This window comes from Sciurus carolinensis, chromosome 3 (assembly GCF_902686445.1).
Source record: "Sciurus carolinensis chromosome 3, mSciCar1.2, whole genome shotgun sequence".
Taxonomy (NCBI): Eukaryota; Metazoa; Chordata; class Mammalia; order Rodentia; family Sciuridae; genus Sciurus; species Sciurus carolinensis.
In genome coordinates, this window is record NC_062215.1 from 104220767 (window position 1) to 104292855 (window position 72089).

Sequence of the window (72089 nt, forward strand, 5' to 3'; positions counted from 1 at the left end):
ACTATTTTTTTTTTTAGGCTATTGTGAATGGAGTGGTTTTCCTAATTTCTCTTTCAGAGGATTCATCACTTATGAATAGAAATGCATTAGATTTATGTGTATTGATTTTATATTCTGCTGCTTTTTTGAATTCATTTATTAGTTTCAGAAGTTTTCTAGTGGAATTTTTTTGGATCCTCTAAATATAGAATCATGTCATTGGCAAATAATGATAACTTGAGTTCTTCTTTTCTTATTCATTTTCCTTTAATTTCTTTGGTCTGTCTGACTGCTCTGCCCCTTGTTTAAAGGATGATGCTGAATAGAAGTGGTGAAAGAGGGCATTCCTATCTTGTTCCAGTTTTTAGAGGGAATGATTTCAGTTTTTCTCCATTTAAAATGATATTGGCCATAGGCTTAGCATAGATAACCTTTAAAATATGGAGGTATGTTCCTACTATTCCTATATTTTCTATTGTTTTGAGCATGAAGGGGCACTGTATTTCATCAAACAGCTTTTCAGCATCTATTGAAATAATCATATGAATCTTAATTTTATGTCTATTGATGTGATGAATTATGTTTTTTGATTTCTTGATGTTGAACCAGCCTTGCATCCCTGGGATAAACCCCACTTGATCATCGTGCACTATCTTTTTAATATTTTTTTGTACGTGTTTTGCCAGGATTTTCCTAAGGAGTTTTGCATCTATGTTCATCTGGGATATTGGTCTAAAGTTTTCTTTCCTTGATGTGTCTTTGTCTGGTTTTAGTATCAGAGTGATACTAATTTCATAGAATGAGTTTGGAAGAGTTCCTCCTTTTCTATTTCATGAAATACTTTGAGGAATATTGGTTTATTAGTTCTTATTTAAAAGTCTTGTAGAACTCAGCTGAGAATCCATCTGGTCCTGGAATTTTCTTGAATTGTAGGCTTTTTATGGCTTCTTCTATTTCATTGCTTGAAATTGTTCTGATAAATTGTGTATGTCTTCCTGATTCAGTTTGGGAGGATCATGTATTTCTAGAAACCTGTCAATGTATTTGATATTTTCTATTTTGTTGGAGTATAGATTTTCATAGTAACTTCTAATTATGTTTTGTATTCCAATGGTGTCTGTCACGATTTTTCTTTTTTCATCACGAATTCTAGTAATTTGAGTTTCTCTCTCCTTCTCTTCGTTGGTATCACTAAGGGTTTATCAATTTTGTTTACTTTTTCAAGGAACCAACTTTTTGTTTTGTGCATTTTTTGAATTGTTTCTCTTGTTTCAATTTCATTGATTTCATTTCTGATTTTAATTATTTCCTCTCTTCTACAACTTTTGGTGTTGATCTATTCTTCTTTTTCTAGGAATTTGAGACATAATGTTACTTCATTTAGTTGTTGATTTTTTATTCTTTTAATGTATGAACTCAATGCAATAAACTTTCCTCTTAGTACTGCTTTCAGAGTGTCCCAGAGATTTTGTTATGTTGTATCTTTGTCCTCATTTATCTCTGAGAATTTTTTAATTTCATCCTGATGTTTTCTGTTATTATTTCATCATTCAATAGCATATTATTTAGTCTCCAGGTCTTGGCGTAGTTTTTGTTTTTTATTTAATCATTGATTTCTAATTGCATTCTATTATGATCCGATAGAATGCAAAGTAGTATCTCTATTCTTTTGTATTTACTAATGGCTGCTTTGTGGCATAGCATATGGTCTATTTTGGAGAAGGATCCATGAACTGCTGAGAAGAAAGTGTATTCACTTGATGATGGAGGAAATACTCTATATATGTCCATTAAGTCTAAATCATTGATTGTATTATTTAATTCTATAGTTTCTTTGTTCTGTTTTTGTTTGGGAAGATCTATCCAGTGGTGAGAGTGGTATGTTAAAATCACCCAATATTATTGTGTTGTGACCTATTTTTTCCCTGGAATTGAGAAGGATTTGTTTGATGTACATGAATGTACTATTGTTTGGGGCACAAATATTTACAGTCATTATGTCTTGCTGGTTCATGGTTCCCGTAAGCAGTATGAAATGTCCTTCTTTATCCCTTCTAACTTAGGTTTGAAGTCCACTTTATCTGATAGAATGGAGACTCCTGCTTTTTACTGGGTCCATGTGCATGGTATGATTTTCTCCATCCTTTCACCTTTGATCTATGGATATCTTTTTCCATTAGATGAGTCTCTTAAAGGCAGCATATTGTTGGACCTTTCTTTTTAATTCAATCTGCCAGTCTATGTATTTTATTAATGAGTTTAGGCCATTAACATTCAGGATTATTATTGAGATATGATTTGTATTCCTGGTTATTTTGGCTTATTTTTGGTTTTTAACTTGACTTGGTTTCTCCTTTGATTGGTTTTTCCTTTAGGGTGTTCCTTCCTTTGCTGACTTGCATTGTTGTTTTCCACTTACTCCTCGTGAAATATTTTGCTGAGAATGTTCTGTAGTGCACACTTTCTATTTGTAAATTCTTTTAACTTTTCTTTATCATGGAAAGATTTTATTTCATCATCAAAGCTGAAGATTAGTTTTGCTGGGTATAAGATTCTTGGTTGGTATGCAGGTTCTTTCAGAGCTTGAAATATATTGTTTCAGATCCTTCTAGCTTTTAGTTTCTTTCTTTCTTCCTTAGTCTTGTTTTCTTTCTCTCCTTCCTTTTAAAACTTTTTTTTTACAAAAAACCATTGGTCCAGTGTCACTGCCCACGGCAACAATTGCACGGGTATTTATCAGAGGTGGACTGGAAATAAACTACTTCTATTCCTGTGCTGCTTCCTTGCTTGTTTGCTTATTCCCTAACTTATTGAGGAAAAAGAGCTTGCTTGATTTTAGAGAAAGAGAAGCTTTGAGAGAAAGATAGGCTTTGCTTATAGAGAAAGTTTTAGAGAAAGAGAGGCTTCTACGCTTATCAGAGATCTATTTCTTCTTAGAGTTCTGCTGCTTCTTCTTAGAGGTGCATCCTGCATCCTTTGAACTAAAGGGTGCAACCTAGAGGTGTGTTCTCAGTTCTCCGCTCTACAATCTGCCTTCTGCCGCTGCCTACTGCTCCTTACTGCTAGCTGCTTCTTCTCTCTGCTAGCTGCTTCTGCTTCTCTCCTAGCTGCTTCCTCTAGCTGCTTCTTCTTACTGCTAGCTGCTTTTTATCTTCTACCTACTGCCTGCTTATATTCCCTCCAGGAGGTGGAGGGCAGGGCCATGCCAGTTGAGATCAGGCGAGGAGCCAGCTGCCCTATCACGGCAAAGGTCAAAATGAGAAGGCATGAGCAGGAGCACTCGGGAACACCTGTGCACGTGTTGTGTGCGTGGACTTAATTGAATACGGCCAATGATAAATCACCTGGGTGTGCTTATATTAATTAACCTCCTCACTGCCGATGTGATCAAAACAACCTCTGGCTGGCTGCCAGGCGCCATCCCGGTGCAGCCCACATGGCACAGCTCCAACAGTCCAGATTATATGGAATCTATTCATCAAGATTTAAAACTCCTTCATTGTATATATCTTAATTCCTTCATCCATTTCTTTTGTTTGGGTAAGTGTTCCCCAAATGCCCTTGTGTTAAAAGCTTAGCCCCAGTCCATGACACTAATTGAAGCTGGTGGAGCCTTTGAGAGGTAAGGAGTTAGTAAAAGGAAGTTAGGTCATTGGTGACATGCTCTTCACAGGGATTTGGGGGAACCCAGTTCCTTTTACTTTTCTCTGATTCCTAGATGGCATTTGATGAACAGGCTTCCTCTGCCACTTGCTCCCACCTTGATTAACTGTGCTTCCCCAGGTCCAAAGTAACAGGTCTGTGATCAAGAACTGAAACCTCCCAAACTGCAAATCAAATATACCCTTTCTCATTTTACATTGATTACCTCAGGTATATTGTTACAGTAATGGAAAACTGTCTAACACATCCATTCATCCATTGATGGACACCTTTGTTAATTCCATGTCTTAATTATTGTGACTAGTGCTGCAATCAACACAGATGTACAGGTATCTCTTTGATATATTGGTTTCATTTCCTTTGCATATATAGCCAGAAGTGGAATAGTGGATCAGATGATAGATCTATTTTTAGTTTTTTTTTCTCTTGAGAAACCTCTATATTCTTCTCCATAATGGTTATACTAATTTACATTCCCACCAGAAGTTTCTAAGAATTCCCTTTTCTTTGCATTTCCATTGACATTTGTAATTTTTTGCTTTTTTTGGATAGTAGCCACTTTGACTGGGGTGAAATGATATCTCATTGTGGTTTTCATTTGCATTTCTCTGATGATTCCTGATTCAACTTGGCCCCTTGAAGTGATCAAGAGACATGATAAAGATGCTATGTGTGATGTTCCTACTAATGTAACATAAATACAGTGTACTATTTTATAGTAGTTTTTTCAATAAGTAGGAATGCACTTTAAAATAACAATTAAAAGCATAGTATAATAAACTCATAAATCAGTCATAGAGTCACTTATTTACATTATCAAATGTTGCATATTGTGCATAATTTTATGTGCTGTACTTTATTCCCTGACAACACAGTAGGTTTGTTTGTACAGCATCACTGCAAAAGTGTGTTGCATTTCAATGCTATGATGCCCATGAGATTATTATGGCTAGCATATCACTGGGTGATGGGAATTTTTCAGTTCCATTATAATCTTATGAGACCATCATCATGTAGATAGTCTATATTTGATCAAACAGTATTAACTGCACATGATTGTTTTTATTTTCTCAGTTTTGAAGCCCATATACCCAACATCAGTGTGCTAGCATGGTAGGTTTCTGGTGAGCCCTTTCTCCCTGGCTTCTAGTCCTCATCCATCTTACCTTTTACTTGCAAGACCTCTTATGACCATGCCACTGGATGGAAGGAGGGAAAGACAGAGAAATACACACATGTACACATAACAAGTTCTCTAGTTTATAAGAACATTAATATCTCTTTTTCTAAGAACATTAATCTTACTGCATTACAGTCCCACTCTATGACTTCTTCAAACCCTAATTACCTTCTTGTAGACCTTATATTCAATCATATTGGGGGTTAGGGACTCAACATAGGAATTTGGGGGTCATTGCACAATTCAGTTCATAGCAGTTGTCTAACATGATCATCATGAATCAAATGGAGCTAATGTGAAGATGTAGTAATAAACATTAATTTCTTTTAGGATTAAATTATTCATAATTTATCCTGAGAGCAAATTAGTCCACTCATGCTCTTATAATAAAATATGTGTTCATAAAGAGCAGAACATTTATTTCTTACAGTTCTGAAGGCTGGGAAGTTCATGATTAAGGTACGAGAATTCAGAGTCTGGAGAGAGCCTTCCTGTGTGTCTATATGATGGAAGGGATGAAAAGAGCAAAAGGGATAAATTCTGTGTTCTCAAATGGCAGAAAAGATGGAAGGGCAAAAAGGGCCTAGCTAGTTTCCTTGAGCTTGTTTGTATGAGTACTATTCCATTTGTGATTACTTAATCACTTCCTCTAAGGTCCCATCTTATAATATTGTTGCACCTTAATGTTTCAAAATAATCTCTGACTGAGTGTTCTGCCTTTTGGACATGGTGGGGTTGGGGTTAGGTTCTCAGGCCTCCAGGGGATCCTGCCCAGGGTATTTGCTAGGCACAGCTCATACTGGACCTCCCAGAGGTTGGAACTGGGTGCCTGGGGCTCTCCCAGGCTGAGCTGCACAGCGGTGACTCTACAGGTCTAGGGGCTCAGAAATGGGTATGTCTCCATGGTTCCACATGGTTCCATTGCTCTATATGGTGTCCTTGACTCCCAAGCTCTGCTTGGCATTGTCATAGGGGACTCTGTAGCATCTCCACGCTCACAGCCCTTCTCTGCCTGGGCGCCCAGGCTCTCAGAAGAGTCCTTTGAAATCTAAGTGGAGGTAACAATGCCTCACACTTGTGCACTCACGGCATCTGCAGATGCCTAACCTGCTTGCTCTGTCTGGAGGGTAGCCCATGCTGTAACTAGGCCTGTTGACCCATTGCTGTGGAGCCTAAGGAATGCTGTACCAGGATGCAGGGATCCAAGTTTGAGTCATTCTTAGGCAGCAAATTCTGAGGTTTCATGTGCTCTAGGCTATTCCTTTAAAGTTGCTTTGGCCTCAAGGCCCTGACATTCTTGGGCAGACATGAAAATCTCAGAAATGCTTTGGAGTTAGACTTCCATTGCCTTGACACATAGCATTGGCTTTCTTGTATCCATACTAGTCTTCTTTCCAAATATTCACTTGGCTACACCTTTGTTCTTCCCTCTCAAGTACCCTTACAACTTGGCCAGGTTGGGAATTTTCCAATCTTAAGTTCTGCTTCCCTTTTAATTTTAAATTCCATCTTTAGAATGCATTTCTTTTCTTGCATTTTACTATAAGCTGTCATGAGAAGCCATGTAGCACTCAGACTTTGTTTAGATATTTTTCTCCTAAATATCCTAGTTCATTACTCCAATGTTCCTTCTTTCACCCAGCATTGGATACAGTTCAGCCAAGGTCTTTGCCATTTTATAACAAGAATGGCATTTCTTCCAGTTGCCAATAAAATACTCCTCATTTTCATCTAGGACCTTAACAGAATTGCTTTTGACATCCATATTTCTACCAATGAACATTCTGTTTAAAATCACTTAGATAATATCAAAGAAGATGAAGACTTTCTCTACATCTCTCCTTTTCTGAGCCCTCACTAAAATCACATTTAATGCTGTTTTTTTTTTTTTTTTCCAATGTAGGCTTTTCCTAGTATGCATTTCTATACTCAGGCTCTACTCATTACCCTGTTCCAAAGCCCACCTAAATATTTTTAGATATTTGTCATAACAATACCTCACTTCTTGGAACCAATTTTCCTTAGCCTGTTCATGCTGCTGTGATAAAACACCTTAAACTGGGTAAATTATTAGAACAAACATTTATTTTTTACAGTTCTAAGGCTGAGAAGTCCAAGATTTAGGCACTGATGTTTGATGTTTGGTGACCCTGAATTCTTCCTTTGTCTTCACATGGCAAAAAGAGTGAAAAGGGCAAAAGGGACAAACACAGTGCCCTCCATGGAAAAAGAGAGGAAAGAACAAAAAGGGCTTAATTAGTTCCCTTCAGCTTTTTTTTTCTTCAATAAGGGAGTATTAATCCATTCATGAGGGGAGTTGCATTGAAGATTAAGTTTCAACATGAATTTTGGAAGCAACACAGTATTCAAATCATAGCACTGCCATCAATTTCTTTTTGGCATTTTGTCAGACAGTGACCTTTTAAGTAAAGTTTTTCTTATGCTTGATTTATAATTAATAAAGTAAAAACTGAATGTCAAGAATATAAAGTGTACATAAGTTTGGTTAGCAGGAAAGCAAATATTTTTAATTAGAGTATTGTTTTAGTTTAATTTACTATGGTTTTATAACATCAAATGCTTTATCACGTATATTTAGTGCTTAAAGTAGAATGATTTTTTTTATTGTAAACAAATGGGATACATGTTGTTTCTCTGTTTGTACATGGCATAAAGGCATACCATTTGTGAAATCATAAATTTACATAGGGTAATGTTGTTTGATTCATTCTGTTATTTTTTCCCTTCGCCCCACCCCTCCCACCCCTCATTTCCCTCTATACAGTCCTTCCTTCCTCCATTCTTGCCCCACTCCCTAACCCTAACTCTAACCCAAACACTAACCCCTCCCACCCCCCATTATGTGTCATCATCCACTTATTAGCGATATCATTCGTCCTTTGGTTTTTTGAGATTGGCTTATCTCACTTAGCATGATATTTTCCAATTTCGTCCATTTGCCAGCAAATGCGAAAATTTTATCATTCTTTATGACTGAGTAATATTCCATTGTATATATATATACCACATTTTCTTTATCCATTCATCAATTGAAGGACATCTAGGTTGGTTCCACAATCTGGCTATTGTCAACTGAGCAGCTATGAACATTGATGTGGCTGTATCTCTGTAGTATGCTGATTTTAAGTCCTTTGGGTATAGGCCAAGGAGTGGGATAGCTGGGTCAAATGGTGGGTCCATTCCAAGTTTTCTAAGGAGTCTCCACACTGCTTTCCAGAGCGGCTGCACTAGTTTGCAGCCCCACCAGCAATGTATGAGTGTACCTTTCTCCCCACATCCTCACCAACACCTGTTGTTGCTTGTATTCTTGATAATCGCCATTCTAATTGGGGTGAGATGGAATCTTAGGGTGGTTTTGATTTGCATTTCTCTTATTACTAGAGATGTTGAACATTTTTCCATATGTTTGTTGATTGCTTGTAGATCTTCTTCTGTGAAGTGTCTGTTCATTTCCTTAGCCCATTTGTCGATTGGATTATTTGCATTCTTGGTGTAGAGTTTTTTGAGTTCTTTATAGATTCTGGAAATCAGTGCTCTATCTGAAGTATGATTGGCAAAGATTTTCTCCCACTCTGTAGGCTCTTTCTTTGCATTGCTGATAGCTTCCTTTGCTGAGAGAAAGCTTTTTAGTTTGAATCTATCCCAGTTATTGATTCTTGCTTTTATTTCTTGTGCTATGGGAGTCCTGTTGAGGAAGTCTGGTCCTAAGCCGACATGTTGAAGCTCTGGACCTACTTTTTCTTTTATAATCTGCAGGGCCTCGGTCTGATTCCGAGGTCCTTAATTCATTTTGAGTTTAGTTTTGTGCATGGTGAGAGAAATGGGTTTAATTTCATTCTGTTGCATATGGATTTCCAATTCTCCCAGCACCATTTGTTGAAGAGGCTATCTTTTCTCCATTGCATATTTTTGGCCCCTTTGTCTAGTATGAGAAAATTGTATTAATTTGGGTTTGTGTCCGTGTCCTTTATTCTGTACCATTGATCCACCTTTCTATTTTGGTACCAATACCATGCTGTTTTTGTTACTATTGCTTTGTAGTAGAGTTGAAGATCAGGTATTGCGATACCCCTGCTTCACTCTTTCTATCGAGGATTGCTTTAGATATTCTGGGTTTTTTATTCTTCCAGATGAATTTCATAATTTCTTGCTCTATTTCTGTAAGGTACCTCATTGGGATTTTAATTGGAATTGCATTGAATCTGTATAGCACTTTGGTAGTATGGCCATTTTGACAATATTAATTCTTCCTATCCAAGAACATGGGAGATCTTTCTATCTTCTGAGATTTTCTTTAATTTCTTTCTTTAGTGTTCTGTACTTCTCACTGTAGAAGTCTTTCACCTCTTTTGTGAGATTGATTCCCAAGTATTTTATTTTTTTCGATGCTATTGTGAATGGGGTAGTTTTCCTAATTTCTCTTTCTGAAGATTCATCACTTATGTATAAAAATGCCTTAGATTTATGTGCATTGATCTTATATCCCACTACTTTACTGAATTCACTTATGAGATCTAAAAGTTTTCTCGTGGAATTTCCTGGTTCCTCTAAGTATATAATCATATCATCAGCAAACAGGGATAGTTTGAGTTTTTCTTTTCCTATTCGTATTCCTTTAATTTCTTTGGTCTGTCTAATTGCTCTGGCTAGAGTTTCAAGGACGATATTGAATAGAAGTGGTGAAAGAGGGCATCCCTGCCTTGTTCCAGTTTTTAGGGGGAATGCTTTCAGTTTTTCACCATTTAGAACAATATTAGCCATGGGCTTAGCATAGATGGCCTTTACAATGTTAAGGAATGTTCCCACTATCCCTATTTTTTCTAGTGTTTTGAGCATGAAGGGTGCTGTATTTTATCAAATGCTTTTTCTGCATCTATCGAAATAATCATGCGATTCTTGACTTTAAGTCTATTGATATGGTGAATGACATTTATTGATTTCCTGATGTTGAACCAACCTTGCATCCCTGGGATGAAACCTACTTTATCATGGTGCACTATCTTTTTAATATGTTTTTGTATGTGATTTGCTAAAATTTTGTTGAGAATTTTTGCGTTGATGTTCATTAAGGATATTGGTCTGAAATTTTCTTTCCTCAATGTGTCTCTGTCTGGTTTAGGTATCAGGGTGATATTGGCTTCATAGAATGAGTTTGGGAGGGTTCCCTCCTCTTCTATTTATGGAATACTTTGAGAAGTATTGGAATGAGCTCTTCTTTAAAAGTTTTGTAGAACTCGGCTGAGAACCCATCTGGTCCCGGACTTTTCTTTGTTGGTAGGCTTTTGATGACTTCTTCTATTTCATTACTTGGAATTGGTCCTTTTAAATTGTGTATGTCCTCCTCGTTCAGTTTAGGCAATTCATATGTCTCTAGAAACCTGTTGATGTCTTCGAAATTTTCTATATTGTTGGAGTAAAGATTTTCAAAATAGCTTCTAATTATGTTTTGTATTTCAGTCGTGTCTGTTGTGATATTTCCTTGTTCATTCCGAATTTTAGTGATTTGGGTTTTCTCTCGTCTTCTCTTTGTTAGTGTGGCTAAAGGTTTATCAATTTTGTTTATTTTTTTCGAAGAACCAACTATTTATTTTGTCAATTTTTTGTATTTTTTCTTTTGTTTCAATTTCGTTGATTTCAGCTCTGAGTTGAACTATTTCCCGTCTTCTACTACTTTTGGTGATGGTCTGTTCTTTTTCTAGGGCTTTGAGCTGTAGTTTTAGGTCATTTATTTGTTGAGTTTTACTTCTTTTATTAAATGCACTCCATGAAATAAATCTTCCTCTAAGTACTGCTTTCATAGTGTCCCAGAGATTTTGATATGATGTTTCTTTGTTCTCATTTACTCTAAGAATTTTTAAATTTCCTTCCTAATATCTTCTGTTATCCATTCATCATATAATAGCATATTGTTTAGTCTCCAGGTGTTGGAGTATTTTCTGTTTTTTACTCTTTCATTTATTTCTAACTTCAATCCATTATGATCTGATAGAATACAAGGTAGTGTCTCTATCTTCTTGTATTTGCTAACATTAGCTTTGTGGCATAATATATGGTCTATTTTAGAGAAGGATCCATGTGCTGCTGAGAAGAAAGTGTATTCGCTCTTGGTTGGATGGTATATTCTATAAATGTCTGTTAAGTCTAAATTATTGATTGTGTTATTGAGATCTCTGGTTTCTTTGTTCAATTTTTGTTTGGAAGATCTGTCCAGTGGTGAGAGAGGCGTGTTAAAATCACCTAGTATTATTGTGTTACGGTCTATTTGGATTCTAAAATCGAGAAGGATTTGTTTGACATACATGAATGAGCCACTGTTTGGGGCATAGATGTTTATGATTGTTATATCTTGCTGATTTATGCTTCCCTTAAGCAGTATGAAATGTCCTTCTTTATCCCTTCTGACTAACTTTGGCTTGAAGTCCACGTTATCTGAAGTGAGGATGGATACTCCAGCTTTTTTGCTGAGTCCATGTGCATAGTATGTTTTTCCCCATCCTTTCACCTTTAGTCTATGGGTATCTCTTTCTATGAGGTGAGTCTCTTGCAGGCAACATATCGTTGGATCTTTCTTTTTAATCCAATCTGCCAGTCTATGTCTTTTGATTGATGAATTCAGGCCGTTAACATTCAGGGTTATTATTGAGATATGATTTGTATCATATCATTTGGTTCATTTTTTAAATTTTATTTATTTATTTTTTGACACAACTTGGTTCCTCCTTTATTTGACAGTTCTTTTAGGATAATTCCTTCTTTTGCTGATTTGCTTCTTTGTTTTTTTTAAAGTAGAATGTTAATAGAATCATTGGAAGTTCTTCCAAAGCCCTTCATTGAAAAGGATCGGATGAAGAAAGAATTCTTGTAATATATTATTTGTCATCTACAGTCAAAAATTTTGTGGATGGTCATAAAGACTATGCAATCATAAGAAGGATTTAGAATTGTATATAAATCAAACATTCTATATGCTATAGTCCTATAAATAACAACTAATAGTAAGCATATGTGTATCTTACAAAAAAAAGAAACTTTTTTAAACTCAGAATCGTCCACTTCTCTTATAACCAAAGCATTAAAAAACAAAACAAAACAAAACAAAAAAACAAACAAAAAAACCCAGAAATTCTTTGTGAAAATCTTTATAGCATGTTTTTCTTTACTACAAATATCAAATATGTGACTCTGGACAAAACTATAAATAACTTCCTCAAGGGAATTCAATACCACTTGTGAGGAAAGTTTTGTTCAATTGTCTTTTCCTTATTTTTTCCCTGTAAGTGCAGTTTTACTTTAAAAACATTCTGAGATTTTTCCCTTCTCTATTTGGCATTGCTATATTAGACTCAGGAGTGGTTCAGATGTGAGAAATGGAGAATATTTAGTGAGTTCAAAAATAGGACCTGAGTGCTTTTGTCTTTTTCATTTCTATTTTTCTTCTTTAAAGTAATTGGCTTGGCTCAATTGTTAATCAAAAAATAAAGGGCTACTGTCCCCTTACTTTCCATTGTTTCCTCTTGCGTGCTAAGATCAAATTCAAGTCACGTGTGCATGATAAAGTGGGAATGAGACTATCATAAATATTACACTAACTTCTCAAATTCCTTCCTTATCTTCATATTTTCTACTTGGTCTACTTGGTGATGTAACCAGAAAAGGAGCAGTAAGCATAAAAACTTATTATTAGAGGTCCATTAGAGATCCTGTAAGCAAATGAGTTTATAGAGAATATAACTATGAGACTGTAACTAGTTTTTCATAATTTTGCAATGCTTGTTAAATTTCCAAATGTAGTACAAATGACAATTGTTCTATTTTAAATCAGTCTAGTTCAGTAAGAGGGAATATTTTAAAGGATTTGTGAAATAAGGTTGAGGTCCTGCACATGGTGCAGATTGTGGTAAGGTGGGTCTTGTGTAGACCTCAACTGGTGAGGCCAGGTCAGCAGCTGGGGCGGTGGACACAGGGAACACCTCTCAGCCTCTGTTTCTACTGTTCTTTCAGCTAACAGGTGGTTGGTTTCTTTTTTATGCTTTTCCTCCTTTACATCCTGCACTCACCCCAGTTCCTTCTTCATAACTTGAACTGTCCCATCACACCCTCTGCTTCACCTATTGACTTCTGTTTGAACCTTCTCTTACTTCCATTTGCCACTGCTAATACCCAATCCTCACCCTATTTCCTAGTTTCAAGACTGAGATAGGGATGCTCTTGGTTGAGCTTTACAAAAACCAACTTAAGGGACCACTAGACAGGTGAAATGTGGTCTCACCTTGGATCAGACACCCTTTCATTTTCTAGTCAGTCATATCCCAAGGGAGAAAGGGGAGATTACTATGTGATACAGAACATGACTTTCCCTGAGGAGGGGGACGAGCTGTGTATAATACCTTCAGCAGGCACTGTGTGGTAGAGTAGTATCCTTAGAAATGTGGTAGACAAAATGATTGATGTGTGTGATGCAACATGAAACCACAGACCCAGGATGTGTGAGGAGCTGAGCCATTATTCTGTAATCTCATGAGATTGTCACACAACAATATAAACATCCCAGTGGTTTTGCTACTGGGATGTGATGCCCCAAACCAAAAGCTTCCAAGCAACCTGTAACTGTTAGTGGTTAGTGAAGGGATGGGTTCACTGTATCATGAATTCATCTATTTTGGGACACTTCATGAGAATATTGATTAGTTCTACTATGGGAGTAAAGAAAGAGATGTGTTGTTACATTTTCTGTGCTCCTTGGTTACCATATGCTGTGCGATTTTCTTTTTCAACAAAGGCATTTGGACTGATCTATGATAATTAAATGCAGATTAAAATGTGACAAGATTTAATATAGACCTCTATGCTTCAAGGAAATAACAATTAGTGAAGATTAAATTTCTGACTTAAAAAAATGCCATGGACTGTCATTTTTCTCATCAATTATCTATAAATTGTGGATTTACTCATGGAAGTTAAGAGAATTTTTCTCAGTTCAGTAGAAACACTGGCATGTTTATTCACAGACTGAATGATAATGGTTGTTAATATCTGTTTCTATCAAGATTATTTACCATATACCAATAAAAAATGAAAAAAAGTTATGCTTTGACATTACAATATGTTAAAATTACAAACAATTCATTCTTTTTCATATAGTTGACTTGGAGTTATACAAAATATTGAAATCATTTGATGAGTTAGAAACCTCATTTCAATTTGGGGTGTTCTAAATATTTATCAGATTTTCAAAATTATTAAGGATGAAGGTAGGTGATAATCAATATTAGACTTTTGATTCACTAACTTTCATCATTTTAAGAAACAATGTGCTTTTTAATAATTCATTTACTTAAACTTACTTGTTAGTAAGAATTTGAAATCTTGCAAAGTGTTTTCTTTTTAAATTTTCTTAATGTTCCATAAAACAGAAATAAAAATCAGTTATAAATCAGTAGTAAACCTGAATTCCTCTTCGTGTTCCATGAAACAGAAATGATATTTACCAAAAATTAATTAGTAATAAAATGGAAAGCTAGTTTTCTACTTGTCTATTGGCAGTGTTATCAAGAGTTTGTATGTAGTCTATGCTATTTAAAGTTTTTAATTTTAACTGGACAGTGTTATATTTTCTATTATTTGCTTCTTTCACTCAACATTAGTTTTTTGAATTACATCTAGATGATATAGGTAGCTTCATTCATTCACTTTTTTCTTCTGTATAGTGTCATATAATATAAAAATCCCACAATTTATTTATTTATCTGATTTTATATTTCTACAGTCTTTTGTTACCATAAGCATTATTGTATATGTTTTCTTGTGCACACGTAAAGAGTTTCTGTAGTACACATACTTGGAAGTGGAATTGCCATGCTAACAAGAATAGAAGAAAAAATTTGACTCAGTTTACATTGAGAGCTTCCATGCAAGTAAGAGAAACAATGGCTTGCTTAGAATCTAACAAGTTCTCAAAAGTTGGGATATTATTGTTTTATTATTGTCTTTAAATTTCAGTGCATATTTAATTTACCAAATATTTTTCAATATTTTTTTCCTAGTTATTGCTTCTTGTACCTTCTTTTCTTTGTGGTTAATTTTCTTCTTCTGACATGTATCCTTTAGTAGCTTTATATATACTTTAGTAAGGACGACCAGGTGGATAATTATTTTATTCTTTGTTTATCTGAAGAATGTATTTATTTTTCCTTTATTCTTCTATGCTATTTTTCTAATCTTGATATTTCCTTCAAAATTTTTATGGGATAATTTTATTTATTTATGGGGAGTCTACTCTTGGACTAATTATCATTCCTTTGAGGTTTATTTTCTAGTTGGTTATTTTTAATATTTTTCTCTTTGTCTAAGGCAATTTTTAATTCTACTCTGATATGTTTAGGTAGAGATTTACTTCTATTTGCTTCTGTAAGTCCTCTGTTCTTTTCAATTAAGATCATTTTTTTAATCCTTAACTTTTGTGTCTCTCCAATTCTCTTTATTCTCTTTAGCTAGAACTAACATTAAATATATGTTCTCATTCCAAACTCTGCATCTTAACCACTTTTCTCTTTTATGTGTTCTTTTTTAGTAATACATTCTGTGTAATTTCCTTATAACCACCCTCTCGTTTGTCATTTCTTCCTTTAGTTATGTCTAACTAGTTGTTTAGCCTATCACAATCTTAGCATCATTGTTATATTTTAAAATCTGTTTTATATTTTGATGTTTTTTTATACTCTTTACATTTTCCATTAATTCTTCTGAACACTTTAAAACTGTTGTCTTTGGGTTTATGTATGTCTCCTATTCTTAGATTTTTTTAATTCTCTTGTTTGTTCTGTTGATTATTATTTATTATTGTGCATTATTCTTTACTTTAAAAAGATTTTGATGATGAGATTATTTTCAGTGTGTAGTTTATTCTGTGGTAATTTTCTGCACCCTGAATAGAAATAGCGTTCTACAGAATAATTTTATCCTCTACCAAAGCCTAAGATTTCATCAATTTTTGTGTTAAACTCAGTTTTTTTCATTTTAACATTATGTGGGTGGTACAGATTTGGGTTTCTCACTGATGTACAGGTTCAACCTGGGTATTTAATTTTTAATGGTATTCTCTATTATTTTCCCTGAGTTATAGGCACACAATAAGTTTTCTTATTGCTTCCTGGTTTACTAGATGAAACAGAAACAAACCTACAAGGAACTTCAGGTTGGGGAAATTATTTCTAGAAAACCAAATGAAAATGATTATCACTGCTTATCTTACCTGGGTTTCTCCAGAGAGCATAATCTAAGTTGAAAGCTTGTGCTCATATATTTTATTATTAAATAATAATCACAGGGAGCAGGAGTGATGGCAGGGAGGAATGAAGCAGAGAAAAGAGTCAATATATGAATGTGTTGATTTCTGCAAAGGAAGTCTGGGTGCTTAGCTGAGAAGTCTTGCAAATGTATACCAAGACCATCTGTTTGTGAGCAAGGGTGAGCTGGAGGTTGGTGGAGGATAGAATAAGAATGAAAGAAACCTTGACATATTAGATTCTATCCCCCATTGGCCAGCATTCCCCCCCATGGGTAATTACTTTCAAGGCTGTGTATGTATAAGGTGTGAGTGCCAGTAAATCTATATGGAAAATTAGACCTAGAGATAATAAATATGTAGCATGAGATGGAGGTAAGAAATTGTGTGAAGCTGGGTAGAGCCTGTGAAGAACTTGTTGCAATACTGATCAAGAAAAAAAAAAGAAATAGGTGAGGTCAAGAGGATCAGTAGGAACACATTGGTATAAGTGAAAAAATGCCCTAGATTTTGTGAAGTTGAGCAAATTTTCTAACTTATTTTCTATTGATTATCATATAACCGCTTTCACTGTTGGAGTCTTCAGACAAGATTTGATTAAGGAATACTCACAGTGGAGCTGTTAGTCATTGGGAAACATGAGAAAGGCAAATTATTTGAAAGCATGTGATTAGGGTAGAAGCATGAGGTTGGGTAAATATATGATGTGTTCAGAGAAGCTAATCCTCTCCTTGCAGAATCATATTAGAGAAGACAGAGTTGGAGAAAAGTATAGGAGTCTATGTCCTCTGGGTAGGCAGGGGAGGAGCTCCAAGTGCCCATCAATCATGCTCAGACTTGTTACCTGGGAGTGTGTAGGTAGAGAGGGGACCAGCATTCCACCTATGAGAGTTTAGTTCAACAAAGGGCAGAAAGGTCAACACTTACCCCTTTCCATCAAAAACTTAACTCTCCAAAAGTTCAGATCTCCTGGTAAGTATGGATTACAGATACTTCTCAATTTAGGAGTAAGTTCTTTCAAGACAAACCCATCACAAGTTGAAAATATTTTAAGTAAAATATGTATTTAACACACTTAACCTCTCATAGCCTAGCCTAGTCTAGTTTACACATGCTCAGAACACTTACATTAGCCTACAGTTGGTTGAAATCATCTATTCAAAGCTTATTTTATAGTAAAGGTTTGAATAGCTAATGCAATTTACCGAACACTGTTCTGAAAGTGAGAGTCAGAATAGTTGTGGGTAAGTTTTCACACCATCTTAAAGTTGAAAAACTGTAAACTAAACCTTCATAATTCAGGGACCATCTGTATTCATTTTCTCTTCCATCTTTTGCCTGTTAACTCTCCAACCTGAATAATGTATTGGGGAAAGCTCCAAGTAGTTTTAATTCTTTCCTGTCCTCTAACAATAAATGTCATTTCTGATTAAATACAAATGTATGTCAATAACATCTACAGGTTACAAATTTGTGAATCTCATTGGTCTATGATATGTTAACAGATTACTTTAATTGTTCACAGGCCTTTAAATGGAAGCAAACATTCAAAGATGTTGAATGTTGAGCATTTAAAGTTCCCTCAAAGTTTCTCTATTGTATGAATTAGAGGTATAGAGGTTGAGTGGATACTGAAATGAGAAGGGATAGTGCAGAAAAGTCAAAATTTATGACTTTGCATTATGTTTACTTCATTGAAATAAATTCAGTGTTTGATTTCCTGTATCTATAGTGCCTCAGTAATTAAAATTAGTAGTTTTTGGCAATTTTGGTAATGATGTACCTGTATGTAGTAGTACTTTAGTCCAGTACTTTAGGGGCTGAATGCATGAAGGAATGAAGTACATTTAACCTGTTCACATATTATTGAATAGATGAATAAAGGATTTATAAAATATCTTCCTCTGAAGTCATTTAAGGTGAGGTTGATTATTTACTAATCTTATTTGACTTAGTGGTGGAACCCCACTGAAGGCAGATGAATGCCTGTGGTCCTTTCTGTTCTGTGATTCTGAACAGATCTAATATTCAGTTACAGTTCACGACTTAGCTCCACTTGAATGTTTTTCCTAAGGAAATTGAACACTTTTTAAATTCTACTATCTTCCCTAACTGTAATAAATGTGCAGTGTGATTGCTTTCCTTTGTAATTCTTTTTATACTAGTGGGTGTTGTTCAACCTGCTCCCACAGTGACATTTCTGGGATATTTTCCAACCTTTTCTTCCTCTTAAAATAGACTGAGACCTCATGTTCCATCTTGGAAAGCATTACATTTATGTACTATTTGGTGTCTGAACTGCACATTTTCAATGCTGCTGAAAAGCAATTCTCTGAAAGACTGGTAGTTGTTTTCCAGGTTTCATCTGGCTTGGATTCTATATAAGATTGTAAGTTTCTGTTTGTTATCTGTTACTATGTGTAAAGAAATATGACTTATTGTAAAAGCAATTAAAGGATTAAACAAGATATATTTAGTAAATATCTTTGGGGCAAAATTCCCAAAAATATTTCAGGAAATTCTTCCTTTTTAATATATAGATTCCAGTAATAGGAAATATTAGGTAATTCTTGGACTTCAAAGTAAATATTTTCATAGATAAAGGAAAATGTCAAAGTACTGCTATTGTATTACTGTGATAATTTAATAGTTGTGAAACCTAACAAAACAAATGTGTGAATCATATGGAACTTTATCATAAAAAAACATTGTAGAACAAAAATTTCAAACTCTCCATTAATGTATGTATTCATGAATTGCAACACTCAAAGTGAACAAGAATTCAATTTAAGGGAGGATTTTTTTGAAAGAACTAAATCAAGTATGGTCTATCCATAAAAATAAAAATGAGTTTCTCTATATTCTCCACATGATAAAAACATCCCATTTTCTCAAGTGGAATATGTATTTTGTAGAAGCTCCAAGTATTACTCAAAACAAAGTGCCTCTCACCTGCATTAATATTACCTGGGATTGGGTGACCGATGAGTATTTCTTGGTTCTACCTCAAATCTAAAGAATCAAGTCTTCAGGTTCTTAAGGCAACAGAATTTAAATTATTAAAATGCATCTTGGGTGATTCTTATGAACATACATGTGAAAATCTGATGTAACATGGTAGAATTTCAAATCATCCAAAAAACATGGAAATACAAAACCTATTTTTAAAAAATAAAAGTTGATTCATCAAACTGCATTTTCATTAGTTTACCAATAACATGGTAAAAAAGTATCATGAAGATAACATGTAACTAGAGATATTAAAAAAGGTATTATTTTTCATTTTAGAAACACTGATTTCTAGGTAGAAGTAAATATGAATGAAATTGGATCAATACTCTATTTAGAAGAATGTATACTGACTTGAATAAAAATATAATCTGGATATTGTGATTAGTCTGCTGACTCAGGAGTTACGTGTACCCTGAACAATTTTCAATGCTCTAAATGCCTGGAAGGATTTAGGAAGTGATATTTGCACTGTTGACATTTTATTCAGGATAAAACTCTCAGTTGAATATTGTCCTAAAAATAACAGACTCTATAGTAAAGCTTATTATCATATAAGCAGAAAAGAAACCAATATTTTTGAGAATCTAATACATATAAAGAACTTTACATACATAATCTTATTTAACTTTTTCTACAGCATTATTTTATATATATTAACTATCTTCATTTTACCATCATGGAACTCAGCTTCAAAAAGGTTAAGTATATATATATATATATATTATATAAATATATATATGAGTGTATATATATATATACATGTAGCTAATAAATGGCAGAGGTAAGGCTCAAACACAGAGCTCTCTCTCTTAATTGGAGTCTTCTTTCCATTGATCTATGTTGCTTTGATGTCTTTTTCTCCTGTTTGTCACAAAAACTATTTGGTATCTTCTTTCTTTAAAATTGTCATTGAAGATCTTGCCTCATTTCTGTGGTCTAGCTGTGACAAGACTTCTCTCAGTCACCTTTTTTTCCCCAGTGTCTGTGGCTGTAACCCTCTTGTCCTGGTAACCAATATTGTCTGACTTATAGTAATATACTCAGGAGATCCAGGGTCAGTCGTGTCCCTAAATGCTTCCTCCTCATCCTCCAGTGTTCTCCAGATCAGACATGAACTGGAAGGATCTCAGAAAGGCCATATTGTGCTGGAGAAACCGAAATCGTTTTATCTGACTTAGTAATCTTTTGGATCAGCAAAGAAAATGACTTGTACACTGAGATCTTCTACAAGATGCTATCTCAGTGACTACTCTCTCCAGGACTCTCTCCTCCATCTTCATTATTCTCCATTTCCCTAGATTTAGAGACCTCTCTTTTGAATTCTACCCAGGTCTACACACTGTTCTAGAAAAGCCCACTTCCCACTGTAAGACTCACTCACCTCTTTGCTCCTCTTTGTCTTATAAACAGAATGTTTCTGGCTCTGGCTAGATGCTGATGAACTTCCTAGTCCACACAGATGATGTTCACTCAGGTGACAGAAAGTGTCCCATGAGTGCAGACCAGTGTGCCTATACCAGTTCTAGGTTAGTCTTCCCACTTGACACAGGGATGATTTTCTTATTGTTTATTTAAGAAACAAATGTAACCTACTAAGGCAGGCTGCCAAGTAACTTAGAGGAAAGAGTTAAACTTAGATAACGAGGGATATTGTCTTGTTAGCATGGCTTTAATGTTGACACTGCAAATGACAAACTCTAACACAATTATGTTCTGGACCTGGTTCACTCTGAGGGCCACCACAATAATAGAAACAATCACTCTTATTGTCATCCAAGAAAAGTGGTGCACATTTCTGTTATATTTCATAAAAATAATTCCTACATCTGCCATCTACCACACAATCCCCAGATATTTCTGGTCACCAGGTGAGAAGGCCTTATCTTCCCACAAGCATTTCTGGAAATATTTTCTCTTTATACTCTTCTTTTCTGCTATACTGGGGAATTTCCTTCCCATCAACAGCAAGCTCTTCACATGTATTCTGGATTCTAACCCTTGATACCTTGCTTTATAATTCTCTCTCTCTCTCTCTCTCTCTCTCTCTCTCTCTCTCTCTCTCTTTCTCTTACTCTTCTGCATTTTAGGCTTGTTCTGTACTGGAGAATTCTCACCAAAATTCAAATATTTTCTAGTGTTTCCAAGTTATAAACCAGCTTTCTTGACCCTACATCTCAGTATCTGCTGGCCTATTTTGCTTCTATCTTTCTTGAAAAAATTGTCCTCAATATTATGCTTTTTTGAGTCTCTATATCTTTTCTTTATAGCATTTATCATAACCTGAATTTATGTATTTGTCTATTATTTTACTTCTCTATTAGACTAGAAGCCATATGTAGGAAATGATTGTTCCTATTTTATTTCTAAGACATATAGCAAGAAGTTAGGCATATAGTAGGTTTTTAATAAACACTTTTATGTGAATAGAAGACACTAGATCAGTTGTTCTTCCCATGAAGAGTGATAGGGATGAGAAAATTGTGATAGATGTTATGTGTTGGCTCTTGGTTCCTCATCTGTTTTATTGTATTTACTCTTTTAAAAAATAATACACTATTTTTGGAGATGTTTTAGGTTCTAAATAAAATTGAGCAGGAAGTACAGAGAGTTTCCACATATCTCCTCCTACCCATTAACACATCTTCCCTATATCAATATCAACATCCCTCACCAGTACCCCCAGAGAGGTACAGTTGTTACAACTGATGAACCAGCATTAACTCATTATCAACCCAAATCCATAGTTAACATTAGGGTTCACCTTGGTTTTGTATCTTTTTGAATTTTGACAAATGTATAATGACACGTATTCATCATTATAATATCACACAGATGTCTTCACTGCCCTAAATATCAGCTATGTTCAATCTATTTATCCCTTTCCCCAAAACCCTGTATCAACCACTGATATTTTTACTTTATCCACAGTTTTGCCTTTTCCAGAATGTCATGTAATTGGAATAAAACAGGACTTAGCTTTTTCAGAATGGTTTCTTTCACTTAACAATATGCACTTAAGATTTTGTGGCATTATAGCTCATTTCTTTTTAGTATTGTATAGTATTGCAATGTCAGACTGTATCACAATTTATTTACCCATTCTCACCTACTGAGGGGCATCTTGGTTGGTCCAAATTTTGTAATTATGAATAAGACTGCCATAAACATTTGTGTGTAGGTTTTTATATGGACAAAGTTTTCAAATCATTTGGGTAACTCTCAAGGTATTTTATTGCTGGGTCATATAGTATGAGTATGTTTAGTTTTGTAAGAATCTGCCAAACTGTCTTCCACAGTGACTATGCCATTTTGCATTCCCACCATCAATGAATGAATTCCTGTTGCTCCTGTTTCCAGAATTTATCAGTGTTTTGGATGTAGCAGTTCTACTAGATATGCAGTGCTATCTCATTTTGAAGTTAAGTTCCTAACGACATATCATGTTGAGAAGCTTTTCATATGCTTACTTGACATCTGTATATTTTTTGGTGAGATACCTTTTCAAATCTTTACCCATGTTTTAAGAGTTCTTTGTACATGTTGAATAATAGTGCTTTGTCAGACATGTCCTTGGCAAATATTTTCTCTCTGTATCTTGTTTTCTTCTTCTCTTGATGCCTTTACATTTTACCCTCTCTCTGAAACTTTTTTGTATCTACTCTTCTATTATTTCTCTTGTCATAGAGAAAAATCACCTCAGTAATTCACATGAGATATAAGTGCATCATATCATTTGGTTCCTAAAAGAGAACTGTAGGGAAATGACAAGACCTGGCATTAAGAAATAAATCACCATTCATAGAATATAATGTAAGAACTCATGACATTAAAGTGAGATGTTTTTGGAAGCATTTTTCCATGATCGTTCTCCCCAATTATTGATGACTATAATGTATAAATACGGCTATGATGTGTTTATTCATAGAATCCAGTTTTCTACCACTATTTGCTTGAAGCTTGAGATCCCTTAAAAACAAATGAAAGGAAATATGACCAGGTCATTTGGTAGTTATCTTAAAGAACTCATTTCAAGATCCTAAGTTCTTGAGTATAAATATATGCAAGAGGGAGTTAAGTAACTGGTTGAGAGAATCATATCTCCAAATTTTAGCTTACAATGAAAGCTCATATCAAATTAGCTTAGGCAGAAATGGAATATGTTGGTTGTTTACCTGTGAAGGACCAGGGATGAGCTGTTTCTAAATGATATTGTGCTATCACTCAGCTTTGCTTCTCCTGTTTGAATTTATTCTCAGACAGGAGCTACTCAAATGGTGGGACATACAGCTTCTCATAACCACCAGTTTATATCCTCACAGATCACAACCACAAAGTTCTCTTAGTGCTTAAATAGTAAGCTCCACTGAGAAGTATGGTTAGGTAGCTTAGGTAATGGGTCCCATTGTTGGAGATGAAGAACAATTAGGGGGTCATGTGTTGATCTCCATGGTCTGGAATGTCCTGAATTCAATTTTGGTTGAACTGTAGGGATTTGGTTCCCTAGGTTAAAGTTTTTTTTTTTTTTTTTTTTTTTTTTTTTTTTTTTGTTTTTGTTTTTTTAGGAAAAAGATGTGAGGGGTGGTAGATAGCAAGAACAACAGATGTTCAATTTATATATTCCTTCTCCTGACTTCACATTATTCATTTCTTATCTTCAGAGTGTGCTTATCAAAATCAGGCCCTTGCTTTGAGCAACAGACTGCTTTGGATGATGCATGGTCAGATGCCTTAGGTATTTTTCTTGCCGAAACTAAAGATACATTCATCAGTTAGTACGTAGAAGGTTAGAAGGCCAAACAAAGAATGAAGAAAGCATTAGTTTATGTATTAAACAGCCATTATTAGACTTATAAAATAATTATATTTGCTGTATTCATAAGTAATTATTTAAGAGTAGAACAGGTAGATAAGAAATGTTCATTATTTTTAGTATAATTGTGATAATTCTTATATAGTTGGTTTTCTCTGCCTGGTGGTAACCAGGCAACAGGAATTGCCACTAGAATGAACTATGAAGACTAAGTTTTTATTAAATTGTTAAAAATTACTTTCTCATGATTAACATTTTCTATCTCACTCAGGTTCTTTTTTGTTATATAAATCCTCAAATATGAACAAAACTTCAGGATTAAATACATTTTTTAATCAGTTCTTATTTTATTTAATTGCTATTGCTAGTTGCTATTTATAAACCTTTAGTCCAACTTTTTCCCCTGTCACCTGTCTTGTTTTTTCACTGTTTCTTTGAAGAGTTGGGCAAATAATTTCTTATAATACCCATAGCACTAAACCAAAAATTCTGGGTTGGATACTATTTTGTCAATTACAAATTCTGTGATGTTAGGTAGATTATTGAACCCCTATGATCCACAATTTCACTAAAATATGGGAATAATAAAGGAGAAACCTCAGAAGAGAAAATAGAGACAATAAAAGAGAAACCTCATAAAACTGCTGGGAGCATTCATTGAGATAATGTGTGCAAACCATTTGGCATATGCCTTGGTGTACCCAATGAGTGTTAGTCAATGTTAGTTTATATTAGCTATGTTGGTATTTCTTGTGTAGGGATGCAGAAAATTTCCAATTACACTAATTATTAGTGTTAATTCCTTACTTAAAGGAATTGCTGCCTCAGGCCTGGAACTGTCTTTTAAGACATCCAGTTGCAGAGAGAAGGTGAATATTTCACACTCAACTCTTACAGAAACTAGAGATGTGCAGTGAAGGAATCATCTTAATTAGATTCTCCAAAAGCCATTGGTGGATGCAATTCAGTTCACTCCATACTTTGAAATAGAAACTTAACTTGGGTAAAATGGATCTTTCAGAATAAAATTAAGTGAAACTTTTATATGTAGTAATGGAATCTGTTATGCTTTTATCTTTTTTTCAATTGCTTTATTCTACTTTTCATGTATATGTAGGTTGATTTGTATTTTACAACAACTAATCATGAAAAGAACTCATTGGTTCTTGTTTTAATTGGTCATTTTGATATCGCGAAGAGAATCTGCCCATGGATTTGCTGGTGCCCATGCAATACATCATGAACCAGAAACACATAGGATAAGTTGGGAATTTTTGTAATCTATCTGGTATTTTGCTGCCATCTAACTTTGCATTATACTCAACTAAGCAAATTAGTGATACAAACAAGATTGCAACACATATACTTATTTTGCACAGACTGTATTTTCAAATGTTTCAGAACATATATATTTTTTGTAAATGAAAGTATGATCTGATATTATCCTCACCAACCATGACATACAAGTATTTTCTGTGAACAATAAATTGGGAAGTACTGTGAGATATAAAGAATGAGAAAACAAAACAAAAGAAAAACCAGTTGATCTTGGTTAATATACTGAATGTCTTCAATAATATCTTACATTGAATTACATTGAAGGCAGGTTATACATCTGCATATTTTAATGATTCCTAGTGAACATAGACAAGATAATATGTTCCCAATACAAAGAATAGATAAATTAAGAATAATTTAATGATAATGATGCTATAAGGGACAAATTTGTTTTTAAGGAAATGGTCTTAGAAACAATACCAAAATCACAGATAACAAATTAAAAAGTAGACAAATTGGACTTCATCCAAACTAAAATCCGTGCATCAAAAGACTATCAACAGAGTGAGAAGGCAACCCACAGAATGGGAAATGGCATATATGGTAAGGAAGACATATGAATGACCAATAAACATATGAAATTATTCTCAACAGCACTGATCATTGGGAAAATGCAAATCGAGATCTCAGTGAGGTTTCACCTCACACCTGTTAGGATGGTTACTATCAAATAATTCAGAAACTTAGGTGTCCATTCATGGATGAATGGATAAAAAAATGTGGTTCGTGTGTGTTTATGTGTGTGTGTGTGTGTGTGTGTGTGTGTGTGTATGCAAGGTGGTATTATTCAGTCATAAAATGGATGAAGCTTTTATTTGCAGTAATATGGATGGAACTGGACAATACTATGTTAAGTGAAATAAATCAGGGACAGGAAGACAAATACTGTATGTATTTACCATGTGGCAGCCAAAAGTTGATCTCATTGGAGGAGAGGAATAGTGGTTTTCAGTCACTGGGAAGGGTGTGGGGGAGGAGGATGGAGAGAGGCTAACTAAAGGGCACAGGGGAGCAGTTGGGTCAGAGGAATAACTTTTAATGCTCTTTAGTATAGTAGAATAACTAAGGTTTACAACAATAGATTGAGCATTTCAAAATAACCAGAACAGAGGATTTTGAATGTTCCCAATACAAAGAATAGATAAATATCTGAGGTGACAGATATGTCCATTACTGTGATCTGATCATTATACATTGTCTACATGTACTGAAATGTCACACTTTACCCCACAAATATGTACAATTACTATGTAGCAATTAAAAAAATATATCCATCAAACTAAAAAGCATTGGTGATAATGTGGATAAATTGGGACCTTTAAATACTGTTGGTAGGTACGTAAAGTGATACAGACACTGTAGGAAAGAGTATGGCAGTTTCTTAAAAATTAAAAATAGATTTCCCATGTTATCCATACCAAATTATTCCATTTCTGAGTATATACACTAAATTATTGAAAGTAGGGTCTTGAAGAAATCATTGTATGCCTGTGTTTTTAGCAGCATTATTCACAACAGCTAAAATGTGGAAGCAACTATAAAGTGTCTATCAGCACATTGCTATGGTTTGGATGTGGTGTCCCCCAAAAGCTCATGTGTGAGACAATGCAAGACGGTCCAGAGGAGAAATGTTTGGGTTGTGAGAGTCTTAACCCAATCAGTGAATTAATCCCCTGATAGATTAACTGAGTGGTAACTGAAGTGGTATGGGTATGACCAGAGGAGGTGGGAATTGGGTATTGGTTTTGGTGTATATATTTGTATCTAGCAAGTTGGAGACTCTCTGTCTCCCTGCTTCCTCATCATCATGTGAGCTACTTCCCTCTGCCATACTCTTCCACCATGATGGAGCTGGCTATATATGAACTGAGACCTCTGAAACTGTGAGCCTTTCTTTCTCTACCAGTGTTCTGGTCAGGTCCTCAGTCACAGCAGTGAAAAAGCTGACTAAAACACAAATGAATGAATAAGTAGCTGGGGTGTGGTGATGCATACCTACAATCCTAGCTACTGGGGAGGATGAAGCAAGAGGATTGTGAGTTCCAGTGCAGCCTGGGCAAATTAGCAAGACCTATCTCAAAATTAAAAGGGGCTGGGAATGTATCTCAGTGGTGCCCTTGGGTTCAATCCCCAATACCATAAATAAATAAATCAGCAAAGTACACTGAAATGTTTTTCAAACCTTTAAAACGAAAGAAGTTCCTTTTAAATAACATGGATGAACCTCGAAAACATTATACTAAATGAAATAAATCTGTCACAAAAAGGCATAGAATGATTCCATTTATATGAGGCACAAATCATAAGTCTGAAATCAGAGACAGGAAGTAGAATGGTGGTTGCCAGAGCCTGTGGGTAGAGAATTGAAAGATTGTTTAATGGATATAGAGTTTCAATTTGTAGGATGTAAAGAATTCTCTGGAGATGGATGGTGGTTAATTGCTGTACAATAATATGAATGTACTTAATGTCACTGAACTGTACACTTAAAATGGTTAGGATGGTAAATTTTATGTTTATGTAATTTACCATAATAAAACATTGGAGTAAAAAAAATTAAAATTAAGTTGATTGTTCAGTAGTCTAACTTGAGTCTAAATATGAAGTAAATGCTTCTACCACATCATTTCTTTCATTTGGGACTTATTTTCCAATTGGACTTTGCTGGGAAAAAATCTAAATATATAATCTGACAAGTTCAAGAATAATGACATTTTATATTTTGACTCTTTCAAATTGGAGTATAAGGTAAATTTACTGTTCTGATATTTAGCTGGTGTAGACTAGTCTTATGCACAATTAGTTTAAATTTCTGAAGTTTTATGATATAGTTTAAATTTTTTTCAGGTGGCTTTCTGCAAAGTAATTATCTTCTGTTTGGAAACATGAGTTGTGATATCAAGGCATATGAAGTCTGACATTTACCAATAACAGCTTCTGACATGCTTTTCGTCATTGATTTTCTTTCCTTCTTCCATTTGCTGCTGATGGACCTTCCTCATTTCAGATTCACAGAAGAGAAATACTCTGTTTATCTTTTATGACACATTGTGAACAATAGTTCTGTCAAGACTAGATGTAGAATGTAAGTAGAAGTATGTTTTACATGACAACCAATTTCTGATTTGAACCTAAAACCTCTATCTCAAGTAAAGTAAAAGGGTTGAGACTCCAATTGGCTATTATGGAGAACATAATCTCTTCTCTCCATTCTACCCCACAGAACATTTCTTGATGCTACAGAATGCTGACAGGGAAGTTTTTGGACATGGCCCAGTAGTACTCAGGGTTAGGGAATAGAATTCTTACCAAAACTCTTACAAATACCCTTTGATCCTCAGGGTTTTATCCATTTAAATACTGTAGAATTTCTAAATTTCTTTTCTTTGACCAAATACAAATTTCACTTACTGTGATTTAGTCATGAGTCATATTGTTTAAAGAACTTTTGAAAGATTCCTAATGCTTTGCTCTCCACAACCATTTTTTTTTTTGTTTCTTTGAGGAGGTTCTTTATTTTTATTTTTATTTTTTAAATTTGTTTTTAGTTGTGGATGGACACAATACCTTTATTTGGTTTATTTATTTTTATGTGGTGCAGAGGATTGAACCCAGTGCTTCAAATGTGCTAGGTAAGAGTTCTACCACTGAACTATGACCCCAGCCCCTGAGGAGCTTACATGCTAAAATTAATACTTTTTTTTTGTAAAACATTTGAAGTGACCAAAATTGTATTTATTAAAATAAGTTTTCCCTTTCTAGGTCCTCCCTATCTTCCAGTTCCACCTTCTAAGGTTAGTTGGATAGTCTGCTTTACTTCAGCCTTTACTGTCAATCTCTCTGCTCACATGCTCACATAATACTTGGTCTTAGGAACATAATACCATTCTATCTCCCATGATCTCTTTTTATTATATTACTAAATAATATATTAAGAAATTTTATATTTCACTGCATTTAAATTTACCTCACTTAAAAAATTTGTTGGAATTATATTGCAGATATATACACACACACATATATATGCATACCCATACACATATATATACACATGTTTCAGAATATATATTATCATTTATTAATTAATTGTCAGTTTCCTGTAGATTTTTGTTCCCTTCCAATTCTGTAAGATATATTTGTGTGTGGTATGTGGTGTGTGGTTTGTGATGTGTGTGTGTGTGTGTGTGTGTGTGTGTGTAACTGGTGTGTTAAGGAGAATGTGCATCTTAGGTTAGGGTAGTAACTGCCCACAAGATTGGTATCAATTTGCACTTCCCTTTAACACTATGGGGAATTTCCATTTTTCCATGTTCTTGTCACTATTGCATATTATCAATATTTTTCTTTTTGCCTGTCTGATGAACAAATGATACATGCTAGTTTGAATCACCTAGTGTTGAGTGAAGTTCAGCATTTTTTCTATGTTAGTTGTCCATTTGTATCTCTTTTTAAAATTTCAGCTTTTTGATGGTAGTCCCTTTTCAATTCCTGACACTACCTCCTCCTGGTTTAGACCTTGAATGCTATCTACTTCAGTATTGTATCTTTTCCAAAATCTTTCTAACTTTTCCCAAGGTATAGACCTTTCATTACTCTGTTCCAAACCTATTCATAGCTTCCTCTTCAGTCAGCTAAACCAGGCATGACTTAATATGATATCCAAAAATAGATTTACCTTCTTGATTTGGTCTTGATCTAGCTCTCCAGGCCTATTTTCCATTACTTCTTTTCTCCTTTCCTTCCACATCCTATTCTTCTATCTAGAAGAAATTATCTTTACTGCATGTATCATGTACTTGCCTGCCTTTCTGCCATTCTTCAAGCTAATTGCTCAGCCTGGAGGGTCCTTTTCTTCCTCTCTGTATAAAGTCCAGTTTTCTTTCTAAATGTGACTCAAAGGTCAAATTTCTAATGGCATTTCCCCTGATCTAATCCTTCTTTCCCACTTGCTAAGTAGGATCAATTTTTCCTTCACTATGCCTCCTTTGCTCTCTGCTATTAATATGAAGCAGGTTCACTAATTACCAATCCCAAGAGGGATTGCATGTAGACCAGCAAAGATCATCGTTATATCAACAATTAAAAACAAGAGTACATACTCTTATGCCCACTGCATCCTGAGCTACTGTTAAGTCCACCATGTACTGATTACCAATTCCAGTCTGGCAAGATAGAACACATTCTCATATAATGTGTTATGCACAAAATATTGCTCACAGATAGGCAGTGAGGGACAGAAAAAGTCTTGGTTCCTTCATAGGTTGGTTCTCCAAGGTTCAAGAAAGCTACCCAAGTTGGAAAAAGTCTTGACCGAGTGTGCCTCACTTTGCATCATAGCTGAGGGACCCAGAAAGGCAGCCCACCTTGGGTTATATACCCCAGGGGCCCCGTGACTCACTGGGCAAGGTTTTGAAGGATGTCTTCCAGAGGAGAGATGAATAAAGCCTGGGCTGTCCCTAGCAGATCTTGACGACTTCAAGATGGAACAAGTTCCTGGCAATCTCAGGCAGCTCCTTTTTCTTAGCACATTGCAGTTCCAGCACATTCTACAGATATTCTTGAGAACTACAAGCAAAAAATAGAGGAGAATTGGGTTGGTTCAAGACCACCAGGAGAGCTATTTTGCAATTACATATTTGATAGAATTATTCATTCAGGCCATCTGGCCCTGGACTTGTTAGGTTTTTTTTTTTTTTTTTTTTTTTTTTTTTTTAAATTGCTTCAATCTCCATACAGTTGTATTTCTGTACAAATTTTCTATTTTTCTATGGCACAGTCTTGGTAGGTTATATAGTCTTTTATAATCCTTTTTATTTTAGTGACATCAGTTGTAATGTCTCCTCTTTCATTTCTAATATTAGTTGTTTGAATCTTCTCTAATTTTTTTCTAAGTAAAGCTAAGGGCTTGTCTATTTGGTTGAGAATATTTTTAACTGTATAATCCATGTGGCAAAGGAAAATATCCTATGGAGGTGGGGATAGTAGAAACTACATATAAATTTGATACCCATATGCCTACGTACTAAATGATTTCTACTGTGTGAAATTTATAAGATGGCCTTGAGACTATGCTACTATAGAATTTTATTTCTGGCAAGAGTTTGAGAGAATATAGAGTTTATTTCAAGCAAATGGCTATATTTTTAATGGAGAGGGTATGTATGTATATATAGTTCATAAAATACAAATTAAAATCTGTGTTTCCTTAGGGATAAATTTCATACATTAATGTCAAACTCTCAGTGTATTCTTAGGTACTGATAGTCATTTTCAATGAGGGGTATTCAGTTCTTTGTTTTGAAGTTCACGTAAATTCATTTTCTTCAAGTTTTCTTTCTTAGTAAATCTCTATTAGGATTTGTTAGCAAAGATTCATACCCTATGCAATTTCTCTTGGTTATATTTGCACTAGGCAATTACCTGTTTTGCATTTTGGTATTTCGTTTAGAAAGATATACATATTCTTGAGGGAATTCAAGTTTATTTCCATTAAAATTGGAAATACTTCTGCATACAGTATTTCAGTACAATCGACAGAGGAGAGTAATCCAAGGATGAAGAATCACTTTAGAGACTAAAATGGGGAGAAATAAAGATTGAAACCACATTCCCTCCTGCCATCCCACAAAAATATATTAGAACCAACAGGAGTGAATCAGAGAGATCATGACTATTTTTCTCCTGCCTACAGAATAAAGCCAGATGCTGGGGTTTGGGCATCAAAGACCATGGTCTGACTCTGGGCTGTCTTTCCAGACTCATCATATACTCCTCACTTCGTGGTATCTTTGATCTGGTTAGATTCATCTGCTGTTGTCCACACCTGGCTTTTCCTACCTTGGGGACTTAGTCATTTTTCCTGGTTGAGGACTTTCTCCAAACACATTTGCCTACTTGAAATCTATCCATTATGCCAATCCTATTCATCACTGCCTGCACTTCCCTCTGCTTCTCCTTAAGCCACTCATTTAATATTTATAATGTGATAAATTTCTGATATGTATCTTTCAATGAACATATATTTTGCCTGTAACTAACTATAAACTACTGTGTTGAAGAAACTAGCCTCTGAGCTTGTGGTGACTTTGTAATGTGTCTACTCGACTTGGCCAGGCCACATTTCCCAGAATTCCCTTTCCCTATGTTTCTGTTTCTAGTTAAAATGGGCCACAAGAGAGAAGATTGTGTGAGGTTTGCAGAGAAGTGAAGCAGCATTATTTTACAGCTCACACAGGCTGTGACTCATCCCTGTTGCTGTGAGGCATTGCAGTTGTGTTGTTCAGATGAATGTATTTAGCTCCATGGTGAAGTGACCCAACTTTTGAAGGACACCAATACTACTAAGGTCAGTGGCAACAGAACTAACATAGGTTTCAGTTCACCTTATGCTTGGGAGTTTTATTTTGCTTTCCTCCACTTATATCTTACTAAACTAAGCCAGTTCTGCTGGCCATGCAGTATGCCAGTCATCAAAACTATGAGCTTTGCAAAAAAAGAAGGTTCATTCATGAGGTTGTCAAATATGGAGATGGGAGAGCAAGTTTGAAATCGATCTCTCTGGGGATAGGATTTAAAGATATTTACTGCACAAAGAACCTCGGTGATTTGAGGTTCAGGGAAGGTGATTGGAGTTAATCAGTGGTACATACACATAATGGATGTTCATGGCTCTTCATAGAACAGAGGTTCAGAAAATGGTATCATTAGCAAGATCTGAGAGTGAAGTTTTCAGTCTCCTGTGTTAAAGAGTTTACCCATTGGACACCTGCTCTGGTCCAAGTAAAGAATCAGTGGTTTAAACAAAAAAAGGCCTTCAAAGCCTTGAAAAGTAACCTAAGTAACCTTATCACCATGACCCACACAGCAGAGGTTGTTATCTACAGTAAAGCTAGTCAGAGACTAATAATATACTGCTCAGCTGTGTAAACTCCAAAATTGGTGATTTATAAGTCATCTAAAAGCAACTAGGTATAAATAAGTTAACCTAGAGTGTTTATTTAGGTTTTCCTCAGTTTTATGTCTAATGTCCCTTCCTGTCTGCTTGTCTTTGAACTTCTAACTCCAGTATGGTATGCAAGGACAACAGCCTTACAGGGGATGCTCAATTAGCCTCACCACTGTGCAAGGTCGAACTTCCGTAGCTCCTGTCTCTTAGAAGAAGACTGAAGAACATAATTAGCTTTTCACACACACCTACGCATCAACTGTATAAAACAGATGTTTATGCGTGCACACATAGATCTTTACAAGACTTTTCTTTTCTTCATAATGTAGTATTTCAGTTCAGTAAAGGCAGTAATAGCAAGGGGACTTACAAATCATTGTAGAGGAGAAAAGAGAGACACTTTGATAGAAATCAGGTAAAAAGAATCAGAACAAATGAAGGTAGATGGATATATCATGATTATCAAACAGAAAAAACTGAAAGAAATCATGGTAAGCAACAACTGGAGTGGGAATACAACAAAAATTAAATAGGAAAGCAGAAGAATTCTTATAACAGAAAAAATAATAATTGGCCAGAACAGAGCTTCTCAAAACTTCCTTTAGTGTTTTATTAATTTTTTTCATAGTGCCTCTAGGCCCCCCCAAAAAATACTTAATTGTTTTGCTTATTAAGTAATTAGGTGCAAACAACTTAATGAGTTTTTATGTCCTAACAATTTAATGCTTATTGGGTACTGCATATTTTCTCAAATTGAACAAATTTCTGTATCATATTAATTTCAACATGATACTTCCTTTTTATCATAAACACTGCAGAAAATATGGTTGCATGAAAATATGTCATTTAAAAAATAAATCTAGATAACTAATGCTAAAACTGAACTCTTTCTAAATGAGTCATTTGTATGGTGTCTGATGGATGTTGCTATTCTTCTTTTGAAAATTAACTGTATCTCATGGTGCCCCTATGAGTTTGCTCAGGTACTCTGGGGATACCTTGGCACACAGACTGAGAACTACAGGGTAGGATTTTAAAAGAACAATGAAAGGAATTGTGGGGAAAGAAGGAGAGTGAAGTGAAATAGGATGTGAAAATGAAGACCCAAATTATAACGTATATTTTAAAAATTGTTTCTTTATAAATCCATTCAACAAATACTTATTGAGCCCTTGTCTTGTAATAGACATATGCTGAGTATGGGATATAGAGTGGTAAATGAGGTGGACATAGTCTCTGTCCTCAAATAGCTTTCAGTCTAACATAGACATCAGGCATCAGGAAAAAAGAAACAAAAATCACTACAGGTCATGAGCATAGAGCTCAGAAAGTATATAGAAGTGAAATTCAATGCAATCTGAAGGCCAGGCCATAGCTCTTTATGACGTATGTTATGACCTGAGACCTGTTCCAGTTGGCAGGAACAGTGTTCCAAGAAGAGGAATCAACATCCACAAAGGGCCAGGAACTAGGAAGGACATAGTTTTAAAGGCACAGGATGAATTTCAGGATGCCTGGAATTTTAATAATTCAAGGAGATGGATTGTGAAGGATGAAGCCGGGGACAGATGTCATACCTTGAAATGCCTTGTAAAACAGTTGAAAGATTGGTGAGTACGCTAGCAGTGAAGAGTGGAGTTTGACAGGTTTTAAGAAAAATGATACCAACAAGTTTATGCCCCAAAGGATCACACTGACTACATGTTGGAGAATTGACTGCAAGAGGACAAGACTGGCATAAAGAGCCTAGTTAGGGAGATGTTGAAACAGTTGGGTGTCAGATAAGGTGGTGGTTGTGGGTGAATATATTGGTGCCATTTCTCTAAACCCCTGAGAATGTGGATGTAGAACCCAGATGGAATGATTGGTTGTTCTCAAGCAAGCATGCATTAGAATCACTCAGAAGGCCTGTGATACTGTAGATAATTGGGTTCTCAACTCTAGATTTTCTAATTTGGTAGATCTGAGCAAGGGCCAGAGTTTATGAATTACTAATAAGGTCCTTGATGTTGCTGATTTGGGAAAATCACGGGCATACAACAAGTATCAACAGGAGAAAAGAGGGAAGAAAGAAAGAAAAAAATGATGGAGAGTAAACCAGTGGCTGGCCTGCAGAGGAGCTTCACACTTGCTCTTCTCCTTTCCTTGAGGAGGAGGAGAGTTCTTCCATGGAGGGCAGGTGAGAATGCCACAGAGCAACACGTCTGAGGATGGTGGAGGTTTAAAGTAGTGATGGTGTTAAACAGTGTGCAGATTTGATCAGGAAACAATCACATTTTGAGATAGTGCTGAGCTTGCAAATGAGGTTGGTAATCTCAAATTTATAGTGACAGAACCCATCCCATTTTGGTGATTTGTAACTCAGCTGCCCAAGCACATGCACAGAGAAAGCAGACATTTGGGTTCCACCAGGGTTGGTGTTTTCCTGGACTAGAATTGTAGGAGGATGGCAAGGGGTCCTGCACAGACTCAGACCTGGGAAACAGATTCAGGTTCCTGGCTGGTGAAAGAAGATGTGAGGCACAGTTGGGGTAATAGGTATCCTTTATTTTAAGGTAGCAGCATCCACTGAATCTTTTCATAGGAATTTTCTGTTTTAATGTGCAAGCCAAACAAAGAAGGCACAGTGCCAGCAGCTTACGTATGTGAGTGCATCCTCACAAGCAGATATTTATGACCTTGAATATATATACAGAATCAGGACGTTTTATGACTTTGACCACATACTAGAACATAGCAGGCTGGAAGTCTTGCAAGGGAGCCTAACAATAGACATCTTGGGCCTGCTCCACATGAGGTAAGGGAGATGAGTGAATTCCTGAAACACTTGGTCGGGCTTCAAGTACAAGCTGAAATGTGAGAAAAGGAAGAGAGAAAGATCCTGAATAAAGAAAAAAATCAAGAACAAGAGTCCTAATGAATTGAAGAAACTGATGTGTTGGGGGTTAAATTCATAGGTAAACCAGAGTAGTAAGATATTTTAGCTAGAAAATATAAGGTATTGCTGGGTGCCAGGGAACATACCTATAATCCCAACAGCTTGGAGGGCTCAGGCAGGAGGATGGTGAGTTCAAAGCCAGCCTCAGCAACTTAGCAAGGTCCTAAGCAACTCAGTGAGACCCCGTCCCTAAATAAAATATAGAAAGGGCTGGGGATGTGGCTCAGGGGTTGAGTATCCCTGGATTAAATCTCTGGTAACAAGAAAAAAAAAATCCCTATATAGCTATATCTATCTATCTATCTATCTATCTATCTATCTATCTATCTATCTATCATCTATCTATCTATCTATCTATCTATCTATCTATCATCTATCTATGTATCTTAAATATATGACATTAGTTCTAGGTAATGATGAATTCCGGAGTGGTTATGGGCATAGGTGGCTGAAGTGGAGTGAATGAGGTCCCTGGAGGTGAGGAGTCAAGGTACTGAGATTTCAGGGAATTATTCTGCCTGTGGCTGTTGAAAATAGGTGGGGTACTGGAGGAAGTTCAGGTGATGGCAGTGAGCTATGCCCCAAAGTTTTCAGTGAATGAGGAGAGTTAACCAGGAACTTGGTATCTCCAATGGTAAAAAGAAATCTTAGAAATTGAGGTCAGTGAACCACAGAGGAGGTGACACTTATAGAAGAGAGTGGAGGAGTGGAGTGGGCCTGGAGCAGCAGAGAAGAGCCCAGAGTTCCCTGATTCAGACCCTGAAGAGGACAGATGTTGAAGAATGAGCAGCCTTGCCTTGGGAGACCTACCGGGGGAGCAGAGTCCTCAGGGGAGAGCTAGCTTTGTCCGAAGGAAACAAGGCAACATTTAGTAAAGAGGTTGAAGTTTTGTTAATAATTAAATATGACTTTTAGAGGACACAGTGGAAACATTTTAATTTATGGAATAGAAGCAGCATATTAGAGAAAATTGCTGGCAAGGAATCAATAAGCTTGTTATAACCTGATTTTTTAATTTATAGTTTGCTGAAGACTAGCAAAATTGATTTGTACATTTGCTGAGATTGTCAATTAACTAAGGAAAGTCATTCACATGAATTTTGAATTCCAGTAGGTAAGATCACATTAATGGCTCAGAGAAAAGTCAGAAAATATATACTTTGTTAGAATATTGATAATTTAAAAGCAGGTGTTCAGCTTTATTGTTGTGTGTACTTCAAGAAGTACATTTATAGATCACATAGAAATCAACCCAGAAATTTGGAGACCAAAGTCACTGATGTATGCTATCTAAAAAGTATAATATGATTAATAAAAATAAATATGCTGCTGCTATTTAAGACCCAGTGGTAGATTGTTTTTATTCAAAAGGAAGCAGTTGTGCTGAGTTTATTATATTGCTGCACTAGATATCTTAAACTTACATTATAGAACAGTTTAACCCTGAGTCTTTTAGGATAAAGGGACTTTGGATATATGTTAAAAAAAGTTTTAAATCCTGCTCTTGTTTATTTTTGAGTTATATTCTGGGATGGGCGAGATGTGCAATTCTGAGCCTTTTGAGAAAACTGTCTTCTGAGATTATATGTGATAATTTCCATGGAAGGGATAAATGCAAATTATATTTCACAGGCACATAACTCCACTAGTGACTAGAAGAGGAGTGAGTGTTTTCTGTGTCTGAAGAGAAGGGGAAGGCAGTCAGTCCTGCTCTAGGATTCATTGCTGGCTCTTCCTTCCCTTGCTCAGCTTCATTTGGCTGAAGCCACTCCTTCAGGCTGCCTGTCTGGGTTCTGTTCTGGGTTAGGTCAATGGAAGGCATGGCCAGGAAATAGGAACACTGGAGGAAGGGAGGTGTCAGGGTCTTCTTCCTCTGCTTTCTGTGCCTTGGTGTCACCTCTGGCACTGTGTGTTTCTCCTCTGTGACTCCCCAGTGACTGGGCAGTCCTGTGATGAGTCCAGCTTCTGCCAGCTCAGGACCTAGGTTTTAACCATCCACTCTTCTCTGTTCCCTCTATCTCTGAAGAGGTTATGGTTTTTGATGTTTCTTTTTCTTTCTCCTCCCCTTCCTCCTCCTCCTCCTCCTCCTCCTCCTCCTCCGGGTTGCTGGTTGCCTCCCAATTTCTCTCCCTGATCCTCATGCCTATATTAAATTGCCTTTGTTTTAAATACTTAGAAAGATTTCTCCTTTCCCAGTTGAAACTTGATTGGTACAAATGTCTAAATCATCAAGTTCTGGTAAAGACTCACTAAGTATATATATGAAGAAAACAGGGCAGTGATTGATAGGGAAAAGAAATGTACAAAACTGTTATGCATCACCCATCTAAATAGTACCAGAAAAGTTACAGGCATCTGAAAAACAATGTATAGAGACATTAAATAGCTGCAATCACTTTCCAACTCCTGATAAATTGTGTTGGCAGGAAAAAATTTTGAGAAGAATGAAACCAAAGATGTAGTGATTCGAATCATTTTGATGGTAGTTTGAGGAAAATAACAGTAATCAGAATAATTCCTGACTCTGAAGTACTTATTGCCACAGTTATAAGAAGTTTTCATATGAAGCATTTGCATTTTGTGCAAGGAATGCTTTTTCTGAAGGTCACCTATAATTCAAGACATAATTCTAGACTAAGTTTTTCATTAGTCAGAATAAATCTACAGTTGTTTTTCCAGTCCAGGGTGTCAGAGCAATTGATTGGTCTCCTTTGTGATCTTTTATCACATTTGTTTTTCAGTTATTGATTTTGGCATATTCCTGCACTAATACTAGCCCTAACACTTGATCAATGGTATATTGCATATTGTATGTACAAGGGAAAAATTAAGGTATGATAATCATGATTGGGAATAACTGTACAAAATTTCTTATATAGTTTTCTGATGCAAGTGAACAAAATATGATTTATAACATATGGAAGAAAGATTGCAGGTAGATATTTTTGGTTAACATGAAAGTGTCATTTCTTTGGCAAAAGCATACAAATAGTTTATGATGAAGTTGATCTTTGAGCTCTAAAATCTTAAAATTCTGGAGACATTTTAAAATATATTTTTCAAATTTTATACCTGAAGTAAGAATTTAGCACAATGATATTTTGCATCACATCAAATTTGCAGTTTATTTAACATAAAATGAAAATCCAAGGACAGTGCCAAAGTTTTGATAACCTAACCTCATGTTCAAGGGTGTATGGGATTTCAGAGGTTTAAGGAAAAATAATGCAAATTTTCAAGGAAGTCTAAATGAGTTGTTTATTCAAGCTTTGAATAAAACAGGATTTGGTTAAAAAACATTGGTGACTATAAATAGCAATGTGAAAGAATTGTTCATATACATACACACACACCTCTGAATTGTAGATTAACTTATTATCCTTTAAACTTTAATAATTAGTGGTACTGTTGGACTATTGGTGGAGATGAAATTCATGACTGGTAATTCCTTTTTACCCTGAAGCCTTCTTATTAAAGCTAAAATGTGAGACTCAGGTGTCAACTGCTCTACGGAGAGGTTGCTACAGCAGTAGAATAAAAATTCAGTCAGTTCTTGACTTTTAGTTTTAAAAGTGGATTTAAATGTGGTGGGTGGATAGTTTTTTGAAAAATTGTTTTTGATTTTGAATAATCTGAGCATTTATACTGGCTTAAAAAGTCAGAGTACTGATGTACTTCGGGCATAAAGTTATGCCATGAACAGCAAGTCTAGGGAAGTATTCTTGAATTCTCAAGAACTCAGGGAAGGTGGGGTAAAAATATCTACATGGCGTGACAAGGCAGAGAGGATATCAGACAGCCTCAGAAAGTTCTCTACCATTCCCAAGTGCATCTTTCCATGCATTCTACCACGAGCTCCAAAAATAGCTGAGGAAAATATGCACTCAGAGATCTGTGGATCATATAAGGAGATAACAGGCATCATCCTGCACATCTTTTCTGGAAACCCAGGACACACAGATGTCTTAGCATGGTGTTTGTCAAAAATGTTGGCCCCTGACCTACAGTAAGAAAGAGATTTTACATTGTGACCCAGGACACACAAAATATTCATAAGTGAATATTTGTGATGCTGGGTTGTGCTTTCAATGTTATTTTTTCATTAAAAGTTTCTGGTGTGATCTACTGAACTGATCATCAGTTGAATCTACAGTTTGAAAATTGTTTTTTTTTTTTTTTTTTTTTTCAGAGGATTCTGTCTGGGCAACCCATACCTCTTCCTTACTCATGGGACATTAACAAAGGGGAGTGGATACTCCAATGTGACTGAGGTTTAGGTCAAATAGGGATTAAGTCAAGTTATAAATATATGGTCATATTTATTGCATACCTAGGTATGTGGAAAAGTAATTTATGTTCATTATAGTATTTGGTGCTTACAGTTAGTAAAGAAAAAATTTGACAAAATCAAGTAGAAAAAATAATATTTTTTGTTTTTCATAAATTACGTATGAACTTTTTGAACTATTTGAATGTACTTTCCACTTAATGGTTGATTTCTGAATTGCAGGGGGAATCATATTCTTATAAATAACCTCTCAGAGCATCAGCTTTGCTAACTCAGAGCTATTACAGGTTAACAAGCAGTTCTTTAAGAAAGAGTAAATAATGTTTTTAAATTATTTTAAATTAGAGAGGTACACTTTCTCTTATACAAGTTGAAAGTAAGATCTGAGTCATAACTTTTTGTCAGTATTCAATTCAAGGACCTGTACTGTGGACCCTGGAGTTCTATATTATGTCAATCACACTTCCCCTTAATGCATTTGCACTGTTTACCTGTATTTATGGTGTTCTTGTCTGTCACTTTCAATGATAACTCCTTGGCATAAATTGAGTCAAATTCTGCCAAAATATTTGATTGTTAGCATTCTATAACATTAAAATGTATCACAGTAGGCTCAGAGAGAATTTTCTTAAGGACCCAGAATTCTTGACTGTAAGGCATATGGGAAGAGAATTCTTAATCTGTTGGTTAAGGAATATTGTCATGTTGACACACCACTGGGAGTAGTGTGACCCAACTTGTAATTGCAGGAAAGTGATAGAGACACAGGCAGATGGCAAGGTTTCATTTGAACCCAAACTTCAGGCAGCCCATGGTGTCCAGGACCATGGCCTTTCATTCTTCAGCATCAATTATCAGATGACCCAGACTTACTCTACAGCTTTTGAGTCCACTATGGACTTGGTAGCAGCAAGTTCTTTGGTGAAAAGACAATGAAATAGAATAATTGCATTGGTCAGAGAAATCTTTTACACGTTCCTTGTATTTGTTGTCATATATTTATGGTTTGAAAATCTTTGTGTTTTTTAAATATTATGTTTTTGATTAATGCATAGAAGTTATTCATTATAAGGGGTGTGATGTGCAGTTTCCATACATGTATACATTGCGTAATGATCAAATCAGGGTAATTAGCATATTCATCACCTGAAACATTTATTGTTTCTTTGTGGTGAGAATATTCAAAATTGTCTTTTCTAACTATTATGAAATATATAATACAATGTTGTTAAATAAAGTCACCCTGGTATACAGTAGAACACCAAAACTTATTCCCCTAACTGCAATGAAAATCTTTGTTTTGAGTAAAAAATGTTACATCTTTATAGTCTTTTTATCCTAATCAAATGGTCACAAATTAAATTGCTTTAGGGATCAACTGAAAAACAGATAAATGGATGAAACTGGGTGTAAGAAACAGTGGAGGCAATTATGGAAAAATCTATGCTCTATCTAGAGGCAATCAAACACACATTAAAAAAAAAGTCACTGTGTGGGCTTAAAACAACTGTCTGTGACTGGATTCAGCTTTGGTCTACTGGTTTGCCTTAAATCAAAAAATGAAGAATTCAGTTTATCTCAGAAGAGTGCAGCTTACTCTTAGGAGCCCCCAGGTCTGAAATTAGGTTCTGATGACCTAGACTTAAAGCAGATGTTAGCCCAGGGAAAGGTAGGGGTTGAGGTGGGTAGGCGATTTGTGGAAAGCCACTCAGCTTCACCTGAAAGCTTTGCAAAATGCACAGATCCATTCATTTCCCCTCCCAACCCTAGAATGGTGATATGATCCCCCCTCCTCAAGATAAGAACTATTGTGATAATGAGCTGTCCTCTCTGCTGCTGATGCTATATGCTATTACTTTAAATGGGATGGAAACACGAATGAAAATCATTCCCTTGGAAGGTCACTAACTCCAATAAGATTTAGACTACTTTACATGAATTCCTTTTTCATCCAACTCCAATATCTCTATCTAGTCCCAAAGAAGAGTCAGAAGGAAATCTGACTACTTCTTTTCCTTGAATCATTATCTTCTCATTATTTCAGATACAATCTTAAGAAAAGTCATCAAAACAAATCCAAAAATCTTTTTCTAAGCTGGGATCCTCCTTCTCCCAAGGCCAAGAGAAACTTTTTTTGATATTTTTCTCAGGGTGCTACAGATGTACAGCACATATTTACAAGTAGGGTGTTTAATTTTTTAAAAAATGTATAATTACTTGCCATAAGCTAAAGAAAAGGATCAAAACAGACATACTAATCATATGCAGAAAGTGGAAATACAGATATGTATGTAAGAAGTGGGGACAAAATGTTATTCTCCAGAATTCCAGGAACTATGAAGGGCAGACTGACTGCCTCCCAAGAAATAAATACTTGAGATGGGGTGAGGGGCACTAGACTTTGCATCCATCAGAGTGTGCGGAGAGGAAGTGAGATGGAGAATTACAGCTAACAGTACAAGATTCTTTCCTGTAACTCTTTAAGCCTGTGTAAGGCAACCAAGCTCCTATGTCATCACAAATAAGACTTTTTAAAAATGGAAAACAGTAGTGCCCGTGTAATGATTCTTGGAGTCTGTTTTACATCAGCAAGTTCTGTCTTCCTTTTAGATTTTTGCAGTTGTGGCCTAACAAGTTGGTATCCCTTGCAGACTTTTCTCTCTAAAACATCCTCACTTAGCTGCCAAACTCATGCTTCCAAAGCATTTAAAAAATTGTGCCCTATTTTTAAAATAACATTTTATAACATTTGGTTGCATTACAATAGAATGCCAAACTTCTTATCACAATATATGCATATCTTTTCCTAATGTTCCAGTATGGCTTTTTAGGTTTATCTGTCATCATACTCTCCTACAATCTCCCTGGAACTTCATCTGGCAAAGAAGGGCTTGCTGACATTTCCTTTAGGTGCCATGCTTGATTACGTGTTTGCCTCTCTTTGTTCACATTGACAAACCCAGCATTTGATGGCTCTAGGGTGAGAAATAATCCCTAGGGAAAACTTTAGTTATAATAAGGATGAGAAATGAATATTGTAAGAGGAAACTAAGACAGTCAAACATAGGACACATTGACAGAATTTTTTAATAGTTTGATTATAAATGTTCATATATTCTTGATTTTTAAAAAATAATGAAGAGGAGTATTTCCCCCCAATTCCTTGGATAAGAGTTGGGTGCTGCTCTGGCTTCATTAATTTATGTGATCAAAAATCTAGTATCACAGGTCCAGGTTGGAAATCAGTCTTTCAACATTCCTATTAGCAATAATGTCTCACTTTTTCCAGATAGCCATGGCAACCAGTTTTCTGCCAGGTATTTGGGTATAGTTCACATAGGGTCTCTTTTGTAGAAAAACTGCAAGCAATTAGTTTCCCTTAAAATATGAACTGAGAGAAATTAGATTATACAATATGAGACTATCAAATTGTATTATGTAAATGCAAATAAAATAAAATGTATTAGCTTTAATGTACCACTGGGTATTAAAAAGAGCCTAATGGGATTTACAGGAATTCTTATAAATAAACCACCTCAGGTTACCTCAGAGATGGGGTGAAGACAGTGAACTGTGATATTTGACAAATTATGAAATTGTGGTATTTGGGAGGACTTTTAAAATACAGAAATCACTTAATATCATTCTTTATGAATGATAGAAAAATTTAAAAGATTATTGCTTCGGACATCAGTGTTTAAGTTCAGCAGACACATTTTATTTGACCTAGTTGGATTTCATAGGCTGGAAGATGAGGGGGGTTATTCTGAGGGCAATGTTATGTAGTTAAATGCATGCCAGGTTGTTGTCTTTGAAAAATGATAGTAATATTCTCTCTTAATGGGAAACTACGGATAAAATGTAATCCCACTCAAATTAGAGGTTGCATATGATAAAAAATGGCAACATGTAGCACTTTGCATTCTTAAAATGTCCAAGTAAGAAGGTTATTCAGGGTTTTTGAGTACTGAAATTTGGGCACTGAGAGCCAAAGTAAACGTTCCCCCCTCTCTAAATAATTCCAGTGATATAAATCCTATCTTTTTCTTTCTTTTTTTTTTATTTATTTTTTTACGTTTACATAGGGTAATGATGTTTTTTTTTTCCCTTCCCCCCCACCCCTCCCACCCTTTTCCCTTTATACAGTCCTTCTTTCCTTCATTCTTACCGCTCTCCTTAGCCTAACTCTAAACCTAACCCTAAACCTAATGCTAACCCCTCCCCCCCCATTATATGTCCTCATCCGCTTATCAGCGAGATCATTCGTCCTTTAGTTTTTTGAGATTGGCTTATCTCACTTAGCATGATATTCTCCAATTTTGTCCATTTGCCTACAAATGCCATAATTTTATCATTCTTCATTGCGGAGTAATATTCCATTGTATAAATATGCCACAGTTTCTTTATCCATTCATCAACTGAAGGGCATCTAGGTTGGTTCCACAATCTGGCTATGGTGAATTGAGCAGCAATGAACATTGATGTGGCTGTATCTCTGTAGTATGCTGATTTAAGTCCTTTGGGTATAGGCCAAGGAGTGGGATAGCTGGGTCAAATGGTGTTTCCATTCCAAGCTTTCTGAGGAATCTCCACACTGCTTTCCAGAGTGGCTGCACTAATTTGCAACCCCACCAGCAATGTATGAGTGTTCCTTTTTCACCACATCCTCTCCAACACCTATTGTTGCTTGTATTCTTGATAATCGCCATTCTAATTGGGGTGAGATGAAATCTTAGGGTAGTTTTGATTTGCATTTCCCTTATTACTAGGGATGTTGAACATTTTTTCATATATCTGGTGATTACTTGTACATCTTCTTCTGTGAAGTGTCTGTTCATTTCCTTAGCCCATTTGTTGATTGGATTATTTGTATTCTTGGTGTAGAGTTTTTTGAGTTCTTTATAGATTCTGGAGATTAGTGCTCTATCTGAAGTATGGTTGGCAAAGATATTCTCCCACTCTGTAGGCTCTCTCTTCACATTGCTGATAGTTTCCTTTGCTGAGAGAAAGCTTTTTAGTTTGAATCTATCCCAGTTGTTGATTCTTGCTTTTATTTCTTGTGCTATGGGAGTCCTGTTAAGGAAGTCTGATCCTAAGCCAACAAGTTGAAGATTTGGACCTGCTTTTTCTTCTATAAGATGCAGGGTCTCTGGTCTGATTCCGAGGTCCTTGATCCATTTTGAGTTGAGTTTTGTGTAGGGTGAGAGATAGGGGTTTAATTTCATTCTATTGCATATGGTTTTCCAGTTTTCCCAGCACCATTTGTTGAAGAGGCTATCTTTTCTCCATTGCATATTTTTGGCCCCTTTGTCTAGTATGAGAAAATTGTATTTATTTGGGTTTGTGTCCATGTCCTCTATTCTGTACCATTGATCCACCTTTCTATTTTGGTACCAATACCATGCCGTTTTTGTTACTATTGCTTTGTAGTAGAGTTGAAGATCTGGTATTGCAATACCCCCTGCTTTGCTCTTGCTACTGAGGATTGCTTTAGCTATTCTAGGTTTTTTATTCTGCCAGATGAATTTCATAATTGCTTGCTCTATTTCTGCAAGGTACATCATTGGGATTTTAATTGGAATTGCATTGAATCTGTATAGCACTTTAGGTAGTATAGCCATTTTGACAATATTAATTCTGCCTATCCAGGAACATGGGAGATCTTTCCATCTTCTAAGGTTTTCTTGAATTTCTTTCTTTAGTGTTCTGTAGTTCTCATTGTAGAGGTCTTTCACCTCTTTTGTGAGATTGATTCCCAAGTATTTTATTTTTTTCGATGCTATTGTGAATGGGGTAGTTTTCCTAATTTCTCTTTCTGAAGATTCATCACTTATGTATAAAAATGCATTGGATTTATGAGCATTGATCTTGTAACCTGCTACTTTACTGAATTCACTTATGAGTTCTAAAAGTTTTCTGGTGGAATTTCCAGGTTCCTCTAAATATATAATCATGTCATCAGCGAACAGGGATAGTTTGAGTTCTTCTTTTCCAATTCGTATCCCTTTAATTTCTTTGGTTTGTCTAATTGCTCTGGCTAGAGTCTCAAGGACGATATTGAATAGAAGTGGTGAAAGAGGGCATCCCTGCCTTGTTCCAGTTTTTAGGGGGAACGCTTTCAGTTTTTCACCATTTAGAATGATATTAGCCATGGGCTTAGCGTAGATGGCCTTTATAATGTTAAGGAATGTTCCCACTACCCCAATTTTTCTAGTGTTTGAGCATGAAGGGATGCTGTATTTTATCGAATGCTTTTTCTGCATCTATTGAAATAATCATGTGATTCTTAACTTTAAGTCTGTTGATATGGTGAATGACATTTATTGATTTCCGAATGTTGAACCAACCTTGCATCCCTGGGATAAAACCCACTTGATCATGGTGCACTATCTTTTTAATATATATTTGTATGCGATTTGCTAAAATTTTGTTGAGAATTTTTGCGTCGATGTTCATTAAGGATATTGGTCTGAAATTTTCTTTCCTCAATGTGTCTCTGTCTGGTTTAGGTATCAGGGTGGTATTGGCTTCATAGAACGAGTTTGGTAGGGTTCCCACCTCTTCTATTTCATGAAATAGTTTGAGGAGTATTGGAATGAGCTCTTCTTTAAAGGTTTTGTAGAACTCAGCTGAGAACCCATCTGGTCCTGGACTTTCCTTTGTTGGTAGGCTTTTGATGACCTCTTCTATTTCATTGCTTGAAATTGGTTTATTTAAGTTGTGTATGTCCTCCTCGTTCAGTTTAGGTAATTCATATGTCTCTAGAAATTTGTTGATGTCTTAGAGGTTTTCTGTTTTGTTGGAGTATAAATTTTTAATATAACTTCTAATTATGTTTTGTATTTCACTCGTGTCTGTTGTGATGTTTCCTTGTTCATTCCGAATTTTAGTAATTTGAGTTTTCTCTCTCCTTCTCTTTGTTAGTGTGGCTAAGGGTTTATCAAGTTTATTTATTTTTTCAAAGAACCAACTATTTATTTTGTTAATTTTTCCAATTGTTTCTTTTGTTTCGATTTTGTTGATTTCGGCTCTGATTTTAACTATTTCCTGTCTTCTACTACTTTTGGTATTGGTCTGCTCTTCTTTTTCTAGGGCTTTGAGCTGTAGTGTTAAGTCGTTTATTTGTTGATTTCTACTTCTTTTTTTGAATGCGCCCCATGAAATAAATCTTCCTCTAAGTACTGCTTTCATAGTGTCCCAGAGATTTTGATATGATGTGTCTTTGTTCTCGTTTACTTCTAAGAATTTTTTTATTTCCCTCCTGATGTCTTCTGTTATCCATTCATCATATAATAGTGTATTATTTAATCTCCAGGTATTGGAGAAGTTTCTGTTTTTTATTCTGTCATTTATTTCTTTTTTTTTTTTATTTTTTTATTTTTTTTTACGTTTACATAGGGTAATGATGTTTATTATATTTTTCCCCTCCCCCCCACTCCTCCCACCCCTCCCACCCCTCCCACCCCTCTTTTCCCTCTACACAGTCCTTCTTTCCTTCATTCTTACTGCTCTCCTTAGCCTAACTCTAAACCTAACCCTAAACCTAATGCTAGCCCGTCCCACCCCCCATTATATGTCCTCATCCGCTTATCAGCGAGATCATTCGTCCTTTAGTTTTTTGAGATTGGCTTATCTCACTTAGCATGATATTCTCCAATTTCGACCATTTGCCTACAAATGCCATAATTTTATCATTCTTCATTGCGGAGTAATATTCCATTGTATAAATATGCCACAGTTTCTTTATCCATTCATCAACTGAAGGGCATCTAGGTTGGTTCCACAATCTGGCTATGGTGAATTGAGCAGCAATGAACATTGATGTGGCTGTATCTCTGTAGTATGCTGATTTTAAGTCCTTTGGGTATAGGCCAAGGAGTGGGATAGCTGGGTCAAATGGTGTTTCCATTCCAAGCTTTCTGAGGAATCTCCACACTGCTTTCCAGAGTGGTTGCACTAATTTGCAACCCCACCAGCAATGTATGAGTGTTCCTTTTTCACCACATCCTCTCCAACACCTATTGTTGCTTGTATTCTTGATAATCGCCATTCTAATTGGGGTGAGATGAAATCTTAGGGTAGTTTTGATTTGCATTTCCCTTATTACTAGGGATGTTGAACATTTTTTCATATATCTGGTGATTACTTGTACATCTTCTTCTGTGAAGTGTCTGTTCATTTCCTTAGCCCATTTGTTGATTGGATTATTTGTATTCTTGGTGTAGAGTTTTTTGAGTTCTTTATAGATTCTGGAGATTAGTGCTCTATCTGAAGTATGGTTGGCAAAGATATTCTCCCACTCTGTAGGCTCTCTCTTCACATTTCTGATAGTTTCCTTTGCTGAGAGAAAGCTTTTAAGTTTGAATCTATCCCAGTTGTTGATTCTTGCTTTTATTTCTTGTGCTATGGGAGTCCTGTTAAGGAAATCTGATCCTGAGCCAACAAGTTGAAGATTTGGACCTACTTTTTCTTCTATAAGATGCAGGGTCTCTGGTCTGATTCCGAGGTCCTTGATCCATTTTGAGTTGAGTTTTGTGTAGGGTGAGAGATAGGGGTTTAGTTTCATTCTATTGCATATAGTTTTCCAGTTTTCCCAGCACCATTTGTTGAAGAGGCTATCTTTTCTCCATTGCATATTGTTGGAACCTTTGTCTAGTATGAGAAAATTGTATTTATTTGGGTTTGTGTCCATGTCCTCTATTCTGTACCATTGATCTACCTGTCTATTTTGGTACCAATACCATGCCGTTTTTGTTACTATTGCTTTGTAGTAGAGTTGAAGATCTGGTATTGCAATACCCCCTGCTTCGCTCTTGCTAATGAGGATTGCTTTAGCTATTCTAGGTTTTTTATTCTTCCAGATGAATTTCATAATTGCTTGCTCTATTTCTGCGAGGCACATCATTGGGATTTTAATTGGAATTGCATTGAATCTGTATAGAACTTTAGGTAGTATAGCCATTTTGACGATATTAATTCTGCCTATCCAGGAACATGGGAGATCTTTCCATCTTCTAAGGTTTTCTTGAATTTCTTTCTTTAGTGTTCTGTAGTTCTCATTGTAGAGGTCTTTCACCTCTTTTGTGAGATTGATTCCCAAGTATTTTATTTTTTTCGATGCTATTGTGAATGGGGTAGTTTTCCTAATTTCTCTTTCTGAAGATTCATCACTTATGTATAAAAATGCATTGGATTTATGAGCATTGATCTTGTAACCTGCTACTTTACTGAATTCACTTATGAGTTCTAAAAGTTTTCTGGTGGAATTTCCAGGTTCCTCTAAATATATAATCATGTCATCAGCGAACAGGGATAGTTTGAGTTCTTCTTTTCCTATTCGTATCCCTTTAATTTCTTTGGTTTGTCTGATTGCTCTGGCTAGAGTTTCAAGGACGATGTTGAATAGAAGTGGTGAAAGAGGGCATCCCTGCCTTGTTCCAGTTTTTAGGGGGAACGCTTTCAGTTTTTCACCATTTAGAATGATATTAGCTATGGGCTTAGTGTAGATGGCCTTTATAATGTTTAGGAATGTTCCCATTACCCCAATTTTTTCTAGTGTTTTGAGCATGAAGGGATGCTGTATTTTATCAAATGCTTTTTCTGCATCTATTGAAATAATCATGTGATTGTTAACTTTAAGTCTGTTGATATGGTGAATGACATTTATTGATTTCCGAATGTTGAACCAACCTTGCATCCCTGGGATAAAACCCACTTGATCGTGGTGCACTATCTTTTTAATATATATTTGTATGCGATTTGCTAAAATTTTTGTTGAGAATTTTTGCATCGATGTTCATTAAGGATATTGGTCTGAAATTTTCTTTCCTTGATGTGTCTCTGTCTGGTTTAGGTATCAGGGTGATATTGGCTTCATAGAATGAGTTTGGTAGGGTTCCCTCCTCTTCTATTTCATGGAATAGTTTGAGGAGTATTGGAATGAGCTCTTCTTTAAAGGTTTTGTAGAACTCGGCTGAGAACCCATCTGGTCCTGGACTTTTCTTTGTTGGTAGGCTTTTGATGACCTCTTCTATTTCATTGCTTGAAATTGGTTTATTTAAGTTGTGTATGTCCTCCTCGTTCAGTTTAGGTAGTTCATATGTCTCTAGAAATTTGTTGATGTCTTCAAGGTTTTCTGTTTTGTTGGAGTATAGATTTTCGAAATAGCTTCTAATTATGTTTTGTATTTCACTCGTGTCTGTTGTGATGTTTCCTTGTTCATTCCGAATTTTAGTAATTTGAGTTTTCTCCCTCTTTCTCTTTGTTAGTGTGGCTAAGGGTTTATCAATTTTATTTATTTTTTCAAAGAACCAACTATTTATTTTATTAATTTTTCCGATTGTTTCTTTTGTTTCGATTTCGTTGATTTCGGCTCTGATTTTAACTATTTCCTGTCTTCTACTACTTTTGGTATTGGTCTGCTCTTCTTTTTCTAGTGCTTTGAGCTGTAGTGTTAACTCGTTTATTTGTTGATTTCTACTTCTTTTTTTGAATGCACCCCATGAAATAAATCTTCCTCTAAGTACTGCTTTCATAGTGTCCCAGAGATTTTGATATGATGTGTCTTTGTTCTCATTTACTTCTAAGAATTTTTTTATTTCCCTCCTGATGTCTTCTGTTATCCATTCATCATATAATAGTGTATTATTTAGTCTCCAGGTATTGGAGAAGTTTCTGTTTTTTATTCTGTCATTTATTTCTAATTTCAATCCATTATGATCTGATAGAGTACAAGGTAGTATCTCTATCTTCTTGTATTTGCTAACAGTAGCTTTGTGGCATAAAATATGGTCTATTTTAGAGAAGGATCCATGTGCTGCTGAGAAGAAAGTGTATTCGTTCTTTGTTGGAGGGTATATTCTATATATGTCCGTTAAGTCTAAATTGTTGATTGTGTTGTTGAGATCTATAGTTTCTTTATTCAATTTTTGGTTGGATGATCTATCCAGTGGTGAGAGAGGTGTGTTAATATCACCTAGTATTATTGTGTTGTGGTCTATTTGATTTCTGGAATTGAGAAGGATTTGTTTGACGTACGTGGATGAGCCAATGTTTGGGGCATAGATATTTATGATTGTTATGTCTTGCTGATTTATGCTTCCCTTAAGCAGCATGTAACGTCCTTCTTTATCCCTTCTGACTAGTTTTGGTTTGAAGTTCACATTATCTGAAATGAGGATGGCTACTCCAGCTTTTTTGCTGTGTCCGTGTGCATGGTATGTTTTTCCCCATCCTTTCACCTTTAGTCTATGGGTATCTCTTTCTATGAGATGAGTCTCTTGCAGGCAGCATATTGTTGGATTTTTCTTTTTAATCCAATCTGCCAGTCTATGTCTTTTGATTGATGAGTTCAGGCCATTAACATTCAGGGTTATTATTGTGATATGATTTGTATTCCCAGTCAATTGACTCATATTTGTTTTTGACATGATTTGGTTTCTCCTTTATTTGGCTATTCCTTTAGGCTAGCGCCTCCTGTTGCTGATTTGCATGGTTGTTTTTCATCTCTTCCTCATGGAATATTTTGCTGAGAATATTCTGTAATGCTGGCTTTCTTTTTGTAAATTCCTTTAGCTTTTGTTTATCATGGAAGGATCTTATTTCATTGTCAATTTTGAAGGTAAGGTTTGCTGGGTATAAGATTCTTGGTTGGCATCCGTTTTCTTTCAGGGCTTGGTATATGTTGTTCCAGGCCCTTCTAGCTTTTAGGGTCTGGATTGAAAAATCTGCTGATATTCTTATTGGTTTCCCTCTGAATGTAATTTGATTCTTTTCTCTCGCGGCCTTTAAAATTCTGTCTTTATTTTGTATGTTAGGTATTTTCATAATAATGTGCCTTGGTGTGGGTCTGTTGTAATTTTGTATGTTTGGAGTTCTATAAGCCTCTTGTACTTGGTTTTCCATTTCATTCTTCAGATTTGGGAAATTTTCTGATATTATTTCATTGAATAGATTGTTCATTCCTTTGGTTTGTTTCTCTAAGCCTTCCTCAATCCCAATAATTCTTAAATTTGGCCTTTTCATGATAATTCTTGTAGATTCTGTTCATGATTTCTTACCATCTTTCTGTTTGGCCAACTTTGTTTTCAAGATTAAATAATTTTTCTTCAACATCTGAGGTTCTGTCTTCCAGGTGTTCTATCCTATTGGTTATGCTTTCTATGGAGTTTTTAACTTGGTCTATTGTTTCCTTCATTTCAAGTATTTCAGTTTGCTTTTTTTTCAGTATCTCTAACTCTTTATTGAAATGATCTCTTGCTTCCCGTATTTGGTCTTTTAACTGTGATTGGTGCAATCATTAATGCCTGCATTGCTCTTTCATCTCCTCCTTCAATGCCTGCATTTGCTCTTTCATCTCCTCATTTGCTTCCCTGATCATTTTAATTACGTACATCTGAACTCCCTTTCTGACATTTCTTCTGCTGTGCTGTCATTGGGTTTTATTGATGTAGTATCTAGGTTTGTTTGGGACATTTTCTTCCCTTGTTTTCTCATATTGGTCAGCTGTAAGTGGGACCCTGAGATATTGCAGATTTCCGCTATTGGCTTATAGTGTCCTGGTGGATTTCCAGTGTATCACCTCCCAGCCTTCAGTAGCCTGATGTCTTGGAGGAATTTGATAATGCAGTGTGCCCGAAGAAAGCTGCCCCTAGCCCCCTACTGGTTCCAGGGTTTGGAGCTGGCTCTGTGCGGAAATGCTCTCACTATGGGCCTGCACCGTGCAGCTGGCCCTGTGGGAGGAGCCCACCGCCGGAGTGCGCAGGGCTACCTGGGGAAAACTCTAGCTGCCCTGCCCTGCTCTGATAAGCCACCCCTATCTGTGCCTGCCAACCGGGCCGAGCTTTACCCAGTGAGCAGACTCACCCGTGGCTCTATTTCAGTTCGAGTCTCTCAATGCCTCCCCTTCTTAACTCCTGGGTTCTGGAGCGACTGGGGATGCAGTCACCTCTAGGCCGCCATCTTGGATTGCCCCGTGGAAAGAGCCTGCGGCCAGAGTGGGCAGAGCCGCCTGAAGAGGTCTCTGGCTGCCCTGCCCTGATTCCAGAGGCTGCTTGCGGATCGAAGCTCTCCGTTGGTTCGGGGACTTGTGGCTGGCTCTACGTAGAAAGCCTCTCACTGGGCAGTCTGGTCCAAGAAGCTAGCCTTGAAAGGCACCTCCCACCGCAGGGGTCCAGGCTGCTTGGGGAAGTCTCTGGCTGCCCTATCCTGGTCCCTGAAGCTGCTTGCGTGCCGGAGTATGCTGGGAGTACGCTGCGCTGGCTCCGGGACTTGGAGCTTGTTCTGGTCAGAAGGCTCTCACTAGGGGGCCTGCTCCAAGAACCTGGAGAAGCTGGCTGTGTGGGCGGGGTCCACCACTGGAGTGCGCAGGGCTGCCTGTGGAAGACTAGCTGCCCTGTCCGGCTCCGATAAACCACCTCTATCTGGGCCTGCCACCCGGGCCGAGCTTTACCCAGTGGGCAGACTCACCTGTGGCTCTATTTTAGTCCAAGTCTCTCAATGCCTCCCCTTCTTAACTCCTGGGTTCTGGAGCGACTGGGGTTGCAGTCACCCTCTAGGCCGCCATCTTGGATCGCACCATGAAGGGAGCCTGTGGCTGGAGTGGGCAGAGCTGCCTGAAGAGGTCTCTGGCTGCCCTGCCCTGATCCCAGAGGCTGCTTGGGGATTGAAGCTCTCCATTGGTTCCTTATTCTTTCAATTATGCAGTACTTTTATCTATATACAGACAAAAAAAGAAATGTAATACGTGTAACATGTAGTTATTATATCAATTTTAGAACCGAACTTTTTTAGTTTTTTGGTGTAGGTAGTGATATGTTGGTAAATGTTTCATAACAAGTATTCTACAGTGGGGAGAAAGCTTGATTTGTAATATTTACTAATTTTCTGTGGCATAAATAGTGATTTGAATTTATATGTATTATATGTGTATTATATATATGTTTAAGAAAGATGGAAAAAGAAATACAGTGGTTCACCATTTTAAACATATATAATACATAGTATATTATATATAAGTATTGCAAGATATTAAAGGCATAATCTGGAGAACATAGATAATAGCAAAATGTATTAACAATTACTAGGTAATGCTATTTGAATACTTATTATCTTTGTTTTTGATAAAGTCTACATAATTTTAATTTCTTTATACTTACCTGGAAGAACCAGCTCACAAAATTCTTGACAGTTTAACAGTAAGCTTGTAAAAATTGGTCTGAGCCAGGCTCTCACACATCACCAAGGTATGGAGTCGGAACTAGTCTTTGGTTAAGCTTTAAATGTTTACAAACTTGTCAGTTCTTTTCAGAAATCAGAAACTTACGTAAATAAAGAAGAGCTGTCCCCATTCCATGACTGAAACACCTTAATCTTTCATTATCATACTTTGATTTTCACATGCCTTTCCTTCCCCCCATTTGAACATCTCTGAAACTGGAATATATCTTATAATTGAGACATGAACTTTCTCCTAGTTTAGCTTGCAATATTTTGTTGTGATACCTAAAATAATGGTGCATCTCAAGTTATGGCATCTTAGATTTGACAAAATGAAGTATGAGAAATCTCTGATTTTGTTAAGACTGTTGGATTGCTTTTTTTCTTATTGGCAAATGCAAGAAAGTCCCTTTGTGTTTTCAGAGTTGAAGATCTTAACAATTATTCAAAATATGTAAGTAATATGTTTGTAAGAACAAGAACGTTCCAATCTATCAAATGAAGAGGGTTGACATTAAAATGTTCTAGCTATTAAATTAGAGTTAAAACTATCATGTTCTAAGACTAAAATCTCATTATTTCTCTCATCATAGCTTCAATGTTTACATCCATTGTGTGAAGAATGAAGCATGTGCTAATCTATTTTTTGTAGTAATTAAAGATATCCATTATGTGTTCATAGATGATAAATAAGTTGCTAATGCAGAAAAAACCTATAGGTGACATTTGAAACTTTAACTGGGTATGAAGGTCCAGAGAGAAAGAAAATTGCCTTTCAGTTCATTTCTGCTGTCAAAGTATTCCATCTTGATTTTAGTGAAAAATTTTATTGTATCCATAAGACAAAGAAACAAAGAAGTTCTGTTTTCTCTCTGCACATGACCTACTGTGGCAAATTTGTTCACCTGTAGTATCTATTCTCATAGACATTAATGGAATTAAGGTAGTAAGGAATTGAACTTTGTTGCTTCATGTAAAATTCTTTTCAAATAGAAGTTATGTTTTCTGTTCATAATGTTTTTCTATATTTAGTGAAAATATTTGAAAACATACAGGGAAGTATAAAAATGAAATTAAAATAATAAATTACCCTATCATCCAAAATTATAATTTCACTCAGAAATAAAAATTTAAGAAATAAGCAAGGTGTGGTAGTGCACACCTGTAATCCCAGCAACTAAGGAGACTGAGGTCAGAGGATTGCAAGTTTGAGATCAACCTCAGCAATATAGCAACATCCTAAGCAACTTAGTATGACACTATCTCAAAATAAAAAAATAAAAAGGGATCTAGCTCAGAGGCAGAGCTCTCCAGGTTCAATCCTCAGTACCAGAAAAAAAATTTAAGAAATAATTACATGATAGAAATAATTCTGCACTTTTGTGAATATATTTGATGTGAATATATTTTGTGAATATATTTGATTTTTCTAGAGGAAAATTCTTTATAGTAATATCACTGTGTCAACAGAATGCCCATTTGTAAGACTTTGTATAAGACTGTCAAGAAACTGGACAAGTGTGTATTTCTAACAATGGTATATGGGAGTACCTATTCTACTGTACAAATTAACAGCAGATATTATTTAATTTGCCAATTTAATAGCAAATAATGGCCCCTCATTGTTTTAATGCGTTATCTATTTGATTAATGATCCCTGGATAGTTAATCTTTGATTAAAATTGAGCTCATTTTCCTTTGTATTAGTTATCTGTGTTTATTTTTGTGTATAGATTGTTTGTGTCCTTTGTCCACTTTTATTTTCAAATGTTTACATTTCACCTGGTGATGTGCAAAAATATCTCCATATAAAGGACAAAAACTCTTGCCATCTATATTTCAAGTATTCTCCCTAATTCAATTTTTAAATAATAATTCTCATAATTTTCATACTATGAAAAGTATGAAGACAAAATAGAAGTCATTCTAAATCCTTTTAGCTACAGAGAAAATGTTTGTGCTTTCCCAAATTCATATGTTAAAATCCTAACTCCTATGGCATGACCTTTGGGAGGTAATTGGGTTATGGATGTGGAACTCTCAGGAATAGGATTAGTGCCCTTATAAAAGAGGGTCAAGGAACTGGGCACAGTGGCACATGACAGTAATCCCAGAGACTGGGAGGCTGAAGTAGGAGGATGGAAAGGTCAAGCCCAACATGTGAAACTTAGTGAGACTCCATCTCAAAATAAAAAAATAATAAAGACTGGGAATGTAGCTCAGTGGTTGAGCTCACCTGGGTTCAATCCCCAGTAACTGTCCCCCCAACACCCCCAATACAGGCCAAGGGAGTTCTCTTGCCTCTTGTTCCATGTGAGGACACAATGAGAAAATAGTTATGTGTAAACCAGAAAACCGGTCTCATCAGACCCATATCTGCTGATACCTTGATCTTGAATTCCCCTGCCTCCAGAACTGTGAGAAATAAATGATGTTTATAAGCCACCTAGTCTGTGGTATTTTGTTATAGCAACCCTAATTGACTAAAATAGTTTTACTAGACCCTAGTGTTTAGATTTTAAGGATTCTTCCTTTTGATCTTTTTTTGTTTTCACAGTCACTTTCCACTTACCAATATAAATTCATACAGTTATGTGTTTTAGTCAGTTTTTTATTGTTGTGACCAAAGTAACTGACAAAATAATTTAGAGGAGGAAAAGTTTCTTTGGCTCACAATTTTACAGGTTCAATCCATAGTTGACTGACTCTACAACTCTGGATCCTGGGTGAAACAGAACATCATGGCAGAAGCGTGTAGTGGAGGGAGCTCAAGACATGACAACTACGAAGAAGAGAAAGAGCTCTGCTCACCAGGGACAAGACATATACCCCAAAGGCACACCCTCACTGATCTACCACCTCCAGCCACAACCTGCCTGCTTACAGCTACCACACAGTTAATCTACTGCAGTGGATTAATTCACTGGTTACCTTTTTCCTCTCATAATCTAATCATTTCACCTCTAAAAATTTTTGCATTATTTTGCACATGAACTTTTGGGGTATACCTAATATCTAAACCATAACAGTATGTTTTATTTATATCCTCAATTTTTATTTAAGGTCACCTTGTGACATTAAAAAAAGTGATATATGCTTATCTTAGTTTTGGTTCCTTCAAATGTAGACCCTAAGAATCTGGGAATAGGGGTCGAGCTCATACATACAAATAAGGTAAAGTCAAGTCCTGATGGATTCAGTGGTAAAGATACAATGAACAACTTCTAGATTTAGACAGCTTATTATTTACAGAGACAGCAAAAAGAAAACTAAGCCACAGGGACCATTCCCTTGATCCTTGTCACAAATGCTGAAGCACGAAGGACCATATGATTGTGACATTACTTGTAAACCCAAATATAGACTTCTACTAGTGGTTTTATACTTTTTCAGTCCTACTCTGAGGGGGATGGGGCTGAAGGAGAGGTGATGAGAAATTTGTCCTATGACTATCAATAAGGTGAGTGGGAGATGGCCTTGCATCAGCTCCTTACTGACCTCCCATATTCTTGTGGTCCAGGTGGATGCATGATGTTCCATAAGGATTATAATCAGTTGCAGTTCAAGCCTTGGCCTATATGAATACCTGCAAGGTCAGCAGGTGCCACAGATGAGTGATTTTCCTATAGCAGGTGATTAGTATAAAAAGTGATCCCAGAAACTAAAAATAATGAAATGGAGCAAGTAAAACAGGGAAGAGTAACAAATCAATAAAGTGTGCATGAATGAGTGGGTCACTGCTGTGGGCAACTTTGGCTTAATTCAAAGGGGGTCAATTGAGGGAATTCTATAGTCTGCCTCTGACATGCTATGGGACAGGGAAGCTGGGCTATTTATCCCTCAACTCTGGTCCTTTATTGGTTATGGGTTGCCCATTATTGATTTCCTGGTCTTTCTAAGAGTTTTCATGTGTGGATTAAGCAGAGTTTGAAGAAGCCAAAGAAAACCCTTGGGTAAAGAAGTTGAGAGACTAGGCCTTAAGGTTAGAATCAATCTGTCAGCAACTGCAGGTGAATTTAGGTGAGTGGAAAGGTTATGGGCTGTGTTCCGCAATGCACAGTACTGGGATAAAAGTCAAGCATTATCCCTTAATTCCATTGGTGTGAGATAATTTTAACATGTCAATCACATTTCTCCACCTCTTTAATAATTAGATGAAGCTGTATATTCAATTTTGCATTGTTTTTATAGTGTATATTATTTCATAATAATCTACTCATATTGTTCTAAGTGCTTTGTGAACATATATTTTTCCCTATGGAAATTAAAGTTTACTTAGGGATAAAACACACATGGAACAGAATTACAAAAGTAACACAGTGAATTAAGGAATTGTCAAAAATTATGTGGATATTTTGTTTAGATGATTAACTGGAAGATAGGATAAATGGAAGTAGTAAGAAAGTTGCATTGTGGAAAAAAAACTTGTAGATGGCTATTGAAGAAGCTAAATAGAAAATGGCCTAGACATTCAGTAGTTATCAGCTACATTAGAGCACAGGTGCAGTATGAGTTGAGATTCTGAAACACAATTCTGAAAACTCAAGGAAGCTGAGGTAGGCAGATCAATAATTCCTGAAAACTGTGAATATGTTACCTTACTTGGCAACAGGCAATTTAAGTTGGAGATAGACATAAGGTTGCTAATTAACTGACCTTAAAATGGGGGAAGCAACCCAGGTGGAAAAGTGGACTGTCTCATCATCAAGTTTCTTAAAAGGGGAAAATGGAGGCAGGATAGATGTTGGAATGAGGTTATGTGAAAGGATGGGTTCTTAGCCTTTGTGGTTTTGAGGATGGAGGGGGTGGGTGGCAAGCCAGGAATGTGGGCGCTCTCCAGAAGTTGGAAAAGTGAAGGAACAGATTCTCTCCTGGGGCCTCTAGAAGGGGGCACAGCTTTGTGGATGCTTTGATTTTAGTGCACTGAGAGACCAGACAGAGATTGCAGGAAAAGTGGTGAGCCCTTTTCATTTACATGCTTAGTTTTATTTTTCTACCCAAGAATGTTTTCAGTGTCTATCCCTCTTTACATTGTTGGTGCTCCTAAACAGTAATGCTGCATCTCTATTCTGTGGGTGCATTTTACTTTTCAGTTTCTATTTATCTTTTCTTCCACAGTACCAGAAATCTTCTTGATTTTGACATCCATATCTCTAATTTTATTTTCTGAAAATCTGAAAAACATTTTTGCTGTAATGTTTTTGTGTTTCTCTGTAAAATTTTGTTTTCTCACCCCTTTTCCTCTCAAAAATTCATGTTCTGTACTTGTCTTCCCCAATTTATTCTCAGTGAGTTTTCTCCCGATGATTATTTTTTTTTAACATCCTATTTAGGATTTTAAAGAGTTAAAATTGTTTTCCCTGGTCTTTCCATATGTTATTGTCAGAGGAATGTGTTTCCTTGACTTGTTAGGGTGATGTTCCCTATTTGTTGTTATGAGTAATTTTTTTTCATCGATGATTCTCCATTCTGTAACTTCCCTCTCCCCTAATTGTTCTTTCTACCTAAAGGAAAATGTGTTAATGAGAGATCTTTTTGGCTGTAATTTTTTTTTTCCAATAAAATGTTCAAGAATTTCTCATGAATTCAAACTTTCTAACATATAACACAGAAAAGTAGAAAATGTATTACAAATAATGTGATTTGTGGGTTTGGACAATTAGTCCAAAAGTGAAGCAGATGGATGGAGAAGAAATTTAATATGTTAAGTAAAAAATGGTTCACAGGTGTGAGGTAACACTGACCTTGGGTCTTGTCTGCATAAAGGTATTGAGTGTGTCCCTATGAACTTCAATTATAGCTGCTCATTTTATTCTGTTTATTTCTTAGCTTTAATTCCCTGTTTTCCATCCACTGGTATCTCTGAGCCTCATTATGGATACTTTCTTCAAATTTACTGTCTATTTCATGAATTTTGTTTAAATCTTCTATTGCATTTTTAATTTAAAATAAAGTAAAATTAGTTTCTGAAAGTTTTGCTGGGTTCTTTTCAAATTTGCCTTGTCACTTTGGACACATTGATGGGTCACTTCTGAAATCATGTGTTTTATTTTTGTAACTGTTTTACACTTTTTTGTGTTTTCTTTTTTTTTTTTTCTTTAAATTCTGATAATGTAAACAATGTTTCTGGGGATTATCTTATTATTGCAGACACTTACCTACACTGATCTGTTCCCTCATTAGCTGACATTGTAAGTTCACATGTGGAAAATCAAGCATCCTCAGGGTCTAAGTAGAACATGTTTTCTGGCGGGAGTATGTGCATTCCTTTCTGCTGGGTTATGGAGGTCACAATCAATCTAAGCCTCTGTTCTCCCCTTCATGTGTGCCTGGATTAGGGGATGATCTTTGAGCTTCCTATCTTTGATGCTGGCCTAAGATTGGTCTACAGGATTTCAGGGCAGGGGTGGCTTCGTAAGTTCCAAGGTGTTTACTAGTACATGTACTTTCCTCTGTAAGTAAAGTTTTTGTGCCCAGGTTACTTGTAAGCTTTTCTTTTTTCCTTGATATTCTACAATTTTAACAAGATGTATCTAGATGTGACTTTTCCTTCTGCTGCTAGTTATTAAAAATATGATTTTGAGTTGACTCCTTTTACCTCAGTTCTGATCATTTTTTTTTTTTTTTTTTTTACTATGTCTTTATTTTTACTATGTCTTTTCTTGGTCACCGCTTCCATTCTCTTTTCCTGAAACTTCCACTTTGGAACCACTCCACTTTGGAGCATTTTTCAAGTGCTCTTGTTATGGGTCAGGCTATATGGGTAATGACCAAACAGACTCCATTTTTCCCTGAGATTCCATGTCATGTAGGAAATGCTTCTTCCATGGGGACAATCCACTTCTGTACCCATCAATAGTTGCTTAGCATAGCATATTTGGCAACACAAAATGGCAATTCTTATATAATATAAACTTGTTCTCTTTCTGGTTTCTGTTTTTCTTGGACAATGTACCCTGTCAGAGAATGATTATCTAAATGTTAGTACCCATTCTTTAACTTGTACCCTACTAAGGTTGTTTTGAACCACTTCCCCTTCTGTTTATGATTTTAGATCTTCAAGATATTAGTTTGTAGTTTTAAATCACAGCAACAGTCACTTATGATTAATGTACTGACATGCTTTATTTATGGTATACAAAGTCTGTCCTCCCAACAGCCATTTTGGGTGTTGTATGACACAGTCAACCGTCTGGCTAATAAAGACTCTCACATTTGAATTTCTCAGTGGTGATTGGTCTGTTCTTAAGTTGTGCCCCATAGCAGTCCTTCATGCTGGTTTCTGGTGAATTCCTCACTTTATCTTCTAATTATCTAGATCCTGTTTCATCTTTCTATAGCCTTCTTTATCATGCCTATCTATATTACTATACTATATTATTCCAAGGGCTGTGTTTTTTTTCAAAGATATGTGCTTTCATTTCCTCCTGCACTTGCTTGATTTCCGTTTTTACTGTAATTTCTTGTTCTTTTTGCAATGAAAAAATTCTTTATCTTTTCGAACATTCTGAGGATGGTAATTCTAAAGCCTTTGCCAGAATATTCTATAAAGCTAATCTTGTAGTGAGTTCATGTTCCTGTGTTCTAATGTTGCATATGATTTTGTGTGAGAAGTTTTGTTCTCCCCTTTCACTTTTTCTCATTCCCTGGGTCCCTTGCCCGAAATTGGATTTTATGTCATTTCAGGGCTCCTGTCCCGAGGTGATAGAATATTTCAGGTTGAGTCACAGAGTCAGTAGGTGGTTGGATTCATTTCCTACCTCTTTTGATTCTGTGTGTGACCTCTTACCTTCCAAGTCCCATAGCTTGCTCAAAACTATAGTCACAGGTGGTAGTTGGTAGCAGTTTTCATTTAGCTCTTTCATAAGACTTTATATGGCATCTCCAAATCCTGCCTTCAAACAGTGAGCCAGGCTACAGTTACCTTTTACAAGGAGCACTTTTAACTCTCTACATGATAGCGCTGAACTCCTAGCAGCTTCCACTGGTCCCCAGACCCGTAGCTCAGTAGGGTAGGTCCAAGGCTTGGGTTCTTCTCAATGCTTTCTGTTCCACTAAAGGGAGATGTTTACCTAGGGTTTATCTTCATCTTTTTGACTTTTTAATGTTCAATTATATTTCTGTATTTAGAATATGGATGGTTTATGCGAATGTGAACTCGTACCATTTTTATCAGAACACTTGCTTTAGTTCAGAGGCCATTACTAGACTATCAGTGTTTGCCTGCAGCATTGGGTTTGTTTATGCATTTGAGAGTAAGGTTATATATATTTTTGGCAGGTGTATAATGAGATTGGCATACTACTTCACCCTGGTGTGCCTGTTGCCTACTGGGGACTCTCCTGGATTTGCTAGGTCTTGTCTTATTTCTCCATTCTTAAGAATCTTAGGCCCAGCATGGTGATGCATACCTGTAATCCCAGCAGCTCAGAAGGTTGAGGAAGGAGGATTGTGAGTTCAAAAGCCATCCCCAGGAAAAAGCAAAGCACTTGGCAACTCGGTGATATCCTGTCTCTAAATAAAAATGCAAAATAGGGCTGGGGATGTGGTTCAGTGCCCCTGAGTTCAATTCCCAGTACTACTCCCCACCAAAAAAAAAAAAAATCTTAGGTATAATAACCCCACAGATAAAGCTTTCTTCTGGTCTAAGAATGATGATTTGGGTTAGAGGCTGAACAGACTGTTCCTCTGTTCTTTGTTGGTAATGTTCATTTCCCTCTGCTACCAAAAGTCAGAAGAAAGGAGTGAATTTGATTTAGTGAGTGTGGTATCTTGGGTGATTTTGTCAGTCTCACTCAAGGAGGGGTGTGCTTTTAAGAGATGGCTCTCTGTCCAGTCAGTTAGAGCAGTGCAATGTTATATCTAGAAGAAATTGGGCTTAATAACATTCCAGTATTCAGCTGGAAACACTTCCTTGCTGCTGTGAAAGGGCATGTTTCCTGCTTGACCTTCACCTCCAGGAGTTGTGTGCTACCTCTCAGACTGGTCTCCCTGGGAAGCCTAATAATTCACCTCTGGTTTATGCACTGCTACCACTGCACCTTTCTTCTTAGAAAGGTTTGGACACTTTTGCTCTGAGGCATTACTACTGTTTGTTCTGTGGTGTTTGCTTACTTTTGTGGTTAGAGGGCCTTTTATTTCCCTACTTAAGCAGGTCTCCTTTATGAAGTTCTCCCTGACAGCTTATTTGGGAAGAGTGCTAGAATTGAAAGCAGTGGTGAAGGGGTTGGTGTGGGGTAGTGGATCAGAGAATGACATCATTAGTACAACAGCAAAAAGTAAACCTTCTGAAGGTTTAGAAGTGTTTCCCCAAGTTTCAGCTTTGTCTTCTTTATTCATCTGAATCTCCTGTGACATTCAGCATTATTCTCTGAGTTAGGAGGTGCAGCATTGTGTTCCCCCTGCTACAGGGGAAAAGTGATGTAGTGGAATCCAGAGCTATTAAATGGCAGAACAGGGACTAATGTCCTATACTTGTTCCAGCAATATTTGCTGAGAAACAATCTGCACAAAGTGGAGCTCTATTATGAGAAGGTGGTGTCCTACAAATAGCACAGACATAATTCAAAATGGGTCATTTTCTTAGTTCCTGAGCCTATTTGCACATATTTGCAAATGGACATGTTTCTGAAATAGGCAGGTACATTTATCACCTTTTATGTCTCTCTGTTCCAGTCATGCCTAGCTTTGATCCTAACCTGGGTTGAGAGATGATGTGTATTAACTATATTTCTGCCATTTTCATTATCTTGTGGACACTATTATATTTAGAAATTCTACCTAGATAAATTATATAGTAGCTTCTTGAATGAAGTACCTATAAAATTTTTGGCAGGTAAATATTTCCCCTACTTATAAACTCACCTATTTACACAAAATTATTAACAACCTTCAGTAAACACCTTCTGATGATACCTGAACTTCTTTGGGAATTGATTTTTCTGCTCTTAAAAAAGAAATGGTTATACAAGGAAATAAAATATCAACTCATTAAAAGACACGATGAAACCAGAAGTGATCATGGCTAAATGAAAGGAACCAGTGTGATTCCAGTGAATTCTAGAACAGGCAAGACAATAAGGATTATAAAATGATTGGTTGCCCGAGGTTCATGGAGAAAGTAGGTGACAGGCATCAGTGGAGCACAGGACATTTTTAGGGCAGCAAAACTTTTTTGCATGATATTGTAGTGAAGAATGCATGCCAAGCATTTATTAAAACCCTTAGAACTATACCACACAGAGAGTGAACCTCAATGTAAATTATAGATTTGGACTAATAATCTATCAACATTTATTCATCAATTATCACAAAATTATGTGCAAGATATAATAAGAGAATCTTTTAAGGGGAGGAAAGAAGATATATGAAAGTTCTCTGTACTTTCTTCTCAGTTTTTCTATAAGCCTAAAACTGTTCTAAAAATATATTCTATTGTATTTCATTCTTTTTAAATGGAGGGGCTAGTGATTCTTTTGTCCTATAATACACGTGGAGACACTAGAAGCACTAAGGAATCTTCCTCTGCAAAAGGCTTTGTGTCCCTTAGAGACTAACTACACAAGTGACTCTGCATATGTTTGTTAGCATTATGAAAGCTTCATGTTAGAAATCTGCTCATCCCTCTCAACCTTCTGAACAGCTCCTTTTCTTTAATCTGAAATCTCTCTAATCTTGGTCTTGGCTCAAGGCTGAATTTTGAAGGGAATGTGAAATTCAATTTCTTCAGATATGAATTATGAGACTGACAGAAGAATAAAAACACTGAAATCATTGTTTTGTTTTGTTTTTAACCCACGGGCATTTTAACAGTCATAAATAACTGCAGTTAAATATCCAATTTCATAGGGTGCAAGTCCCTTAGAAAGACTTCTGTTGAAGAAAAAACAATTCCTCCTTGCAGGACTTGTTTATTTGGTGCTTTGGTATCCAAAACCTCTTACAAATTCAGTGACTATACTTGTGCAAGAAGAGAGACTTCTTGAAAATTTATGTGAATGAAAGCATAAGGAATTGAATGGTTTATATCCAGCTTGACATAAAACAGTCTTATCTGTACTGAAGACATTGTTGGCAAAAGAAAATAACAAGAATGCAGAAAGCCATAAACTTTATATCATCTCTCACATGGTATTTAGTCTTTTTAAATTTTAATTTGAACCAGCAGGTATACTAAAATTCTCTGGCAGCATATGCAACACAGAATGATGGTTAGCATTAGTCATCAAGTAAACGTGAGGCTTTCCTGGCAAAGCATTACACAGGCCTCCAGATTTAACAGTTGTACTTAGCAATAACCAATGTTGTTCCATGTATGTCTATGAATCTTATTAGCAATCGCTGAGAGACTAACTCTATTACTAAGCAAGGGCCAAGGCCCTTAGTTAGATTTTTTAACTTAGCAATTTTATCAAGTGAAAGAAATTGGCTCATTTTTCTTTATTGGATGTTGTAATAATTTTTATAAGAATATAATCTTTTTTAAAAAATTTTCTTCAATCCATGAGCTATGGACTTTAAAAACATTTTTAATAGGTTAAAAAATGTAATAAAGACCATATATAGCCCAGATACCATAAAATATTTTTATTTGACCTTCCCTTTACTCTCTTTACCGAAAGTTTGTAATCCCTGGCTAAAACGACAGAAAATAGTATGTCCAGTATATTACACCTTTTTTATGGAGCTACACTTGTTTAATGAGCTCATTGGCTTCTACCTGATAGCTAGGAAAATTATTTTTATCTCTTCCATTGATGAACCTTTAGTGTGTTTCTGCCGTTTGTTATTGAAGTCTGTGTTGGTTCAATAATGAGCATTCTCTTCTTGATCCATGTGTTGAACAAAATGGCAAGGCGACAGGATGATAGAGATTTCATCTCTGCTAATGGGTGTTGGGGGGTGTGTCTTGCGTTGGAGCCAGAAGGACCCTACCTTCCCCTAAGCAGTGTGAGACTAGGGCAGGATTCATCATGTGGGGAAAAAAAAATACTGTGTGTCCCTGCGGGCAGCCTCTCAAAGGGCAGAAAAGCCTGACTGTATTACCAGTTTAATTTATAAAATTACCAACCATGTGGGTCACTCAACCTTCAAAAGTAAGAAGTAAATGTCAGAAGCCAGTGACCAAATGCTATGGTTGTTTGATTCATTTTGGAGAAAAATTCAGTAATAGGGAAAAGTATTTTATTCCTGAAATCTTCATATCCTGAACTTGGCCTTGAATATATGTCATCCCTTTCTTTTTCCACTCTTTACCTCTCTAATTTCACCTCTCATTAGTCTGCTTTCCTTAAGCATAAAACTGCATTAAATGTGCTTTGCAAGGGCTGGTCTCTAGTGTCCTTCCATAATACCTGTTCATTCTTTGCATAAGACCCTTGCATTAGCTTTCTGCCACTGTAAGAAATACCCAAGATAAACAACTTATGAAGAGCAAAGGTATATTTGGGCTCATGGTTTTGGAGGTTTCAGTGTGTTATGGTTTAGATATGAGGTGTTCCCCAAAAGTTCATGGATGAGACAAGGCAAGAATTTTCAGAGGTAAAATGATTCATTTATGAGAGTAGTAACCTAATCCGTGCATTAATTCCATGGTATGAATTAACTGGGCAATAACTGTAGGCAGGTAGGGTGTTGCTGGAGGAGATAGGTCACTAGGGTCTTGCCTTTGGGATTTTGATATTTTGTCCCTGGTGAGCAGAGTTTTCCCTTTCTGCTTCCTAATTGCCACATCCTGAGTTGCTCTCCTCCACACTCTCCTGCCAGGGTGTTCTCCTCACCTTGGGCTCAGAGCAATGGAGTTAGCCATTTATGAAGTAAGACTTCTGAAACCATGAGCACCAAATTAACCCTCCTCCTCTAAGATTGTTCTTGCCAGGTCATTTGGTCACAACAGTGAGACAGCTGATTAAAACAGTGCATGATTGACTGACTGTTGCTTTGGGGCCTTGGCAAGGCAGCACATCATGGCAGGACTGTGTGCAGAGCAAAACCACCCACCTCATGGACATGAAGAAGAAAGAGAAAGAAGAAAGAAAGATGCCTACAACAACCTAAAGATCTCCCACAAAGCCTACCTCTTAAAGATCCCATTACCTCTCAATACTGCCACCCCCGTGACCAATCCTTTAACACATGGAACTTTGAGGAACATTTAAGATCCAAATTTTAGGAACCCATTTCAGAATTTACTTTTTTTTCTAGGGACTTTTTGCTGCTTACAGCACATAACAGTCTGTTCTCTTATCTATCTTGTGTAGGGCACCCTTCTATTTTGTCAAATTTTATTTTAAACATGGTGGTATGTTTTAGCAACAAGATCCAGAATTAAGGATTGGTGGTTCTACACCACTTATTGAGCATTTGTATGCTAGGAATGATATCAGGTGCTTTGTACATATTATCTCATTTAATTTTCACAGTAGTACTAATGAAGTAGATCACAAATAGGTCACATATTTAACAATACAATGTGCTGTGCAAAATATGAACTGTTATTTAATGTTTTAATTTAAGATGTTTGTGTATAGACATCTTTTTTTCAAATTTCAAGGTGCTCAAGAATTTTCATTGCTTCTAGTTCATTTTTCCAAATGAGTTTTTTCTATGTATTTTTATCTCTGGTACCATAAAACTAATAAAAGGAATATAAATAAAATTTTCTTTTCAATGAGCTATACAAAACATCTAGGAGTTATTGACATAATAGGGGAAAGGAATAATAACTTGAAAATAAGAATGAATGGTATAGTTTTTTTTAACTTATTCTACAAAATGATAAACATATGTAAATGTAGAAATAATAAAATCCTTCATAATTTGTCATCAAGTTTCAACAATTATGATTTATGGTTAGTCTTGTTTCATTTTTACTCCACCCACCCCAAATTATTTTGAAGAATATTCTATCCATAGCTGTTTGTGACTGTTTTTATAATGCATATGTAAAAGATGAAGGTTTATTTTTAAAACAAAATGACAATTCCATTGTCATCCAAAAATGTAACAAAAATTCCTCATCAAATACCCAGTAAGTGATTACATTTCTCCTGTTGAGCACAATTTAAAGTTAGTTTGAATCAGAATCTGAATCAGGTCAGTCACAGTGTGATTGGCTGACATGTTTCTTAAATTACTTTTAATCTCCTGGTTGCTGCTCTTTTTTTCTTCTTGCATTTATTTCTTTAAAAGAAGAAAAACTGGATCATATGACTGATAGATTCTTATAGTGTAGGTATTACTGATTTCATCATCCCTTAGCGTCATTTGCCATCTTCTTTTGTTCCCTGAACTCCTGTAAATTGATGGTTGTTTTGTAGGGAATGTTTGTGGCTTTAAGTACTTCTGTTAGGAATATCTCTTTTGTGATATTGGCAGCCTGAATCTGCCATCTCCTTAGAGGTTAGACAATAGTGCTATTTTAATTTATATTCCTTCTTTATTCATTTGCTGGGATTCTTCTGTAAAGAGAAATAGCACTATTTTAGCTATTTATTTATTCTGAAATAAATGCTTAATGCATTCTTTTGATCATTTGACCTATTTTTCAAAATAATGACTTGATTCTGAAAGGTGACCAACAAAATTATTATTATTTTTTGAGAATCGTTAAGTCTTGAAATTAAATACATTTCGTGATTTAATTTATTAAAATATTAACACTCCAATTTTCCCATTTTGGCTATGGGGAACTGTTTGAAGTTCATTCCCGAGTCCTTTAAGAAAATTTAATAACTTTCTTGGTTTCCAGTGTGATAAGATTTTCCAGACCTCTCTTGAGCATGTTTTGTTAAGACCTGAATGTGTCTTTGCTCCAAAGAACCTTTTTTTTTTTTTTAAGGTGGAAAATAGTAATTAACAGACCATAATTTTAGTGATGGAGTGCTAAATTCTATAGGACTTGTCATAGTGTGTGGTCTGTTTAGATGGTCAGTTTAGGAAGTTTATTAGTTTTAAAAGATAAAAACTTGAGTGTGCCCTGATATTTTTCCCATCCAAACACAAGACTGCAGAGTTTCTATGTCAACTCATCTTCATCTTTTTTCCTCACATCAGCAATCTCATTCTGTAAAACACTAACATACTAATATTATATTTCAGACTTCTTAATAGCAACAATACCACCAATAATAAGATTACTGGAGTAGTTTATTTAAAATTTTTTCCAGTTTCTTTGTCCTTCAAGCATATCTCCCAAATGTAAAATGTAAAACTAAATAATTCCCATGTAGTTACATTATATATTCAAGAGTTAGTTTCATTTGTATCAACTTTAAGGAATTGTCATTTATGATTTTAGTTTTACAATTGTATAATATTTACATAGTTCCAAGTCAACTCTCTAAGAACAATATATATTCAAAAAAATCCAGTTTCTATTCTTGTATCCTTCACTTTATTTTCTTCCTCCCTTTTGGTAACCACCAAAATATGTTGCAGTTTATCCTTTCATTTTTAAGTAAATATGAATATGTATAGTATACACATGTACATATGTGTATTACATACATGTTTATATTGCCGTAATACTTAGATAAGTGATAGTATAATTTAAATTTCTCTACCTTCTTGTTTTCACTAAATGGTATAAATTGAGAATAATTGGAAATAGAGATACTCCTTGTTCAGTTTATAGATGCCTAGTATTCCATTGGGTAAATAATTTATCATGTGTTCAGTCAGCTATTGATGGTCATTTTTTCTTTTTTATTATTACAAATGATACTGTCACAGATAATTTTGTAAAAAGTCCTCTTGTATTTTTGCCAAGACAACTTTGAGGTAGATTTCTGGAAATGAGGTGCTGACTCAAAAGTTAAATGTAATTGTATTTTTGATTAAACATGCCAAATTTCTCTCCATAGGGATTGATATTTTTTATACTCTTATCAGCAGTATGAGAGACTGCCTGCTTTTCTATAGCCTTGCAAACAGTATATGATATTAGTTTCTGGGGGCTTTTGCTCAAATTGTATCTTGCTTAATTTTATATTACAATTGTCATGAGATATTGAGCATCCTTTCAACTGAGTAGGGGTCATGTGAATTTCTTGGTGGATTGCCTTTCCATCTTTTTTTTTTCTTCAGTCTTGATATAATATATTTCTGTATGTAGAAGTTTTACATTTAGGATACTAAACTTTTGTGATAGAAGTTGCAAATGTATTTACTTAACTAAAGTTGTTGAATGTTTTGTCCCATGAAAATATTGTTATGAAAGTTATCAATCCTTTAAGGTTACACTGGATTTTGTGTCATAGTTAAGAAAATTTTTCCAACTTGTAACAGTTATTTACTTATGCTATTTTGGGTATCATTATGATACATGTCTTATGCTTTAAATATCTGGGTTTTATGCTGTTGTATAGTTGAAATTTTGATCAAATTTTATTTCTCATAGTACTAATTATCACTACTGACCTTATTTAAAAGTAAATTTTCTTACTGATTTCTTGACCACTTTTGATTATACTTTAAATGTACATGAGCAATTAAATCCATGTCTAGATTTTCTAGTTTGCTGATTTGTGTCTGTTCAAGCACTAACACGTTTGAACATGTTTGAACTCTTGGTTTTCTGATATATTTTAGTATCTGACTGTGATAGATCTTCATTATTCTTTTTCAGGATTATTCTGACTAATCTTATTTTTTCTTCCACTGCAATTTTAAAAAATTATCTCTGTGGAAAAGTAGAATTTTGTTGGAATTGTTATATTTATGAATCTGTAAAGTCTGAGGTACAATGATATTTGAAACAGTTTATTTGAAGAAGTGTAGCAATTTATGAAATGGGAAGCACCAAACCAGAACAGGTTTAGTGCTCTGGAGACAAAGCATCAGAGACAGATATCTATAGGGTGGATATGGCAGCAAGAAGATTTATTGTTTGCAGTTATACAACTTCCTTTTTTGATTTGCTTTGTTGGAGAGTCCCTAGTTACATGTAACCATATGTCAGTTGTCTGCTTATGACTAACTGATGTTTTGCTCCTAATATAAGCATTTACCAGAAGTGACAAAAGTAAAATTTCCCTTAGGTTTGCAGTTTAAGCAAGATTAAGCCTATGTTCACAGACTTTTAAGTTTTATGTGATCAGGATTTCTTTGATCCCCCTTTCCATTTAATTTCACTCGAACAAGTCAAATTAGGAAAATGTTAACCTTTATGATGTTGGGTCTTTGTATATTGTGTATATTTATTTCAACTCTAGCTTTTTTTTTGAATGTTCATTTTCAGCAATGTTCTATATTTTTCTCTATCAAGTTTGAATATTTCTTACTAAACTTGTGACTAGGTTCGATTTCTCTCTCTCCCTTCCTACCTTCTTCCTTCCCTACTCCTTTTGTACATGGAGGAGTCTTTTTGTTACATTTTCTAACACATGGGCTTACAGGTAAATGCTATTGATTTT